Below are 71,787 nucleotides of genomic sequence, written 5' to 3'. Positions count from 1 at the left end.
ACAAATAAGGGTTTTACATGTACTGCCTCCACGATGGGCAGTGTCCAAGTCTCTGGCAGTAAATTCAGGAGGAGGGTGTGATATTGCACTCCATATGTTTTATGGAAATATGCTTATGAGTGTAAATATAATGTAACTGGAATATGCTTTATGCAAAAGGCGTCTTGTAAGGTATTACAAAGCTTATAATCTACTGAGTGTGTTCATCCTATTTGTATGAATGTAGCATTCTTGTATCTGAAGCTAGAAATATGAAGTAGTACTCTGAAGTCCTACGGTAACTATGCAAAGTGTAGGTCATTAATGGTGGCTTTAAATCTTGATGGCTCCCATTAACTAGGACAATTGTTAATGGCTCCGTTTACTTATAAGCCTTCCTGTATACATGGGTGACAGCCAGTCAGTAATGAAGTGTCACAGGACATGTGAACATGTCACATGATACTGATTCATCTTAAGCCTAGTGCTTTTCCATTTAGAAGGAAGGGTGGGAACCTAGAGAGACACAAAGGATTCCCGCCTTGTGCCAAAGGTATAAAAGGGTGTGTAACAGAACAAATGGGGCTTCCAGTCATGAGAAATCCCCTAGTTATCACCTGAGCTGGAACTAACAAGAACTGTACCAGGGGACATGATTGGGCCCAGACTAAGAAGAACTGTAGTCTGTGAAAGAAGCTTATTGGAACATCTCTGAGGGTAAGTGTGATTAATGTGCATAAGCCTTGTCAAGTAGTGTCAGGCTAAGTACTGATAGGCCTCAAACTTCCGGAAGTTGTAAGAAGCGAGTACAGTAGAATCCTGCAAGCATAAGCATAATCTATCTAGGAAGCTTTATAGACTAAGAAGGAAACTCTGTAAAGGTTGATACAGGCTTGTGGTTACTATGCTCTGCAACCAGGCACCTCTTTAAGCTGAATCGAGCATTTTTGAGTCTAGCAAATTGACCACTATTAGCCACATAGAGAAGAGATGAGCTGAGCACTGGTGCACAGTTCATTAGTTCAAAACAACCACAGATGCCACCCTGGAATATTTGACCACCTTGATTGGTTGATTTCTTTTGAAGCACAGCCAGCAAATACCGTATCAATAAGATGCAGAGGCGCATGTGTGTGTTGATCTAAAAGAAATCACTCTTTGTCAGGCTCACATACACCCCCTGAACCAAAGGGACTTGCGCTTCACTGACTATTTGTGCCTGGCCAGGACAGGAAATGGTCAACTGAAAGGTAACGTATCTTTGGACGAATGCAGGGTGAGATATAAAACTAAATGGTCTGGTGATGCTCAAGCTGCTTAATCTTAAGTCTGTATTAATATTATAGGTTTAATCAACATATAGTAACTGTATATGTTTTGGCCCTTGCTGGAAACAGGTACAGTGTTGGTAAAGTTAGTAGCTTATAAATCATAGTAGCTTGGCAAGCTGCTGTGCCTGTCTTCAGTATGTACCATCAAGTTATCATAAAAGTCAATAAGAGTTTTTATAATTGATTAGATAAAATTATAAATAGGTTTAAGGTTACTAAAATATAGTTAATCAATGTATTAGTATTGCATATGAACTTGTGTTGGTTGGGGATGATTACAGTACACGTAAAGTCATTAGGCACATTGTCATTAGGCACATTCTGTCTGTGTTGCCTTTATAGTCATGTCATTAAAAACCTTTCTTAAGGAATAATTAGTTGTTAGTTTCTCTTTTGTGGACATTACTCAACCTCATTACATCTGTGTTGGGTGGTGGGAAGTAGTGATCACCCAGATCCCCACTAAGGCTCTAACAGGAGCCCCCCTAGGGCTCTGGTGAGTGCCTCCTCCTTCCATTAATCTCCACAGTAAGTTTCTTAAATGTATTGGGCTTAACCTTGTGTTTCGTTTTATTTTGCTTGGTAACTTACTTTGTTCTGTTATTACTTGAAACCACTTAAATCCTACTTTTTATACTTAATAAAATCATTTTTGTTTATTAATTAACCCAGAGTAAGTGATTAATACCTGGGGGAGCAAACAGCTGTGTATATCTCTCTATCAGTGTTATAGGAGGCGGACAATTTATGAGTTTACCCCTTATAAGCTTTATACAGAGTAAAATGGATTTATTTGTGGTTTGGATCGCATTTGGGAGCTGGGTGTCTGGGTGCTGGAGATAGGTGACTTGCTGAGCAGTTTTTGGTTAAAGTCTGCAGCTTTGGGAGTGTGGACGAGACCTGAGTCTGTGTTGCAGCAGTCTAGCATGTCTGGCTCAGCAAGGCAGGGTTCTGGAGTCCCAAGCTGGCAGTGGAAAACTGGCTCAGAGTTAATTCCAGCATATCAGGTGACCGCCTGAAGGGGCTTTCTGTGACAGAACCCATCACAAGGACAATCCTATGTTTTGCAGGACGGCCTCTTCTGTGTAAGGACCAGTTGGCGAAAGTTAGTCACTGTGCTACCCACTTCTTTTTAAGCACAAATTTACTTAGTCTCTCTTATGCATAGCCAGGGTGTGTGTCAGTGGGATCTAATATACATCACAAAAGGCATCATGTCTGAATTTCATCATAAGACCTCTGGCTTTTTGTGGATCAGAGGAAAGGCAATCCACTTTGCCTTCAGCATGTACATGAAATAGACTAGGGTGGGAAAACTATGGGCTGGATCCATTCCCCTCCACCCTTTTAATTTGGCCCTTGAGCTCCCACTGGGGAGTGGGGTCTGGGGCTTGTCCTGCTCCAGCCAGGGTGCAGAGTCAGGGGCCGTCCATGCAGCTCCCGGAAGCAGCGGCATGGCCTCTCTCCAGTTCCTACACATAGGGGCAGCCAGGGGGCTCCACTCTGCATGCTGCCCCCGTCCGAAGCGCCACCCCTGCAGCTTCCACTGGTCGTTGACATGTTTTTACTTATTATGGTCAGTGCTAAAAAGAAGATACAGGGTAAGTGGGGAGCAAGTCATGAATACTCTTCCACACCTGTTCAAAGACTGAGGGTATAATTTAGCCTGCCAAATCTTTATTAATAATGGTGAAATGCAAAATAAGATTCAGCTTCACAGTGAGTACAGGATGGTTGGAGGGTGTCATAAACAGATGGTTAAAGGTTAATGCCTCTTTTACTGTAAAGGGTTAAAAAGTTCACCTAGCCTAGCTAACACCTGATCAGAGGAACCAATGGGGGAACAAGATGTTTCAAAGGAAGGAGGTAAGTTTTTCCTTTGTTTAGAGTTTCAGTTTCAGCTGGAGTGAAAAAGATCAAGAAACCAGCCTCTTATCAGAGTAGTAAGTTTTAGAAAGGAATAAATAGGTTTATGTTTATTTCTTTGTAACCTGTCTTATGCAAATAGAGGTAGAATCAAATTGGGTATTTGGGTATTATTTTTTTATGTATAACTAAAATTGTGCCCAGGGGAACAGCCTCTGTGTTTGAAATCTGTTGTCTGTGAGAGTAGCTGGTATGCTAATCTCTCCCAGAGGGTTTTCTTTTACCTTTCTTTTCTTTAATTAAAAGCCTTCATTTTAAATACCTGATTGATTTTTCTTTGTTTTTAGATCCAAGGGGACTGGATCTGGACTCACCAGAGATTGATGGGAGAAAGGAGGGGGGATGGTTAATGTCTCCTTGTTTTAAGATCCAAGGGATTGAATCTGGACTCACTAGGGAATTGGTGAAGGAGTCTCTCAAGGCTACCCAGAGAGGGGAAGGTTTGGGGGGGGACAGGGAATGATCCAGACACTGAAGTTCTGGATGGTGGCAGTGGTACCAGATCTAAGCTAGTAATTAAGCTTAGAAGTGTTCATGCATCTGTACCCTAAAGTTCAGAGTGGGGAAGGAACCTTGACAGAGGGCTAGGAGATAGAAAAGAAAAATTTTACTTGTAAATGGAGCATGGAGCCTCTTGGCTTGCCGTGCTCCGGCCGGAGCTCCAGCCGGGAGAGCGGGGCCGCGAGGCTTGCCGCGCTCCGGCCGGAGCTCCAGCAGGGAGAGCGGGGCCGCGGGGCTTGCCGCGCTCCAGCCGGAGCTCCAGCCGGGAGAGCGGGGCTTGCCGCGCTCCGGCCGGAGCTCCAGCCGGGAGAGCGGGGCCGCGGGGCTTGCCGCGCTCCAGCCAGAGCTCCAGCCGGGAGAGCGGGCCGCAGGGCTTGCCGCGCTCCAGCTGGAGCTCCAGCTGGGAGAGCGGGGCTTGCCGCACTCCCGCCAGCGCTTTGGTCAGGGGAGCAGGGTCACGGAAGACCCCGGAGCAGATGGCAGCCGGAGTAAGCAAAAAAAAATGAAAAAGGTGCGAGGCCTGATTCCCAGGAATCGGGCGAATCGGCCTAAAGCTGGCCCTGCGTGCCTGCTTTGCTGGTGCCTTGAGCCAGTCCTGCTCACCTGCAAAAGCTGGTCCAATAAAAGATATCACCTCATCCACCTGGTGTCTCCTGTATCCAGGGCCCAGTGTGGCTCCAGATCCCCTGCCCTGGGCAGCCTGGGGAAGAATCCTAGGCACAGGCCTTCTCTAAGGAACAGAGAAGAGGGGAAGCGCCTAGACCTGTCCGGTTAAATATCGAGGGTTGCCCTCTTGGTCCTAGCTCCACACTTTGCCCAATGGCCGCGCGGCTTTTCCTGACTGGCAGGTGATTGCTCCAATGGGCAGGGGGGCAGGATGAGCCACGGAGCGGGTGTTTTAAAGCTTCCCTCCCAGGTCGGGTGGGCGGGAACCTGTGGGAGTGTGCTGCGTGTGGTAGGCTGCTCGATGTGATTGGCGGACAGGCCAGCCAATGGATTAGAAAGGCGGGCAGGGGAGCTACCTGTTGTCTAGGCGGCCGGAACGAGCTCAGCCAGCTAGAGGGAGCCGCGGAGTGGAGTCAGCAGCGTACGATCTCCAGGCTCGCTGCTGCTGCTATGTTCCAGGGGCCGGAGGCCGGGTCCGCCAAGCCCAGCTCTAGGTACCTGCGGTGGCAGGGCCCTGCCTTCCCCACGACTGGGCGTAGGCAGCGCAGGCTTCTGGCGGCGGGGAGCGGCCCTGGGGAGGCCTCCTGGGCGGGTGTAGGCTGTGGGGTTGCTCCAGGGACGGCGCCCGTACCCCGCTTCCCCTATCTGGCTGTTACCCTCCCCCTGCCGCCAGGGGCGGAGGCAGGACGCCTGGGTTCTGTTCCCCGGGCTCCTGCATGTGACTGTGGGCAGGGCGGGGTGACCTTGTCCCTGCCTGGTCCCAAAGGGCTGCCTGGAGGGGGCGAGGTGAGTGCTCGCTCTCGTGGGAAGGGGCCGGGTGCCTACCCTCTATGGCTGCCTGCAATGCGCTGGCCTGGGCGCGCGGTGGGAGGAGGACGGGAAGCTCCAGTAGTTCAGATTACAGTAGCATCTCGAGGCTGCTATATGGAATGGGGCCCTATTGTGCTGGGCGCTGTAAACACGCGTTCTGTGTGCTGGAGAACGTCCCGTCTCTCGTGTCTGCCCGGATTACCACCAGGCGCTGGGTATGTGAGAGTCGGTGACTAGGAATCCTGACCCCACTCCTTGCTGGAGTCTTTCCATGGAGAATTACGCTGCTGCTCTGCCCCTCGCTGGCTCCTAGGAAGGATTCTAGTCCTGGAAGAAGGGACAGGCTACCTGGTGCCACTTTCCTCAGGGTTACCATCGTTTGGCTTACGGAAGGGGACCGGATCATGCTGTTTGGTACTGTGTATGTCTCTGGAGAGATCCCGTGCGGCAGCAAGCTTTATTTAAGTGGATGTTGAATTTCTTTGTGAGCAAATACCCTTACAATGTGTCTGCACGCCTCCTTCCTTCTCAATGGGGCCACGTGGCTTTGTGATATGATGGAAGGAGACTAGTTTTACTTTTGAATTTGCAGTTCAAGTTTCTTTTAAACTGAAAGGGGTTTCATAATTTCAAAACTTTTATTTTTTTATCTAACTTTCAAAGTCCAAAATAAGCTATAAATTGAATTTGGAAGGGCTGCCATGAAAACTGCACACTCAGTATAACCTCTGAAGAGTTTTCTGTTTCCACTTTCGGCAGCTTGGGAGCTGTTTTCTTCGTAACTCATAGGCTGTATGGCATGGAGTCTGGACTGTAGAGAAGAGCCCTTCTAATAGGAAGCCATGAAGCTGTGGTTGCAGAAACAATCTGTATTGTGGCAGTGTTTACACTGCATTTGGAAGGCAAAATCTTCTTCAGCTGTTGATATAGTAACACAAACACTTATTTGAGTGGATCTTCAAATAAGGCAGGCATCTGATTTGCTAATGCTGCAGTGCATCATGTATTGGATCTATGCCCTGTTGCTGTATTGTGGTCTCTGGGTCTGATGGTTCCTGTATCCATGAACAAATGGTGCTTTTAAAAGAATTCACATCACTAGTCATATGGAACTTCCCCCAACACTTATTCTAGTCAGCATGCTGACAATTTATTAATGGATAATACAGATACCCTTTGCAGTTGTCATGTTTAGGGGCCTGTTTTATTTGTGTGCCTAATTCAAAATCAATCATCAACATCTGGAAGCATGGCAAAATAAATCCTCTTTAACACAGACTCTGTTAGACAGCAAGCCTCTAAAAGGAGGTAAAAACTATTCTTTGCATAGTGTGATTTTTTTAGTAATTTCATGCAGTGAGGCACACTGAACACCATTATAAAACTTTTCTTATTAAAGCTGCTGTCTGAGTAACTTTCCAGGCAAGAAACCTACTTCAGAGATGGTTCTTCACCATCACCCATATGGCTATAGCAATTGACACATTGTTAAATCACCTTTAAAGTAATAGAGCCAAAAGAGTATCCAAATGACAGATTTATCATTTTAAAAGCAGTTATGGCAAAGAATTACTTAGTACCTTTTTTACCATACATTTTGAATCATCATTCCTGGTTGGCTTTTGGTGCTGCAGTAATAGTAGTTCTGTGCTGCTCTGTCTTATGCATCTTTAGCAAAACTGTGTGTGCCAACTTCAGTTTCCTTTAGAACTAATTTATTTTTTGCTTTGTACATTACTTGTCTTCTCTTCACCTGGCAGCTAAAGTCTTGCTCTGACTGGTGTGTATTGATTTGGAACACAAAGATGCCGCTTCTAAATCAATAATGGCAGAGCAGAAGAACTAGCTGTTGTGGGAGCTGAAGTGGCAACAAGATACTGTCCTTACCACATCACATCTTTCAGATGTTCAAACTTCAAATGTACTAATGTTTCAGACAACTTCCTAAATCCTAGAAGAAGTGTAAAAACTAACGTGCCATGCTTTGTCCCCTCCCTGACTTACTTGGAAAAAACAAAGTGTATAAAGGATTTTAAATGAGTACAGCAGTACAAAGAGTTTAACTTCGTTCCTCTAGATGACTTGTCACACTATCAGCCAGTAGACCAGCTCCAGCCTATTTCCAGTATTGATACCTATAACAGATTCAGGTTCTGTAGAAAGTGAGTTTACACTTTTTAAAAAGCCTCTGTCCTTTATGGCTGCAAAGAAAACAGTCCAAATGGAAATAGTTTGTAGCATTTTCTTAACCTGAAACAGTTCTAAGAATCATAAAATGGACTTGTTGCATTTCTCTGAAGCAGGTGGTTCTTGTTATTGGAGACTAGGCTAGATGGGTCACTGGAGTGATCCAGTGCAGCAGTTCCTATCTTCCTGTTAATCTCTGGGAGCTTGAACATCTGTATTTGTTTGTTAGATATAGATGAGGTATGGGGAGACCAGCAAGGTGCAGGGGCTACACAATTGAAAAGAGCCTTTCTATTCTCTCAAGTGCAAAGACTTCTGGCTGCAATGAGGGAATGGGTCTTCATTACTTCTCCCCTAGCTTCCTGGCTCTTGAATCAGGAAGATGGGTAGAAGTCCTTGCTATACTGCCCTCCCACACAATTTAATCTCCCCTCCACCCCCAATGAGTAAGTAACTTAGGGCTTGTCTACACCATGCAGTTTTTAGCAACAAGGCTGTGTTGAGACAGCCTTGTTGCTAAAAGTCAACATGTGCCAACAAAACATGTGCCAACAGTCCCATGAGCAGCATTAACTTTGTCCTCAGGAGAGTGCTCCTGCCAATAAAGCCATGTTCATGCTGCCACTTGCGTCAGCAAAACTTCTGTCTGTCTTGGGGGGGCTTTTTGAAATATGCATGAAAGACAAAGGTTTTGTTTACAACTTCACAGTGTAGACATACCCTAAAATGCCTGCCTCAGTCTTAACAAAACTATGTCCACAGAGCTCTGACTAGCTGCTGTGAAAACGATCTCTCTGAAAATTTTGCCACTTGGTTTACATGACGACATGTAAATTGACAGCTTCATGTATCTGAAGCTGTCTGATCTCTGAAGACGTTTAAACCAGTGTTGGGCTTTGCTTCATGTTTTTAAAAGTTCTTCGCAATTAAAAAGTCTAGAAACTCTTTTTTTTCTCGATACAAGAACTGCCAAAATTGATGCCTTAGGTCCCATGCTCACTAGGGAAACATCAAAGTGAGGGGGATTTCTTCCACAAGTGCTGTAAAGGAGTGTTAACTGTTAAATCTGATTATTATATTTCGATAACTTGGGTATGAATTCATGGGAGCAGCTACCACAGTTGTGTATATAAATTGAGCAGATGCATGCACATAAACAGAAATGTTCCTAAAAATGCTCTGCATCATTTCTCCCATCTATTGAATGCAGTAACTTTTTGTAAATAGCTTTTTATTTATTACATAATGGTTATATTCTGCCCTCTAGTGTTGTGCAAACATCCCATTTTTATCCTTGGGAAATCTGCTCTGGAGCAAGGGTAGTTAGCACATGCAGTGTGTCCTGATGCATTCCATTCCCAGTTCCAGCTGTGGAACACCACTTGTCATAAATAATGCACAAAATATAGGTTCTAACGTAAACGTTTTCTAGACCTCTTTGTTATTAAGTAAATATTGAAGAGGTGATCTAAGTATAACAGGTGCATTGGCTTCTGCCTAAATCAGCAGAGAGTCTGAACAATATCTTTGAGGGGTGTATACTGAAGACTAATAGTGAGAACTCATCACTGCTGGTTAATATTAGCAAAAATGGCATTATTCCACCATCCCAAACAGCCTCTCTGTGCAACTAGCAACTTCCAGTTTTGCTCCTGTTAATGAATAACTGCATCAAAAGCTATCAAGACGAAAATCATTGTCATATTGATAGCTGAAAATGGGAGGACCGCATAAGATTGAATTTAATCTCAAAATAGCAAAGGGGTTAATATATTGACTATTAATCTGATATTTAATTCATTAAAAGCCAAAAGCTTAAAATGAAGCTGTTGCAGAATTTCCAGTCAGCCACAGAATCAGGAAATCTTGCCACAGACCCTCAGTTCGTTTCCCATGTAATAGGGTGTTGGAATCCATGGTCCCATTTGGGAGTATACTTAAACTGACCCTCTTAATACAATGAGGGTTTATACCCTTGCTCTGGGGATTGACCTTCCCTCATACTCCTGCAAATGTGCATTCTAATAAGAATTCTAACAGCAGGAATTTCTTCTAAGTCAATGTATAGCTTCTAAATTAAGCTATGCATTTCTTTTTCCTGTATATCTTTGGCAGTATTCTTAGGCCATGTCTACATCTAAAATTTTGCAGCGCTGGTTGTTACAGCTGTATTAGTACAGCTGTATAGGGCCAGCGCTGCAGAGTGGCCACACTTACAGCAACCAGCGCTGCAAGTGGTGTTAGATGTGGCCACACTGCAGCGCTGTTGGGCGGCTTCAAGGGGGGTTCCGGGACGAGAGAGCAAACCGGGAAAGGAAACCAGCTTCGCCGCGGTTTGCTCTCTCGGTCCCGGAGCCACCCAGCAAACCGCAGGGAAGGAGACCTGCATTCTCGGGGTTCCGGGACCGAGAGAGCAAACCGGGAACGCCGCGGTTTGCTCTCTCGGTCCCGGAGCCACCCAGCAAACCGCAGGGAAGGAGACCTGCTTGCTCGGGGTTCCGGGACCGAGAGAGCAAACCGGGAACGCCGCGGTTTGCTCTCTCGGTCCCGGAGCCAGCCAGCAAACCGCAGGGAAGGAGACCTGCTTGCTCGGGGTTCCGGGACCGAGAGAGCAAACCGCGGCGAAGCTGGTTTCCTTTCCCGGTTTGCTCTCTCGGTCCCGGAACCCCGAGCAAGCAGGTCTCCTTCCCTGCGGTTTGCTGGGTGGCTCCGGGACCGAGAGAGCAAACCGCGGCGTTCCCGGTTTGCTCTCTCGGTCCCGGAACCCCGAGCAAGCAGGTCTCCTTCCCTGCGGTTTGCTGGGTGGCTCCGGGAACGCGAGAGCAAACCGCGGCGAAGCTGGTTTCCTTTCCCGGTTTGCTCTCTCGGTCCCGGAACCCCGAGCAAGCAGGTCTCCTTCCCTGCGGTTTGCTGGGTGGCTCCGGGACCGAGAGAGCAAACCGCGGCGTTCCCGGTTTGCTCTCTCGGTCCCGGAACCCCGAGCAAGCAGGTCTCCTTCCCTGCGGTTTGCTGGGTGGCTCCGGGACCGAGAGAGCAAACCGGGAAAGGAAACCAGCTTGATTACCAGAGGCTTCCTCCTTCCACGGAGGTCAAGAAAAGCACTGGTAACTGTCTACATTGGATTACCAGCGCTGGATCACCAGCGCTGGATCCTCTACACCCGAGACAAAACGGGAGTACGGCCAGCGCTGCAAACAGGGAGTTGCAGCGCTGGTGGTGCCCTGCAGATGTGTACACCTTCAAAGTTGCAGCGCTGTAACTCCCTCACCAGCGCTGCAACTTTCTGATGTAGACAAGCCCTTAGACTTCTCCCTTTCTATTCCTCATCCTCTGGCCATACATAAAAGTGCTATCTATAGTTCTTAAGAGAACAAGACCACAAAAAGTAAATCATTCAACTGGCTCCATTAGTGTCTTGGTATGTCCCCATTTGCTCTTCTTTACAGACATTCCTCCCCAGCTCCTGTGTTATGGCTTGAGGTCATTTGAGTGACCAAAAACCATAAGTTGGCTTTGTGTAAATACAGCCTTTAGATAAAGTTGACTCTTTCTAAAATGGGTTTTCTTATGTATGTTTTGATAGCAATTTAGTTCTTTTTAAAATAGCTAGAAAAATATAGCTCACTCAGCTGGAGAACTGATTAGCTTAGCATTGTGACAAATTCAACCTTAAACTCGAACCTGATACATCATGAGCAAAAGGCCTTACCTGTTGTGTTTGAGTCTGTAGCTAAAAATCTCAGCAAATGGAAGGGGTTCAGTAAAGTGGTGTTCACAGTGAGACTAGGAAGTGTAAAAAAAATTTAATGAAACCGGTGAAAGCAAAATGCAACAAAGGCTTGTTTTGTCGGAAGAAACTGCTCTGAACACAAAAGGGGAACTTTCTGCCGCCCTCCCCCACCCGCCCCTTGTGACAGATTGGAACTACTTCCCTTTTTAGGAGATCTGAAATGCTGCCATTTATTTTGTTTAACTGAAATCAAGCTTCATAGAAACAGGGATACCTGGCAGCAGGCTACAAGATGCTGCACTGAATATAGACTGGGTACCTGCTGCTTGAGTTAGGTGTTGCTTTTATCATGCACAGCACAGAAACAGGCTCTTTCACGTCGTCGTTTGTGTCTGTAGTATTGGAATCTGACAGTATTGTCTCATCCACATGAAGGAGATGTATTGCTCTAAAGTTATTTAGCAGAGATAGAATGAGGTGCTTAGAGTAGAATGAGGTGCTTAGAGTGGAATGAGGTGCTTGCAGTTACTCTGAATTCTGAGTGTTTTAAAAAACAAACAAAAAAAATACTTAATTTAGGCTGTGAACCAGATGATGGTGTTTGTTCCAAGATCTAGAGGCATTTAGTGGTAAAGGGGAAAACTGCATCATATGGAGAAATGTCCCTAAGGTTAGTCGTAACCGCCATAGATTCTTGTCCTTTTCCCACAATTCCTAACTAAAGCATACTGTGTAACAGGCTTACTTTTCCTTTCTGCTGCTCTGGGTTCCATCACATTGCTGATGCGACTCCTTTCTTGTACAAGATAAATTTGCTACTCAGACATAGGAGGTAAAGGCAGCTGACCTAGGCATTGATAAAGCTACAGACCTACTACTCCAAGGGCAAGCCTTAGCTGTTGGAACTTGTTGCTAGGCTTCACTAATCTGATTCTACTATAACCACCTCTCCATGCACTCATTCCTGTCTCCCTTGCTGAAGTCTTATTATAGCTGCATTCTGTTTGCTGAAAGCTTGGCTTATATTACATTTGTCCACTGTAAACCCTAGAATGGTTAATGAAGTCTGATCTTTGGTGATAGGATCACAAGTTTTCTAGTTTAAGAAGTTTTTACACGTCCTAGGGCTGAAATGCTTGCTCTTTTTTCCAATTTTAAAGTGAAATTGTAGCAGAAAAACAGGCATAAAGATACCAAAAGAACTCTGGCAAAAAGTCTGATACAGTTTGAAGATTAACTTTATGAAATTTTTGTTGTTTCAGACTTCCTTTTAGTCTCTTACTGCTTCTGGAGCATCACAAATAACCAGTACCTGCTCTGTAGACTAGAGGTCTCAAACTCAAATGACTTCGAGGGCCACATGAAGACTAGTACATCTTCCCCCACTTCCAATCTGCTGCCCTCAGCCCTGCCCCCACTCCACCCCTTCCATGAGGCCCCGCCCCTGCCCCTCCTCTTCCAACCCCTTCCCTGAAATCCCCACCCCAACTCCACCCCTCCCTGCCCCCAGGGGGTACAGGAGGGATGAGGGGTGTGGCAGGGGGTCAGGGTGCAGGAGGGGTGTGGCAGGGGGCTCAGGGCAGGGAGTTGGGGTGCAGGAGGAGTTAGGGGTGTGGCAGGGGGCTGGGGTGCAGGAGGGGTGTGGCGGGGGTATGGGCAGGGGATTGGGGTTCAGGAAGGGTGCAGCAGGGAAGGGAAGGGGGTTGGGGTACAGGGTGCAATAGGGGCCAGAGCAGCTCTAGGTAAATGTGGGGGAGGGCGGGGGAGCACAGAAAATAACCTCGTGGGCCGCCTGTTTGAGACCCCTGCTGTAGATGGTTTTGGTCAACTGAAAAAAGATGTGTGGGACAAAAAGTTTTATACCTGGCTCTTTTTTTTAAAAAAAATTAGTTTGACAAAGTCTCAATTTAACTTGAAAATTTGTGCTTAGTGCCATTTTAGTTTAATTATAAACTTTATGCTATTTCAGCCACTGATTTCAGTGTCCCTGTGGATAGATGGCTTATCTAAATTTTACAAACTGCTGTACGCAAAGAATAAAGTATTAAAAGTATCTTTATTCAGAACAGTGGGTTATGTTGAGTGCTCAGCATATTGAAAAACAGGTTAGTTTGTTTAGGTACCTAATATATGGACTGCCTGAAGTTAGATTCTTAAAAGTCTTGGCTTGGGTCGTCTCCTTTTGAACCGCTTCATCCAGAAGATGTCTGGTGCCATTCCAAACCCAATTTCAGCTTTCTTGATTTGTGAATCCTCAATATATCAAAAGGTGGTGTGTGCTGCAGATAGAGCAAAACTTATTACCTTAGTGTTCTGAGGTTTCTGGTCGCTTTCTAGCAGAGGAGGCTAACAAGGCCCTGAACCTAATCTCTTGGCATAGATAAGCATTTCAAGGCCCTGAGAACACTTAAATTGTAAGCACTTTGAGACAGGGCCCATCTTTGTTCTGTTTATACAGCACCTAGCACAATAGGTTCTTGGCCCATGACTGGGGCTTCTAAGTGTTAAAGGAATTCAGGTATTAAATACACAGTCATGTTGATCTCAAATAAGTGTGTGTAAATGTGTATAGGATCAGAGCTGAAGATTTCTCTTTAAAGAAGAAACCTTGTGTAAAATCTGAAATTCTAACAATGAGGAAACTCTTGCCTCTCTCACAGTGATTGTATTAGTCATCCGGTTTCTAATTTTAAGACTACAACATTAGAAGAGAGGGGAAAAGTAGCAGCAGCTAACCATTTGTTTAAATTAGACTTCACTTAAACCATTTTAGCCATCCTGGAGACATCAAAGCATCCATGTATAGCTAAACAAAGTTCAGAAGTAGGACATTAGCCTCTAATTAAACACTGCAGATTATATAAAGAAATAACAAGTTAATTCATATCAAAAGTCAGAACATACAAAGTGTAGAGGACAATTTCCTTGTGCAGATGCTGGAGAAACCAACTAGGATCAGAGCTCTTCTTGACCTGCTGCTCACAAACAGGGAAGAATTAGTAGGGAAAGCAAAAGTGGATTGGGAACCTGGGAGGCAGTGACCATGGGATGGTTGAGTTTAGGATCCTGAAACAAAGAAAACAGGAGAGCAGCAGAATAGGGACCCTGGATTTCAGAAAAGCAGACTTTGACTCCCTCAGGGAACTAATGGGCAGGATCCCCTGGGGGAACAACATGACGGGGAAGGGAGTCCAGGAGAGCTGGCTGTATTTTAAAGAATCCTTATTAAAGTTGCAGGAACAAACCATCCTCACGTGTAGAAAGAATAGTTTAATGCGACAAGCAACCAGTTTGGCTTAACAGTGAGATCCTTGCTGATCTTAAACACAAAAAAGAAGCTTACAAGAAGCGTAAGATTGGGGACCAGGGAAGAGTATAAAAATATAGCTCAGGCATGCAGGAGTGAAATCAGGAAGGCCAAATGACACTTGGAGTCGCAGCTAGCAAGGGATGTCAACAGTAACAAGAAGGGTTTCTTCAGGTATGTTAGCAACAAGAAGGCGGTCAAGGAAAGTGTGGGGCCACTTACTGAATGGGGGAGGCAACCTAGTGACAGAGGATGTGGAAAAAGCTGAAGTACTCAAAGCTTTTTTTGCCTCTGTCTTCACGAACAAGGTCAGCCCCCAGACTACTGTACTGGGCAGCACAGTATGGGGAGGAGGTGAGCAACCCTGTGTGGAGAAAGCAGTGGTTCAGGGCTATTTAGAAAAACTGGACGAGCACAGGTCCATGGGGATAGATGCGCTGCATCCGACGTGCTAAAGGAGTTGATGGATGTGATTGCAGAGCCATTGGCCGTTATCTTTGAAAATCCATGGCAATCTGGGGAAGTTCCTGGATGGCTGGAAAAAGGGAAGGAGGAGGATCTGGGAAACTACAGGCCAGTCAGCCTCATCTCAGTCCCTGGAAAAATCATGGAGCAGGTCCTCAGGGAATCCGTTTTGAAGCACGTAGAGGAGAAGAAAGTGGTCAGGAACAGTCAGCATGAATTCACCAAGGCAAGTCATGCCTGACTAACCTAACTGCCTTCGATGATGAGATAACTGGCTATGTGGATGAGGGAAAAGGAGTGGACGTGTTATTCCTTGACTTTAGCAAAGCTTTTGATACAGTCTCCCACAGTATTCTTGCCAGCAAGTTAAAGTATGGGCTGGATGAATGGTCTGTAAGGTAAATAAAAGCTGGCTAGATCATTGGGTTCAACGGGTAATGATCAATGGCTCCATGTCTAGTTGGCAGCCAGTATCAAGTGGAGTGCCCTAAGGGTCAGTTCTGGGGCTGGTTTTGTTCAATATCTTCATTAATGATTTGGAGGATGGCATGGATTGCACCCTCAGCAAGTTTGCAGATGACAGTAAACTGAGAGGAGTGGTAGATATGCTGGAGGGTAGGGATAGGATACAGAGGAACCTAGACAAATTAGAGGATCGGGCCAAAAGAAATCTGAGGTTCAACAAGGACAAGTGCAGAGTCCTGCACTTAGGACAGAAGAATCCCATCCACTGCTACAGACTAGAGACAGAATGGCTAGGCAACAGTTCTACCGAAAAGGACCTAGGAGTTACAGTGGACTAGAAGCTTGATATGAGACTTATTGCCAAGAAGGCTAACTGCATATTGGGCTGTATAAGTAGGCGCATTGCCAGCAGATCTAAGGATGTGATCATTCCCCTCTGTTTGGCATTGGTGAGGCCTCATTTTGGAGTACTGTGTCCAGCTTTGGGCCCCACACTACAAGAAGGATGTGGAAACATTGGAAAGAGTCCATCGGAGGGCAACAAAAATCATCAGGGGGCTGGAGTACATGACTTCTGAGGAGTGGCTGAGGGAACTGGTATTGCTTAGTCTGCAGAAGGGAAGTATGAGGGGGGGATTTGATAGCTGCTTTCAACTACCTGAAAGGGGGTTCCAAAGAGGGATGGATCTAGACTTCTCAGTGCTAGCAGATGACAGAACAAGGAGTAATCATCTCAACTTGCAGTGGAGGAGGTTTAGATTGGATATTAGGAAACATTTTTTTCACTAGGAGGATGGTGAAGCATTGGAATGGATTACCTAGGGAGGTGGTGGAATCTCCCTCAAAGGTTTTTTTAGGCCTGGCTTGACAAAGCCCTGTCTTGGATGTTTTAGTTGGGGATTGGTCCTGTTTTGAGCAGGGGTTTGGACTAGATAACCTCCTGAGGTCCTTTCCAACCCTGATATTCTAAGATTCTTGTTCTGTCATCTGCCACCACTGAGAACAGCTGAGCTCCATCTTTGGAGCCTCCCTTCTGGTAGTTGATAGCTGCTATCAAATTCCCCCTCACTCTTCTCTTCTTCAGACTAAACAAGCCCAGTTCCCTCAGCTGCCTCTTGTAAGTCATGTGCCCCAGCCCCCTGATCATTTTCATTGCCCTCTGCTGGACTCCCTCCAATTTGTCCACATCCTTTCTGTAGTGGGGGGCCCCAAAACTGGATGCAATATTCCAGATGTGGCCTCACCAGAATAGAGAGGGAATAATCACTTCACTTGATCTGCTGACAGTGCTCTTACTAATGCAGGAATGGTGGTACGGCCACATCTTGAATATTGCGTACAGATGTGGTCTCCATCTCAAGGATATATTGGCATTAGAAAAAGTTTTTAGAAAAGGGCAACTGAAATGATTATGGATTTGGAACGGGTCCCATATGAGGAGAGATTAAAGAGGCTAAGACTTTTCAGCTTGGAAAGGAGACTAAGGGGGGATATGATAGAGGTATAAAGAATTATGAGTGGTGTGGAGAAAGTGAATAAGAAAATTATTTACTTGTTCCCATAATATAAGAACTAGGGGCCACCAAATGAAATAAATGGGCAGCATGTTTAAAACTAATAAAAGGAAGTTCTTCACACAGTGCACAGTCAACCTGTGGAACTCCTTGCCTGAGGAGGTTGTGAAGGCTAGGACTATAGCAGGGTTTAAAAGAGAATTAGATAAATTCATGGAAGTTAAGTCCATTAATGGCTATTAGCCAGGTTGGGTAATGAATGGTGTTCCTAGCCTCTGTTTGTCAGAGGGTGGAGATAGATGGTTGGAGAGAGATCACTTGATCATTACCTGTTAGGTGCCCCAGAGAGAGTTAACCTGGCATTGGCCACTGTCGGTAGACAGGATACTGGGCTGGATGGACCTTTGGTCTGACCCAGTATGGTTGTTCTTATGCTTGCTAGAAATTGACCCAATAAACATCGCATTGTATGTACTTTGGACTTCTGGTCTTTTGCTGTTGGCTGTCTGTGTGACAAGAACCAGGGAAGTGGGAGGGTGAAGGGAAAGCCCTCTAACGTAGGGCTGACTCTAATCTTGCTTTAGCAAATATGTCTTCCTTCACTTGCTTACTATCTCTAAGTTTGCTTTGCTCAAGTGGAAACTACAGATAAATCTACTTTAATAAAAGAAAATGTCAAGCTACAGGAAATGTTGCTGTGTATTAACATGAGGGTTATGTCCAAGTTCTGGAATGTAACCCTTCAGGCTGGAATTATTACAATAGTATGAGGTCACAACGGGATTATATTCAGGCATATTCTGGTCAGAACTAATATCTGTGTCAGACTAATTACTTGAATAACATCCTGAATATTTTATGTTCTGGAAGAGGCAGATATGGCATCCCACTACTGCTCAATGTTGACTTACAAATGTTTGTCAAGGACCAACCAGACAAGTATGTGAATTTTAATGATAGACCTGCACAGAGTATTTCTAACTCTGTCTGCTAATTCTAAATTATGTAGTATAAAAATTTGAGCACTTTAACCAAATCTAATCTTAACTTTGGGAATGGGGAGGAATGTGGAAAACATGCTGAATGCAGTAGACTTCAAATAAATTGGCATCTGTCAGTAACTGTTAATGTTCTGCAACAGAGTACTGAAACCCCCTGGAGGAGGCTCTAGTAATCTGTTTGGGAACACAGAAGAAGTTTCCTCTTCCAGCAGACCACACAGAATGGCATCTAGGATCTTTGGAGCAGCTGAGGAACCTCAGAACTTTCCAAAAAGAACATACCCTCCAGGTGAGAACACTAGTTTCCTCAGGGAAACCACTGAGGAGAAGTAGTATAGCTGATTCTGGGTTGGAAGATACATTTGGTGGTTGTACAATGTTCATGTTCCAGCTCAGTATCCTAGAGCAATGTAGCAGGTAAACAGCAATTTTTGCTGTCCCTGTAAACTATACACTGCTGCTAGCTGACTGAGCTTGTGCACTAAACTCAATCAGGGAGCATTTAATCATGAGTGCTGAGTTTAGCTCTAAACTGAACTTGTGCTGTAAAATGGAGTACTTTTTTTCTCCTGATGAGCCATCAGGCTGACCTTATTAACTATAAGGATTGGGGAAATCATTAATCTACCCACTAGGCTTAAAGGACTTAAAACATTGAACAAAGCTGATGTGGGATAAGAGTTTTGGTAGCCTTTTTTCTGCCTGTAGGCAGCAATGAGACTACTTGGCCCACTTATAAGAACCTTGGAGTAACCGTTTTTAAGCTTGAAATAGAACTTTGTATAATTGCACTGTGTAAACATACATGAGGGTGATTTTTCTGCTTGCATATTTAGTGTGAGCTTTCCTTACATGGATAGTTGTGGTGATAAGCTTGCCAGCAGTGAAATATGGGGCATTAGGTAAATAATTACCATTAGTCCAATATGGCAGCTATTAACTGCTGATGAAAACTTACTGTTTGTTCAATTTGGTGCAGTAATTTCACTTCAAAGCATGAATTAGAATGGCATGTAAAGTTAGATTGCTACATTGGACTTTATAGACGTTCTTGGTTTAAAAAAAAGTATTTTTTTTTTTACTAAAACCATAGGCAACTTTGTAGCCCTGTCTGTTTGCAGCCATTGAGATGTAAGTGCTCAAGACTATACAGTAACTACTGTATGATTTCTAAGTCTGTGTCTGCACTGGCAGAACTCAGGCCTTTAGTTTTCTGGCCTAAACTATAGCATAGGTATGATACCACCAGGTTGCCCAATCCTAGTAGAGAATTGGAGAACTTTCCTAATGTAGCCACCATATAGTGTCGGGGTGGGGAGGAGGCAGATGAAGGAGAGACTTGGAGGATCCATTCCAGAGACTTTTCCAGCTGAAATGGTGACATACACAAAGAAACTACTTTACTTTAGCTCTAACAGATGTGTCACCAGGATTCAGAAGTCTTTTTTTAAAATATTTTCAGGATATTGTAGTAAGCAAAATTCTAGGATTTCTGGACAGATTGTTACTGATGCCGAAAACCTCAAACTTGGATATTTAACTTTTTTTTTTTTTTTTTTTTTTTTTTTTCAAATCACATCTTAGTTAACGTTATAAAGTTTTATAAAGGAAGAATAGAAAACAGTTAAAACCCTTTTCCAAGTAACTGTTGGTTATCTTGCAGGGGGGAAAGGAAGTGGTATCTTTGAGGATCCTAGCCCTGTCCAGTCTCGTCAACGCATGAATCCGCCTGGTGGGAAGACAAGTGATATCTTTGGATCTCCCGTACCGGCCAGCCCTGTTCGAGCACACCCAAACAAACCCAAGGTATTTGTACTGCTGTGGCTGTGAAAATGGTTAGAAAAAGTTGCTAACAGGGCTTGCTATAATCTGGTAGAGTTAATGTTCTGAACAAGGCTCCTATGTACTATGTGGCATGTTAGTCCTACATTATGCCTCAGGAAACCCAATGTTAGTCAGCACTGCCTCCACAACCCTCTTCTAGTCAAGGATCTCCTGTTACTTTTTGATAGTAAACTCATTTATACTGCATCACTTCTCAGTTTGTTGCAGATTTTTGTATGTAAAAATATACAGTTGCACTGTGGAGGTATGAGAGGGAAGCCAAAAGCTTTTTACAGTTAGAAGCACCAGTTCTCCTGTATCCATCACCTAGATAAGATGTAGGAGGCTGTCTTCTGACAACCAGGAGGCATTTCAGGCCTTTGTAACTGGAAGGAGATGAATCTCCTTGCTGCTGTGTGGTGTGGTGTGGTGTGTGTTTTTTGTTTTTGTTTTTGTTTTTGTTTTAATGGTGGTGCTCACTTCAAATTTGGGAGGTGCTGAGTTCCTTACTATTCGCCTTCACAAGGCTTTACGTAAACTAGCTGCTTTCTGCATCCCATCTCAGTATACACAACAACATTAGTTTGACTTTCTGCTAAAATGGGTCAGCAACCTTTCAGAAGTAGTGTGCTGAGTCTTCATTTATTCACTGTAATTTAAGGTTTCGTGTGGTGGTAATACATTTTAATGTTTTTAGATGGTCTCTTTCTATAAGTCTATAATGCATACAAAAATAGTTTAGTTATGTAAAGTAAACAAGGTTTTTAAAATTTTTAAGAAACTTAATTTAAAATTTAAATTAAAATGCAGAGCCCCCTGCCCCCCCAGACCAGACCAGACCCGGCCAGTGAGAGTGCCACTGAATATTAGCTCATCTTCCGCCTTTGACACACACGCCATAGGTTGCCTACCCCTGTGCTAACATAGTTAGCAAGAAAAATAGCTAATTTTAATGTCAGCCTTACCCTCCATTAAGCTATAGTCCCAACATCCCCTTATTTCGGTATCTGCAGATTCAAGCACATGTCAGAATATCAGTTTTATATTTTCGTTTTTGAGGTTCTCAACAATGGTTAGAGACCTGTTTTTGTGTACAGAAGCTTAACTTTTGGTGCACAGTTGTGGCAGTCGTAGGACTACTATGTGGCAATTTACTTGGCTGCATAATCACATTAGACATGAGCAAACATTCTTCTGGGGAAAACAAGAATGTAAATATTTGCTATTTATGTACCATGTAGATTGGCTCCTGCATCTTGGCTGGTTAACTCTTTCCTTAAGTCGAAACTGCACCACTGAGTGAGTCAGCCATCATACTAGCAAAGTTCTTGACAAGTGGAGTGTCTTGGAAACGTACTATCTCTTAAGCAGTAGTGTTAATGGAACCTGTGCTCCACTAAAATTTCTGCTGAAGGGAAACTGATGGTAGTAGTTTTATTACTTCTAAAGTTCTAGTTGACCAATGTTACTAGAATCTGACTTAAGAATATAGAACTAAACTTGAGGTAGGAGTCAGAAGTGATATTCTTTGTCCCAACCTCTTATGCAGTCCTGCCAGTGTTAACTCCAAGGGATTCTGGGATTTGGGTCATAGGAAGAAACTGAGAATTTTGAGGGCTGGGTGTATGCCTTTTCAGGGGTCCCGTGTTTCTTTAGAGGAGGTGTGTTTTGCTTCTCTTCCTACCATCTGCATTGGATGGCTCTGGGGTAGCACTTCTGTGAAGTTGGCTCCACTCTCTAGAAACGCAATTTCGCCCAGCCTGGAACTTAGCGCTGGATGTGGGGAGGGTGGCATGGACTATTGTAATTTTGGATGGAGCAGAGATGCAGTGGGAGCAGCAAGAGGAGGGGGATGAAATCATTCTCCAGGTTTTAGGTAGAATTCTAGTCAGTTGCTCACCTTCAGAGCATGCAGCCCAGTATGTGTGCCCTCTTGCAACCTACTTTAAGCTCGCACCTCACCGATTTGAGAAACGCTTGAGTATTCACTTGAGAATTTGCACTGTTGGGTAATGTGATGCTGCCTTTAAGAGGGGTTAAAGGTAAAAAAATCTTTTAATGTCATTTTTATGCCAGCCCTTTCTGCCAGGGGTGAAACTATCCTGGAAACAGTAGAACTGTAATGATTTGATGTACTGGTACTCTCATGAACTGTATTGATTTGACTACAGCAGTCTTGGTGTGAGGAGATCCTTTTGAAGCCATCCTTGCTCATCACAGCTGATTCCTAAATCTGAAAATGGGTCAGTGAAAGTGGGTAAAAACTATTCTTAGGCTCATCTGACACAGTAATCCAAACTACTCTGGATACTTCACTGAGCATGTTTGTTGCTGAGATGCTCACTGGAGCACTAAAGAGCTTGCTGCTCTCGGTCTGAACACTAGCTGCTATTTTTTGGTGCCAGTGGGTACTTGTAGAGATAATGGTCTAGAATCAATATAGATCAAGGGTAGAAACTCTTAAGGATCTAATAGACTATTGCTGTATCTTGCTTCCGTGAGTTGTCTTGGTACGACATACAGGCAGCCAGTATAATGTGAAGAGCACATGGGGATTGTGATGTTATTGACATGAACTGTGACCATATAGATCATTGTTGCAACTGAGGTCCCTACGATTGTACCAGATCTTGTACAAAGGAGGTCAAATAAGGTGTCTATGGAAAAGTTGTAATTCGCTGATTACGATTATGCTGTGTGTATCATCATTTTTATATTTGAAATTATGAATATTGGCCATGTAATTGTATCTCAGTGTTTGAGTCTAAGGGCTTGTCTACATCAGAAAGTTGCAGCGCTGGTGAGGGAGTTACAGCGCTGCAACTTTGAGAGTGTCCACATCTGCAGGGCATCACCAGCGCTGCAACTCCCTGTTTGCAGCGCTGGCCGTACTCCCGTTTTGTCTCGGGTGTAGAGGATCCAGCGCTGGTGATCCAGCGCTGGTAATGCAATGTAGACACTCACCAGCGCTTTTCTTGACCTCCGTGGAAGGAGGAAGCCTCTGGTAATCAAGCTGGTTTCCTTTCCCGGTTTGCTCTCTCGGTCCCGGAGCCAGCCAGCAAACCGCAGGGAAGGAGACCTGCTTGCTCGGGGTTCCGGGACCGAGAGAGCAAACCGGGAACGCCGCAGTTTGCTCTCTCGGTCCCGGAGCCAGCCAGCAAACCGCGGGGAAGGAGACCTGCTTGCTCGGGGTTCCGGGACCGAGAGAGCAAACCGGGAACGCCGCGGTTTGCTCTCTCGGTCCCGGAGCCAGCCAGCAAACCGCGGGGAAGGAGACCTGCTTGCTCGGGGTTCCGGGACCGAGAGAGCAAACCGGGAAAGGAAACCAGCTTCGCCGCGGTTTGCTCTCTCGGTCCCGGAACCCCGAGCAAGCAGGTCTCCTTCCCTGCGGTTTGCTGGCTGGCTCCGGGACCGAGAGAGCAAACCGCGGCGTTCCCGGTTTGCTCTCTCGGTCCCGGAACCCCGAGCAAGCAGGTCTCCTTCCCTGCGGTTTGCTGGCTGGCTCCGGGACCGAGAGAGCAAACCGCGGCGTTCCCGGTTTGCTCTCTCGGTCCCGGAACCCCGAGCAAGCAGGTCTCCTTCCCTGCGGTTTGCTGGCTGGCTCCGGGACCGAGAGAGCAAACCGCGGCGTTCCCGGTTTGCTCTCTCGGTCCCGGAACCCCGAGCAAGCAGGTCTCCTTCCCTGCGGTTTGCTGGCTGGCTCCGGGACCGAGAGAGCAAACCGCGGCGTTCCCGGTTTGCTCTCTCGGTCCCGGAACCCCGAGCAAGCAGGTCTCCTTCCCCGCGGTTTGCTGGCTGGCTCCGGGACCGAGAGAGCAAACCGCGGCGTTCCCGGTTTGCTCTCTCGGTCCCGGAACCCCGAGCAAGCAGGTCTCCTTCCCTGCGGTTTGCTGGCTGGCTCCGGGACCGAGAGAGCAAACCGCGGCGTTCCCGGTTTGCTCTCTCGGTCCCGGAACCCCGAGCAAGCAGGTCTCCTTCCCTGCGGTTTGCTGGCTGGCTCCGGGACCGAGAGAGCAAACCGCGGCGTTCCCGGTTTGCTCTCTCGGTCCCGGAACCCCGAGCAAGCAGGTCTCCTTCCCTGCGGTTTGCTGGCTGGCTCCGGGACCGAGAGAGCAAACCGCGGCGTTCCCGGTTTGCTCTCTCGGTCCCGGAACCCCGAGCAAGCAGGTCTCCTTCCCCGCGGTTTGCTGGCTGGCTCCGGGACCGAGAGAGCAAACCGCGGCGTTCCCGGTTTGCTCTCTCGGTCCCGGAACCCCGAGCAAGCAGGTCTCCTTCCCCGCGGTTTGCTGGCTGGCTCCGGGACCGAGAGAGCAAACCGCGGCGTTCCCGGTTTGCTCTCTCGGTCCCGGAACCCCGAGCAAGCAGGTCTCCTTCCCCGCGGTTTGCTGGCTGGCTCCGGGACCGAGAGAGCAAACCGCGGCGTTCCCGGTTTGCTCTCTCGGTCCCGGAACCCCGAGCAAGCAGGTCTCCTTCCCTGCGGTTTGCTGGCTGGCTCCGGGACCGAGAGAGCAAACCGCGGCGTTCCCGGTTTGCTCTCTCGGTCCCGGAACCCCGAGCAAGCAGGTCTCCTTCCCTGCGGTTTGCTGGCTGGCTCCGGGACCGAGAGAGCAAACCGCGGCGAAGCTGGTTTCCTTTCCCGGTTTGCTCTCTCGGTCCCGGAACCCCCCTTGAAGCCGCCCAACAGCGCTGCAGTGTGGCCACATCTAACACCACTTGCAGCGCTGGTTGCTGTAAGTGTGGCCACTCTGCAGCGCTGGCCCTATACAGCTGTACTAATACAGCTGTAACAACCAGCGCTGCAAAATTTTAGATGTAGACATGGCCTAAGTAGCATCAGTGAAGCATTTGGTCAGGTTCTTGAGAATGGGCAGTTACTCAGAATAGTCCTATGAGGAAACACTTAACTGACAATGGACTTCGGGAGATGCCAATCCACATCTGAGCTTTCCTGGAAACGTTCAAACTAACATGTAAACAATGGCGTCAGCCTGCAAAAAGCTGAATCATTCGTGGACATGTGACTTGCCCAGGTGGGTACAAACTCAATCTTGTTGCTGTGATTTTGCACAGAAGAACAAAGGGGTTTGCACCCACAAGAGAGAAAATATAAAAGCCCTGGAAGCCTCTCCATTTAGTCTTCAGCTGGCTCAAGAGATGGCCTCTCTATTCCAAAGAGATGCCTGAAAGAAACTGGCACAAAAGATAGTAACTATGGGGGCGTGAATGATTGCTGGACCCAAGCCATAAACTACAATGTTGATCGGAAAAGGATTGGGCCCAGACTAGGAAGTAGTCCAGTCTCTGAAAGAAGCTTATTGGAACGTCTCCAAGTGCTGTACTCAGTTTCTTAATATATTAGTCTTAGACTTGTGTTTTTTGTTTTGATTTGGCTTGGTAACAGAGAGAACAAAGTAAGTTATTACTTGAAACCACTTAAATCCTATTTTTTATACTTAACAAAAGTGATTTTATTAATTACTTTCTGTGTTAATTAATAAATACCTGGGGGAGCAAACAGCTATGCATATCTCTCTATCAGTGTTATAGAGGGTGGACAATTTGAGTTTACCCTGTATAAGCTTTATACAGAGTAAAATGGATTTATTTGGGGTTTGGATCCCATTGGGAGCTACATGCTGAAGACAGGATCACTTCTTAAGCTGTTTTGAGTTAAGTCTGCAGCTTTGGGGGTGTGGTTCAGACCTTGGTTCTGTGTTGCAACAGGCTTGCATGTCTGGCTCAACAAGGCCCAAACTGGCAGAGAAAATGGTCGCAGAGGTAGTCTCAGCCCAGTCCCAAGGGGGTCTTTGTGACCGAACCTGTCAGTGGCGTAGTCGGCAGGATTTGTGCACAGCTGATTGCTGTGAGACACAGGTATCGATTTTAAGTGAGTTTTAAGTGTGGTGGCTGGAGAAAAGACAAACTGGTTACTGGTTTGTTATCTTTTTGTTTATTTTGAGTGAGGGAAATCAGCACAAGAGAGAAGGAAAATGACTGACTACCAGGGAGGCAGCTACAAAACTAGAGCTGGCCAGACTGGAAGCGGCAGAAAAGGCAAAGAACTGTGAGTTTCAAATGTGGCAGGCAGAAATGAGGCTCAAAGCAGGAGCTGTGGCTAAGGGAAACCATGGAGTCCCAGGAACAGGCTCAAATTGAACTGCCCTGGAGTTAAAAAACAAAACAAAACAAACAAAAACAAACAAACAAAAAAAAAAAAACCCCGAGAAATACAGGCCCAAATTGAGACCTAGAAACATGAACTGGCTCTAATGTAGTGGAAGAGGCAGAACCCTTCAGCAGCTGGCTCCACTTCCCCAAAAATCCATAAATGGGAGCGGTTATGTCGGTAGTATGATGAATCCAGTGATACTGCCGAATATTTCATCACCTTTGAGAGACTATGCACCCTCCATGTGATTTCTGAAGATCAAAAATGACCATTTGCCCAGTCAATTTTGCAATCGGAGCTCTGGACATATATTCAATAAGATACCTATTGATGATGCTTCAAACTATGGTAAATTTTAAGGAACTGGTTTTGAAATAGTTTCAGATTACCCTTGAAACCTACAGGGTTAAATTCCAGAGTTTTATGAGGGTATCTGGATTAAGTAATGTGGCTTATGTAAATAAAATGAGAGATTAGTTAGATAAGTGAGTGAGGAGGGAAAAGGCATTAAATGTTTTGAAGAAATGTGTGATTTAATTACTCGGGAACAGTTCCTCAATATGTGCAGTGATGTAAAACAGTATTTGTGGGACAAAAAGGTGGATGCAGTGGGGGAATTAGCTGGGTTTGGAGACTCTTACGAGCAGTCACAAGATGCAGTTAAACATAAACCCCTGGCAGAGGGCTACAGCATTGGTGGAAAGCAGAATCACTGTTTTACCCCTGGGAAAAGGGAGGCTGGGCATTTACCTCCCCATTCCCTTGTTACTCATCCCAAATCTCCTGTACAAGCGGAGGAGCCCAAAAGGTGCTATCGTGGTAAGTCCACTGAGCACCTGAGGAATAAACATCCTTGGCTGAGTGGGAACAGGCAGCAGGTAACATGAAGCTGCTGCTTCTCAGAGCACAGGGGTATCCCAGGCTGCTGCCTCTTTCCGCACAGGATTTGTAAAGGTTGCTTCTACACAACCAAGCAGTGAGCATATGCATGCTGTTAAACTTAATGGCAGAGTGCTCCAAGGATGGGGAGAGACTAGTGCAAAAATGTCTGTGGTCAGAAGGTACCTGATCCATGAAAAGGATTTGTTACCAGGCAAAATGGCAGAATTAGAATTGGTGGGAGGTTACAAAGTCCTTGTACCTTTTATCTAAGGTACACATGGAAACTGGTGATTAGCAGGCTGAACTGACTGTTGCAGCAGTGGCACAAAAATTTGTACCCTTTCTACTGGGAGATGAATTCTTTGTGGCAGAATCTGTTCCAGGGTTTGTTAGCAACAAGAAGGAATCTTGTGCTGAAAGCCCCCGAGGGGATGCTAACGTCACACGTGCTGCTGGGGGAACAGGAGAGTGTCTCTTTAATTCCTCTGTAGCAGTGGGGAATGCAGCTCTGGGATGCTCATAACCAGTTCCTGTCACCCCAGTGCTCAAGGCAGGTCTGGCTGGGAAGGGCTGGATAAAGCTAGCTCCTGTCCTGTAATCATCTCCTCAGGGGAGAGAGATGTTCCACCTTGTAACAGGGAGGTTGTCAGGGTTCCTTCCCCACCCTGAACTCTAGGGTACAGACGTGGGGACCTGCATGAAAGACCCCCTAAACTTTTTTACCATCTTAAGTTTAAAAACTCCCCAAGGCACAATTTCCTCTCTTTTATACCTTGGATTAAGTGACGTTGCCACCACCAAGTGATTTTAAACAAACATTTAGGGAGGGCCACTTGGAGCCTACACACCTTTTCCTGGGCAGGCTTGAGAATATATCCTCACCAATTGGTACAGTGGACACAGACCCAAACCCTTGAACCTTAAAACAATGAAGAATCAATCAGGTTCTTAAAAGAATAATTTTAATTAAAGAAACGGTAAAAAATTACCTCTGTAGAATCAGGATGGTAAGTACTTTACAGAATAACAAAAGACTCAAGAACACAGAGGATCTCCCCTCTAGGCAAAACCTTAAAGTTAGAAAACCAGGCATAAACCTCCCTCTTACACAGAGGAGAAAACAAGCCAAAATTAAAAGTAAACTAAGGCATTTCCTTGCTAAATACTTACTAACTTTATAGGAGCTGGATTGCTTGCTTCCTTGATCTGTGTCTGGCAAAAGCCCGCAGAACAGACAGACAAAGCCTGTCTCTTCTCTCCCCCCGCCCCCTTCCAATTTGAAAGTATCTTGTACGCTCATTGGTCCTTTTGGTAGGTGTCAGCTAGGTTACCTGAGCTTCTTTACCCTTATAGGTAAAAGAGGAATTAACCAGTTACAGGGTGAAGAGGGATTTTATGCTACCCTTGTCTGTATCTTTATGACAGAGGTGTTCCCAGCTTCTGACTGCCAGGAAGTTGTGGTCAGCAGGGGACAGGGCCTTCCCTGGGGTGCAGAGACATGTATCCCAGAGATGCAGGTTTGGGTCCTGATGACCACTGTGGTGGGAACAGACCCCAAGGACTTTGTAGCTGGAAGCAAGCCCAACCTGAGTGAAAGGGGGGGATTTTGCTGGCCAGTGAAGGGTCTGTCATAGCTGGTATCCATGAGCCCACAGATGGATCAGGGTCACCTTCCCTTTTGCAGGACACAAGTGTTGGCCTCAGAGGGGAGCCTAGAAAAGAAAGTCAAGATGGAAGGTGAGGGGGGACAGGAGGGTCTGCCCAAGCTTTGTAGGAAGGCATTTCCCCAGGAGGAGGGTGAGGGATCTGCATCTAAAATGCCAGACCCCTCACCTATGGATCAGGTTTTGAGAGAGAACTGGGGTCAGAGGGGAGAGTCAACCCAACTGACCTGTTGGGAACAAAGAGGGGATCTTACGACTTCAAAGCACTCCATTAAAGAATGTTGTTCCTGCTACTCTTGTAAAAGATAACATTGTCTCTTCAAGGCTGGGGGAAGAAAAACTTTAGCATTTTGGAAGCTTCACGAGGGGGTGGGGTACAACCCAAAAAAATTCCCAAGGGAGGGGCAGGGGGCAGGCATGGTCACAGTGCACCCTTTCCTTGCCAAATCCTCAAATCCATGCCTGAATTGGGAGCCTTCTCCAAAGAGACAGGAGACTGTGTCTAAACCTCTACCATGGTACATACTGGAATTGGGAAATGCAATAGACACTGAACAAGCTAAATTGTATGAACAGCAAATCTATGGCAGATAGACTCTGTTAATCTTGTATCTTTTGCTACTTCATCTAGGGGTCAAGACAAAGGAGTTAATACTAATGGTAACGTTTAAAGATGTGTGACATACCTGATTTATGGGGAAAACTTTTGTACATGGTAGGGATGGTGACAAGACTGTCCCACATTCATGTTGCTTTTCAGCTTATATCTGTAAACAGGTTGGAAGCTTGGCACAGCAGCAAAAGCATAACCGGCCTACGCTGCTGTGTGGAAGGGGAAACTGAGGCACGCCGCCTCATGGCATTGGTGGCTAAATGCCAAGACACCTACACTTTAACAGATATTGTGATCTGCATTCCCTTAACAGTACTACACCACAACATGTTTTCAGGCACTTGGGGACCAAGAACCTCAAACCTTGCTAGAACACCTGTAAATTACATCGTAGGGTTTTAAAGGTACTGGGAGAATGTGTGACAAGAGCCAGACAGGGATTTTACAAGGACACTGTCCATGGCATAGTCAGTACAAGTCTCTGGCAGTATATTCAGGAGGAGGGTGTGATATTATTGACATGAACTGTGACCATGATCATTGTTGCAACCAAGGTCCTTCAGTTGCACCAAATCCTATGCAAAGGAGGTCAAGTAAGGTGTCTATGGAAAGGTTGTAATTATGCTGTCTGGGCGTATCATTTTTATATTTGAAGTTATGAATATTGGCTATGTACTTATATCTCAGGGTATGGCTACACTTGAAATTTCAAAGCGCTGCCACGGCAGCGCTTTGATGTGTGAGTGTGGTCGGAGCGCCAGCACTGGGAGAGAGCTCTCCCAGCGCTGCACGTAAACCACATCCCTTATGGGTGTAGCTTGCAGCGCTGGGAGCTGTGCTCCCAGCGCTGCGGCACTGATTACACTGAGGCTTTACAGCGCTGTATCTTGCAGCGCTCAGGGGGGTGTTTTTTCACACCCCTGAGTGCGAAAGTTGCAGCGCTGTAAAGTGCCAGTGTAGCCATGGCCTCAGTGTTTGATTCTAAGTAGCATCAGTGAAGCATTTGGTCAGCTTCTTGAGAATGGGCAATTACTCAAAATAGTCCTATCAGGAAACACTTAACTGACAATGGACTTCGGGAGATGCTAATCCACATCCGAGCTTTTCTGGGAACATTCAAGCTAACGTGTAAACAATGGCCTGCAAAAAGCTGAATCATTCATGGCCATGTGACTTGCCCAGGTGGGTACAAACTCCATCTTGTTGCTGTGATTTTGCACAGAAGAACAAAGGGGTTTCCACCCACAAGAGAGAATATAAAAGGCCCCGGAGGCCTTTCCATTTTGTCTTCAGCTGGCTCAAGAGATGGCCTCTCTATTCCGAAGAGATGCCTGAAAGAAACTGGCACAAAGGACAGTAACTATGGGGGTGTGAGTGAGTGATGGACCCAAGCTATAAACTAGAATGTTAGTCTGAAAAGAATTGGGCCCAGACTAGGAAGGAGTCCAGTCTGTGAAAGAAGCTTATTGGAACATCTCAAGAGGGTGAGATTTACCTGTATTCAGTTTCTTAATGTATTAGGCTTGTGTGTTTTATTTGATTTGGCTGCGTGACAGACAGAACAAAGTAAGTTATTACTTGAAACCACTTAACTCCTACTTTTAATACTTTGTGTTAATAAATACCTGGGGGAGCAAACAGGTGTGCATATCTCTCTATCAGTGTTATAGAGGGCGGACAATTTATGAGTTTACCCTTTATAAAGCTGTATACAGAGTAAAACGGATTTATTTGGGGTTTGGATTGGGAGCTGGGTATCTGGCTGCTGGAGACAGGAGCACTTAAGCTGTTTTGAGTTAAGTCTGCAGCTTTGGGGTGTGGTTCAGACCCTGGATCTGTGTTGGAGCAGGCTTGCATGTCTGGCTCAACAAGGGAGGGTTTTGAAGGCCCAAACTGGCAGAGAAAACTGGCTCAGAGATGGTCTCAGTCCCAAGGGGATCTCTGTGACCAAACCCATCACAGGGATCACTGTCTCCTTAAAGAACTTGATGCTACAGTTGCTCTCCCAATGCCATTTCAGGAAACTTCATGGACAGCAAGCTGCACCATTTGGCTCTTGATGCAGAAATCATATGGTCTTGGTGTAAAGGATCTTTTAGGTCTAAGATTTAAGAAAAGCTTGCAGTGGAGTAATAATTAACCTATGGCTTATGAAGCCCTAAAACGGTTCTGATTTTATTGCAGGATCACATTGTCTTACAAGAGGCAGGAGATGCATCAAAGGAACTGAAAGGTAAGGCAAGAAAAACCTCTTTCTCTGAGATGCTGTGAAGAGTATCTTGTGCTTAAAACCAGCATTAGTCTTGTTTACTAGTCCTTAAAACCAGCATTAGTCTTTGCATACAGAGGCCAACGCAATCAAGCACAGTCATGGCTATAGAACTTCAGACTGGGCAGTCGGACTTTCAGTATCAGTTACATGATAAGAAGTGATCTGAAATAACCATCCAACTTCTTCTATTAAGCAGGGTCACTTTAGGTAGGGGGTATTGAAAGGTGGGCCCTATGCTAGGCTGATATCTAAATATGAGAAGTGTCTGTCTTGATACCTGCCCTCGTTGATAGTCTGTTTTTATAGGAGACTGTTTTTGTACTTAAGCCGAAGACCTTAGAATGTGGTGGGCCAACTTGGACCATCCCATTTTGAAGCAACAAGGATACAAGTTAACTGAACAAATTCAGATGTAATTCCCATTTCTGCAACTCTCTCGAGCAGTTGAGCTATTTGTGTAATATATCTGAATCTTGAGCAGAATGATCCCCTTATTTAAGTGGGGGAATGCGCAGTTATTTATAAGATATAGACAGACTCACATTGTGGTAAACTGTTCCTCCTTCTCCTGCATTCATAGCTTGTAATTCTGGCCTTCCTTAACTGTAGCTATGGAGTAACTGATTTTTCCCAGAATGCATTATTGCTCCATTACTAGCTGCTAGGTGAGAGCATAATGGAAGCTGTACCTGTGAGCTCGAAGCTCCTACCTGGCAGGACATAGCATTTATGGGTTGGCACACTATCAGTAATAAGTGTGTGGTATATAATAATCTTACACAGCACTCTACAGAATAAGTAATGACCTAAGATGTCTAAAAGTGGGCATAAATAATTGGTGAAAACAAGATGGGAGAGTCTTGGAAGAAGTAGACCTTGAGCAGGAAAAGTGCTGTCCCGGCTCTGAACAGTCTCTCTCTACCCCTGCACAAGTGAAGAAGGGAGATAAAGGGAGCGGAAGGATGTGAGGGGTTGGAAGGAGGGAAGAATGTACTGACTATTGAAGACGTGTATGAAAAGCAATGTTACTGCAGTGCAGTGTAACCATTCTAACCTCCCTTGTCATCACACAGCTACAGAAAACAACAAACCACAGATGGAAGACAGAGGCGAGAAGAGAGATCTTGGGAAAGAAGAGCCAGGCCCCAAGATAGATGATCATGAACCCAGACTGGGACCAAGGCCACGGTCGCACAACAAAGTCCTCAATCCCCCTGGTGGCAAATCCAGCATTGCATTCTATTAGGAACATTCACTTTCACTAATGGAGTCAGCACAGAAACTTTATCTATAGGTCCTGAGGTTTGTTTTCGGATGCTTTAGGCAGGAGGATGGGGACTTTAGTGACTCATCTAATCCAAATGGAAGACATCTTGATGTTCAAGACTTCTGTAAGACCTGTTAGTTATGATGCTTATGGAAATAACTCAAGACTCTTATGTGCTAGACAGTGCAGGATTCAGTGGGACAGTAGCTTACATAGGTGCAAGAGGAGTGTTCCTTTGTGGTGGGCAATTAAAAAAAAAAACAAAACCTCTTAATCTTGCAGTCAGTTAGTAGCTCAGACTTTTGGACCGAAGCATTTAGGTACAGTCAGTATGGTGAAATTCTATCCCAGTGGATGGGGACTTGGATGCCAGGCCTGGCATCTGTCTAAATTGAGCCTAACAGGAGCTAATGCTCTTCTAGGCAGTGTATCCTAACCTTAAGAAGCAAAAAATTTATCTGCAACCATTTTAATATAAACATGATCCATTCTAAGTGGTGGTGTTGGGATCTGAAGAGTTCTGCTTAGTCCTTGGCCATAAGAGACGACTTCCTCCCCTGGTTTATTATGTTAAAACTCTCATTGTTCTGTGGCAGTCTCGCAAGCCATCAAGTTGTATAAAGTTTTGGAGCACTTCAGTAATAGTCTGTACTGATATTTGCTCGACAAAGAGAAAAATTATAGTTTAGTGTACTGTCTTATCCAGGCACTCCTGGAAAGATCTTATTTCACTGATGTCATGCAAGGGTGCCTCCAGCTTTCCTGGTAGGGAGGGGAGTGATTTGAGTACACAGTTGCATCTATTGAAAGAACTCTGACAAACTACAGTAGTGTATAATTAGATTCTGGAAACTGTCCCAGGACATCTCTAGTGAGCCAGCTTTAATGTCCCATCACCAGCCTCTAAAAGCCCTCATGTACCGATGCTTTAGCTTTTGCAGGGTTCCCCTTCCCTCCCCGCCGCCATGGAGAAATAATGGACTGCTTTGCTTGTATCCTCCAGTAGCTTTGCTTTTTGTTTCTATGCTGACTCTGTTAGTGAAACCTCTGTTTTGTTAGCCATGGGTTGCCTTTGACTGCCTGTTATTCCTTGGTAGTGTGGACGATCCAAGTTGCTCATCCACACATACTCGTGTAGCTATTTTAAGACTGTTAATCCCTGTACATCTGCTTGGGACAGTCTAGGGATCACTGCAATATTCTTCCGGCACAGTGACTGTTTTGAATTATGTTTGCAAGAATGTGCATTGTTCTCTCCTAATTAGGTATGTGGGTTTGGGGGTGGGGGGTTGAAAGAGGGCTCTTAAATGTCAGTTAATTCTGACTGGACTTTCCTCAAACATATCAAATACTGATACTATGATAACACTAGGTGCTTAGACTGTTGGCCACTTGTAATAGTGTTGGTTGTTAGTTTGTGTGGTTTGTGTTTTTTTTGTTTTTTTTTAACTACCTAACTCATTACATACAGGAGTTGTTCAGGTCCACCAAAGACCAAGTGGCCTTATCTACACAATGGCTCCACATACCAGTAGCTGTTCTTGCCCAGGTTCACTGAAAACTATTTCTGTGACAAACTGTTCAGAAGAGCTATTTCTTAACTAGATGCTACAACAGCTTAGAGGTCATAGTGATTGTTAAAGTGCCCAGCAAAGATGAATGACTGACTGTACCACAGAGACTCACAGCTGCCTTTTAACTTATGGAAGTGAAAATCCCCTTTTACAGGGTGGAAGTGGCAGGAATCTTAATGCCTCCTGTGCCTCTTCCACAGGAGGCTTGGCGCTCCTGCTGCTGGCCGCCTCTAACTGTACGAGGATGGTGATCATGATTGAGGGAGTGTGATCCCAATACATCTGTTTTTTAGATTCATATTCCCCCCCAGTGTAGCAGTTTCCCAGTTGCTATTCCTATTTTGCTTATTTGGTCAAGTCTATAAAGGATCTTCTGTCCCCTCCTGCTATTTTAGTGTTTAACTTTGCTTTCCAGTACATGCTAGGCTTTTCCTGGGATTAGCAGGTAGGAAAGGCCAACCAGTCTGCCTTTCTGCCTTCAGCTTTTGTATTGAAGAGTTTGTGGGCTAGTCAGTGAGCTTAGATTCAAAGCTTGATATCTTATAGACTAACAGGAGCTGAAATATTGTTTTAAACAGCAGTTTCCAGCTAAGTCTTAAACTACTGTGGACTTCTGTCTGCATGTGTTGGCTAGCATTTCCCTCATTGGCATACACTCTGCTCAGTGTCTCCCAGTTTTAAGTTTGATAAGGACACTTTTTTACACACATGGGCAACAGGGGAATGGAACTTGTATTAATGGTTAAATCATGGACTCCTCAATAAACCACAGTATTTTGTTACTTCACTGTGTGTAGCTGGGTTCTCCTGTCAATAAGTCATTGTTCTAGTCTATAGCAAACACTTTAGCCAGTGATCAAATTCCATGTAACACTTCTTGTGTAATACAATGAGCCTTCTCAAACACTTACTTCCTGCCACAGTTAATTTTAAAGGTGCTCCACCTTCTGACCAGTGGGGGGGCAAACCAGCCTGCCTGCCTGCCTCCCTCCCTCCTTGTTGCAGAAGCAGTGTAGCCTAGAGCAGTGGTCCCCAACCTTTTTCATCTGGCAGGCGCCGGACGATGAGCCACTTGACATTGCTGTTTTTTGGCAGATGTTTGTCCATGGGCCAGTACGCGGGCACAGATAGGTGCCCACTGGCACCGCATTGGGGACCACTGGCCTAGAGCATGCCTGGAATCAATCTACACTAGCTTCCCCTGTAATGGATACAAGAATGAAAGTATAGCAGCTTCCAACAGGCTGTGTTTAGATGCATTTTTCTGCTATCTAAGCCCCTTTCCATAAACCTTGAAACTGTCTGAATTTGCCTAAATTGTTATGTTATTGAGCATCTACACTTGTCCCTAGAAAATGATACATATATGTGAAAATTCATAGCTGTAAGTCTTTTCCCTAGTGAAACAAATGTAAGTGCATAAAACTGTCCTTATATATCTAGCTGCTTTTGTTCTGTGGACTAGATACTTTGAGACTATTACACATCCCACTTCAGATAAATTAGACAGCATGGCAATTAGAGAGAAATATTAACTTAGGGTGATGCACTCTGTCAAAGTTGATGTTTTGTCACAGCTGGAAGGTATAAACAACCAGGGATCCATATTCCATTTGCAGACTGAACTGCACTGTACCTGTATGCTGCTTGTAAGACCAAGCTTTCATATTTCATCTCTTGATGGAACATCATTCTTAAGCCAATCTTTTAGGTAAGAGCTTGTGCATCTATGAACTAGTATCAAGGATAATTAAATCTTAATACAGTGATAGGCAGGAGATAAATGAGTACAAACACTGGATGTAATCCATAGATTACCATAAAGGATTAAGCAACCTTACTGGTGCATGACCACAGTTACAGAACTATGATGAAGTCATACTACAGAATCTGCAAATGAGTTCTTTATTTCTCTTCTAGAAGAAACAAATCTGACTTTTGTACTGTTTCCTGACTCTTAAGGTAAACGTTATCCAGGTTAATGCTCTAGACAATGCAACAGAGAAGGGCAGGTGCCTAGTGTATATACTAAAGTTAGCTTAAGATGTAGCAGAAGTGTTGATCAATTGCATGCTTTGGCCCGTCACTAGAGAAAACACTTGTAGGCTTTTATGTGTCTTAAATATCAGTCAGGTATCATCTGACAGTCTAGTTTAAAATTCATGATGCATAACTCATGTAAGTTTTGCTTCTCATATTGAGGAGGGAGGGAAGAGGAAGGAGCAGCAGCCTACCAACCTTCCCATTACCTTTGAAAGAAATAAAGGACAGTTAGAGTGGTGAGGCATATTAGAATTCTTCAAGGATGTCAACAAGCATCCATAGAGTGTACTGGGGCTTCCAGAAAGCTTTTGAAGATGTCCCTCACTAAAAGCTCTTAAGCAAAGTCAGCAGTCATGGGATGAGAGGGAAGAGTCTCTCCTAGATCAATAACTGGTTAAAAGATCAGCGACAACAGCTATGAATAAATTAGTCAGTTTTATCAATGGAAGGAATTAAATGGGCTAAGGATCTGTAGTGGGAGCTGTGTTATTCTGGAAAAGGGGATGTAGGATAGAGAGGTGGCAAAATTTGCAAATAATACAAAATTCCTTAAGTCCAAAGCTCACTGCAAAGAATCTCACTAAAGTGCATGACTGGTCAAGAAAATGGCAGATGAAATTCAATCTGGCTAAATTCAAAGTAATGCATATTATAAAACAATCTCAACTACACATAGAAAATGATGGGGCCTGAGTGGTAACAGCTAATTTAAGAAAGAAGTCTTAGAGGCATTGTGGATAGTTCTATGAAAACATCTGCTCAATGTGCAGCAGTAGTCAAAAAAAGCTAATAATGTTAGGAACCAATAGGAAAGGGATAGATAGGATAGTAAGCATGCCACTATATAAATCCATGGTATTTCTCCCCCCCCCCCCCCCCAAATACTGCATGCATTTCTGGTCACCCCATCTCAAAAAAAATTAAGAATGGAAAAGGAACAGAGAAGGACAACAAAAATAATTAGAAGTATGGCACAGCTGTCATGTGAGGAGAGATTAAAAAGACAGATGATTCAGCTTGGAAAAAGAAATGACTAATGGGGGGGCAGAGGGCTATAAAATTACATGAGAACCAAGGGTCACCCAATGAAATGGATGATAGGATGGATCAATCAAAATTACCTGATTCTATTCAGTCCCTTTACAGCATCTGACATTGGCCACTGTCAGGAGACCGAATACTGAGCTAGACAGTCTATTGTGTGACCCAGTGTGGCCATTATGTTAAGTAGTAACTTTGATAACAGTGCTGACTGCTATGTTTTTTGTGAAGTGTTAGACTGCTGCTTATGCTGATGTTAACTAGGCACAGAACATCTGTTACTCTTCTGAGAAAGAGCCCTACTATGTGTGTCCTACACTGGACTATAGAAATCCCGGCATGCATTTCCAAATGTAACTACAGAATGTTACAGCATGGAGGTCTAGTAATATGATGCCAGTGCAGAATAGCAGTGATTGCATGTAAAAAAAAATGCAATTAAAGGGATAGTATAGCTGAGGTCTGCTTTACTAACCCATCAAAGTCTCCCCTCAACTAAGTGGTGGCTAAAACTATTGTTAGAATCATAGAAGATTAGGGTTGGAAGAGACCTCAGGAGGTCATCTAGTCTAACCCCCTGCTCAGTGCAGGACATGCCGACTAAATCATCCCAGCCAAGGCTTTGTCAAGCTGGTCCTTATAAACCTCTAAGGAGGGAGATACAACCACCTCCCTAGGTAACCCGTTCCAGTGCTTCACCACTCTCCTAGTGGAATAGTTTTTCCTAATATCCAACCCAGACCTCCTCCACTGCAACTTGAGACCATTGCTCCTTGTTCTGTCATCTGCCACAACTGAGAACAGCCAAGCTCCATCCTCTTTGGAACCCCCCTGCAGGTTATCAAATCCCACCTCACTCTTCTCTTCTGCAGACTAAATAAGCTGTTGTGGACAAATAACACAGGCTCACACTCAGCCACTGGGAAGTTTCAAGCTATGTCCAATTATGACCATCTCTATAGAATACATACTCACATTACAAGCCTCTCCATTGTACTGCCTCATGATAGTAGAAGGTATGAGCATAAGCCATCAAATTTTCAGGAAAGGGCACCATATCTTTCAAAATCTGCCACGGGAACTGGAGCAGGTTATGGCCTCTCCCCTCAGCCTTTCAGTTGCCTTAGTCAAAGTCCAGTCCTTCCATCATTTGCATTAGGTGTACTGTGAGTCAGAGTAGCTTCAGATGAACTTACACGTACTAACAGAAGGCAGAGAGGGAATTGTTACATAAAAACCTATCCTAGCTCAGCTGTGTCACAGGAACAGAATTTGCTGTAATAGAGGATTTCTCCTCTGTAACAATTACTTTAGGAAAGGTTACTTTATTGGACTCATCAGTACACCTTTTGTTCTCACATTAATACAGAAGTTAGTAATTTTACTCTGCAATTGTTTAACCACATACAAGCAGCAACTTCCAAACCTGTCGTCTTTTTTTAGGAAAGCATCTTTCAAGTGGTTGCTCTTAGCGCTGTTTAACAATGAAATTAACACACACTTGAGGCATCATCCTCAGTGCTTACAAGAGCACCATTCAAGAGGTTGCATAGTAAAGATGATTGTTCTACATATCTGTACAGGTCAATGATCAATGTGCACTGACAATCGCTAGTATAAGATCAGATTTTAAGGGGGTTTATTTACTATTTTTGATCAATAGTTTCATACAATTTGAAGGTAACATTGCTGTATCTGAATAATGCAGCTTGTAGGAGTGTTAAGCAAAAAGTTTGGCTAGTTTTCACATAATTGGTCTTGCCAATTTAAAATAAGTAAAACAATCCCAACAGCCTCTACCAGGACAACGTGGCACTCTTATTTACACACAATGAATTTGTGAAAGGACATTGACAACTGCAATTATTGAAATGGAAGGCTACTCAACCTGTTCACGCCACTGTGTGAGGAGCTTTCTGTGAAGGTGCAGTGATATTTTAATGAAATACCTTACATTAACACATTTATAATGATGAATTAAGGTGACTTATAAGATGGTATATAGTTGCTTAGAACAAACTTCAGGTGGACTTAGTTTAGACTGTAAACATCGTAATGTAGTCCATTTGAAAAAGTGTACCACATAAGCTTCATCACTGGCTTAATGTACCATATGGCTGATTTGTTCCAGACACAAGGAACAAAAACAACTTTCCCTTCATATGCATAATTCCCTTCATACCAGCTTGTTTTGATGGATGACTGAATAAGGTTACCCTTGTTAAAAAAAATACAAGCTAAAAATATTACAATGTATTCCTTAAAAGCATACAATTGGAAATACAGAGGGACAATACTGTGCCAGCAACCAGTTGTTGTTGTACTCTGTCACTGTAGGATCCAAAATAGGGCATCCTGATGCTTTTTAGTTGATTAACCCTTCATCTCCCACTTCATCCAGGAGCAGTGCTGTGCCTACAGGCTGTCTGACCTGTTCTGCAGATGATTGCTTTGTTGCTCTGTTCAGTGTCCCACCCTGGCAATTCAGAAAAGCAGACAGTGAAACAAACGAGCTTTCCTAGAGAATGTGTGTAGCTTACAGACAACCTTTCAGCAGATATTTAGGTCTTCAATATTTTGTGCAACTCATCTTGGGGAAGGAATGTGTGATGAGGCCACCAACATACGTAATACTGGAGGTTCCCACCATTGCCACTCCTATCTTTAAAAGTATGGTAACAAAACACGGAAAGCAGTAGGTATCTGCAGGATATTCTGCAGTGACCAACTCAACAGTACCTATCCCGAGTGAGAAAACCTTCCTTATACAAACTCTGCACTACCTAAAGTCCCTTTCAAACCAACATTTTGGGAACTAAGTTTACACCTAAGAACTGCCCCAATGCACTTTTTGTAGGAAATACCTAGTGTCCAAGGTATCTTGCCCTGGGTATAGGAGGGTAATGAAAGTTTAAGCATGTTACCACCTGCTGCTTGTCCACCACGTTGAGGCTAACAGAGGCAGTAATGCATGCAATGGTATTTGCCAGCATGAAGATCATCATCTGTTGCCAGTGCCATAGTGGGATCTTTAGTTCGCTGTTGGGTCCAGAAGATGAACAAACAATGATCATGGGAGAATGTGTTTCCTCTTGCTATATAACATCCAAATAAAATGAAGCAGCACATGTGTTGGCTTTTGTGTCCTGAAACCAGGCATGGTTTAGACCACAAACAAAACTGGTTTTATGCTTTCAGTTTAGTCCCCACAGCAACTTGTGGGCTTTTGCTTAAGAGACAAAAGGCACTAGTTCTCACCTGGACTTGGTTCCCAGAATGTGTCCAACGATCAGATTGGAGAGACCAATTCCAATCATCTGCACAGAGGTTGCAAGCCCCATAGCTGTACCTAATGTTGCCTAGGGAACCACAAGGGGTATGGATGGCCACAGACTCGCCTGTTGTAAGGAGTAATGAAATGGGCTGATGTTAAAGTAGGAAAAGTTTGCTGCCAAGACACTTTCCAGAAAAGTCTAACAATTCAAGCCCCAGCTTCAGGCTACTAGCTGATCGACTGAGGGAGAAAGGAAGTTGTCCCCATTACACATTTGGATGCCTCATGGAGGGGTTTACATCTTCCTCTGACTCATCCACCAATGACCACTATCAGACCAGAAGATTACTGTAAATGGATGATGAGAGTGCCTACATCTTTCCTCTCCAGTTACTGCAGTCAACTTAAAGCACACACAATTCAGAGTCAAACATCTCAATAAGGAGCTGGGATAACTGACTTAGGTGGACACTCTACATCTTGCTCAAAAGGTGTCATGAAATGTTTCCCACACACCATGCCAATGGGTTCCTTAAGCTGTTTTGGGTTATACGGAAGTGTTTGCTGACTACATCCTTTGGGCTTTGTAATCCAAAGACCTCAGAATGCACACATGCCCAATGTTTAGCCTTCGGCTAGTGTAAAATGCCAGTGTCTGGAAAGGAGTGAGGAGGGAACCAAAGTTATGACGTGACCAGCTAATGCTGTGGCTTCTACATACTTACAGCAGCAAAGGAGTAAGTGATCCCCAGCCAGATGGTAGAGACAAGCGGAGGAACAAATGAAAATGCCAGGAGAGCAAAGACTGGCTGAGTCAGCACAGCACAACCAACTGCAAACACACCTCTCAGTCCTACATAGTCCTGATGAAGGACAAACAGAAGGTGATTTACCAAGAGTCCCCCACTGTTTCCACCAGGGTTCCAGTGTGCTCCTCAATGAGTACAGCTGAGCTATGCATGCTGGTAAATGATAACTTAGCTCTGCCTGTGCTCCTCAATCCTGACCTGCAGCACTTCCCTCACTGTTTTATCTTGGGCCTCTCATGAGTATTCAGCTACTGGTGTCATACTTCTACAACAGGAACTAGGGGATCAGAGATCAAACTCATTTTACTTCTGACCTAATACAGAATGGTCCTCGGGGTTTCTAAACTAGTCTGTTAACCCCCTGAATCACTAATGACCTAACTCCAGAGCTCTAAACACTCAATCTCTGTCAGAGATGCACAAAATATTATTTGTACTAAGCCTTGATCTATCAGCAGACAATCCACCATGTAGCTGATGTTCTGGGTACTCACGATTAATATGCCAACTGCTGCAGAGAGAACAAGAGAGCTGTCGTATACTGCCCCAGCAATGTAAGCGGCTGCCTGCTGACTGTAGCCAGAGTACTTATCCTGGATAAACTTGCTAAAAATAAAATTGAGAGGGACAAAAAAAAATTTCATTAGGATTCTTGGTCTGGTTATCTGAGCACAAAGCAAGTCTGAGCACACATCTGGACAGGGAGTTTTTAATTAGAGAACTTGTCAAAGCAAAAACTCAAATCAATCTGCATACTCCTCATTTTTTAAAAAGGTGTGCTGTGCAAAAAGGTCTGTTGGAGGATGAAGGGAGGTTTGTGCCCTTCCTTGCTATGGCCTGGTCTACACTATGAGTTTATTTCGAATTTAGCAGCGTTAAACTGAATTAACGCTGCACCCGTCCACACAGCAAAGCCCTTTATTGTGATATAAAGGGCTCTTAATATCGATATCTGTACTCCTCCCCGACAAGGGGGGTAGCGCTGAAATCAGTATTGCCATTTCAGATTAGGGTTAGTGTGGCCGCAATTCAACGGTATTGGCCTCTGGGAGCTATCCCACAGTGCACCATTGTGACCGCTCTGGACAGCAATCTGAACTCAGATGCACTGGCCAGGTAGACAGGAAAAGCCCCGCGAACTTTTGATTTTCATTTCCTGTTTGCCCAGCGTGGAGCACTGATCAGCACAGGTGACCATGCAGTCCCAGAATCAAAAAAGAGCTCCAGCATGGACCGTATGGGAGACACTGAATCTTATCTCTGTATGGGGAGATGAATCCGTTCTATCAGAACTCTGTTCCAAAAGACGAAATGCCAAAACATTTGAAAAAATCTCCAAGGTCATGATGATCAGAGGCCACAACAGAGACTCAACACAGTGCTGCATGAAACTTAAGGAGCTGAGACAAGCGTGCCAGAAAGCCAAAGAATGAAATGGACGCTCAGAGAGGGAGGGACGACTGATGACTGCAGCTATCCCACAGTTCCCACACTCTCTGAAAACCATTTGAATTCTTGGCTGAGCTCCCAAAGCCTGAAGGATCAAAAACATTGTCGCGGGTGGTTCAGAGTATATGTCATCAGCCCCCTCCCACCCCGTGAAAGCAAAGGGAAAATAATCGTTTCTCGCCTTTTTTTTCAATGTCACCGTAGGTCTACTGGATGCTGCTGGCAGACGCGGTGCTGCAGTGCTACACAGCAGCGGCCCCTTCCCTTCCCGATGGCAGACGGTACAGTAGGACTGATAGCCATCATCGTCGTCCCGTGAGTGCTCCTAGCTGGCCTGGTGAAGTCGGCCAGGGGTACCTGGGCAAAAATGGGAATGACTCCCGGTCATTCTCTTCTTTAAGTTTTGTCTCCTGGAGATTCACTCCTGCCTGAAACATCATGGCAGCTGGAAGCTGCTCTCCCTTCCCCTCCCCCCTTTGATCTATGCTTGCAGAGGCAAAAAAGTCAGTGTTGTTTCTTATTCATGCATTCTTTATTAGTTCATCACACAAATGGGGGGATAACTGCCATGATAGCCCAGGAGGGGTGGGAGCGGAGGGAAGCAATGGGTGGGGTTGTTGCAGGGGCACCCCCTAGAATGGCATGCAGCTCATCATTTCTGCGGGATGTCTGAGGCTCTGACCCAGAGTGGCTGTTTGCCTCTCTGGTTTTTTAGTAGGCTTGCCTGATATTCTAGGTTGGACTGACTCTCCATTAGACAAAACTTAAAGAAGAGAATGACCTGGAGAGTCATTCCCATTTTTATCCATGCGCCCCCGGCCGACCTCACTAAGGCTGGCCAGGAGCACCCATGACAGCAGCAGACAGTACAGTAAAGCTGGTAACTGTCATAGTCAACTTGCAAAAGGCAAGGGGATGCTGCTGTGTAGCGCTGCAGTACCACGTCTGTTAGCAACATCCAGTAGACATACGGTGACAGTGAAAAAAGGCTGAAGGGGCTCCATGGTTGCCATGCTATGGCATCTGCCCAGGCAATCCAGGGAAAAGGGCGCGAAATGATTGTCTGCCGTCACTTTCATGGAGGGAGGACTGACTGACGACATTTACCCAGAATCACTCACGACATTGTTTTTGCCCCATCATGCATTGGTATCTCAACTCAGAATTCCAATGGGCGGGGGAAACTGCGGGAACTATGAGATAGCTACCCATAGTGCAATGCTCCGGAAATTGACGCTAGCCTCGGTACATGGATGCACACTGCTGAATTAATGTGCTTAGTGTGGCTGCGTGCACTTGACTTTATACAATCTGTTTCCAAAAATTGGTTTCTGTAAAATCGGAATAATCCCGTAGTATAGACATACCCTTTTATAATGGATAAAGGAGGCCTGAAAGTTTGGGGGCATGGTGAGAGGGGCATGCATCTTGGAAATTCCAGGAACAGCAAGTCCTGTTTTCCCTGGTGGTCTCCTTGTGGGAGTAGAAGATTTCTCAGCCCTGAAACTGAAAGGCTGAGAGGGATGTTAAATTTTTAATACATTAACTCAAAACAGTGGAGGGAAGGATCAGCATTTAACAACTTCAACCCTCTGATTAAGGGCTCAGAAATTTCCCACTCCAGTTCTCTACTGGTCAAAGAAGATATCCAATAAAAGCAGAGAAGACAGGCCCAAACATTGCTACAGCGGAAAACAAGCTTCTTTGTACATTATGGAGGACAAACCTGGCATAAACCTAGTGTTTTTAAAATCCTTTGTCGGGCCCCTAGATTTCTAGTGGCCAGCCACTGCTTAGCAGCTTTGAGAAACTAATTTATCTGGAAACCCTCTGCTCACCTAGATTTTGACTGGTTACTTTTAAGTGACTAGAATTATTAAATAATTAAAAATGCTGTCCTTGCAGATTTACTGCCATAGATCCAAGACCAAGGACAGGGTAGGCCCACTGCTCAGTGAGGAGGGAGGAACAGTAACAGGAAACTTGGAAATGGCAGAGATGCTTAATGACTTCTTTGTTTCAGTCTTCACTGAGAAGTCTGAAGGAATGTCTAACATAGTGAATGCTAATGGGAATGGGGTAGGTTTATAAGATAAAATAAAAAAAGAGCAAGTTAAGAATCACTTAGAAAAGTTAGATGCCTGCAAGTCACCAGGGCCTGATGAAATGCATCCTAGAATACTCAAGGAGTTAATAGAGGAGGTATCTGAGCCTCTAGCTATTATCTCTGGAAAGTCATAGGAGACGGGAGAGATTCCAGAAGACTGGAAAAGGGCAAATATAGTGCCCATCTATAAAAAGGGAAATAAAAACAACCCAGGAAACTACAGACCAGTTAGTTTAACTTCTGTGCCAGGGAAGATAATGGAGCAAGTAATTAAAGAAATAATCTGCAAACACTTGGAAGGTGGTAAGGTGATAGGGAATAGCCAGCATGGATTTGTAAAGAACAAATCGTGTCAAACCAATCTGATAGCTTTCTTTGATAAGATAACGAGTCTTGTGGATAAGGGAGAAGTGGTGGATCTGGTATACCTAGACTTTAGTAAGGCATTTGATACGGTCTTGCAAAATATCCTTATCGATAAACTAGGCAAATACAATTTAGATGGGGCTACTATAAGGTGGGTGCATAACTGGCTGAATAACCGTACTCAGAGAGTAGTTATTAATGGCTCCCAATCCTGCTGGAAAGGTATAACAAGTGGGGTTCCACAGGGGTCTGTTTTGGGACCAGCTCTGTTCAATATCTTCATCAACGACTTAGATGTTGGCGTAGAAAGTACGCTTACTAAGTTTGCAGATGATACTAAACTGGGAGGGATTGCAACAGCTTTGGAGGACAGGGCCAAAATTCAAAATGATCTGGACAAATTGGAGAAATGGTCTGAGGTAAACCGGATGAAGTTCAATAAAAACAAATGGAAAGTGCTCCACTTAGGAAGGAACAATCAGTTTCACACATACAGAATGGGAAGAGACTGTCTAGGAAGGAGTATGGCAGAAAGAGATCTAGGGGTCATAGTGGACCACAAGCTAAATATGAGTCAACAGTGTGATACTGTTGCAAAAGAAAAGCAAACGTGATTCTGGGATGCATTAACAATTGTGTTGTAAACAAGACACGAGAAGTCATTCTTCTGCTCTACTCTGTGCTAGTTAGGCCTCAGCTGGAGTATTGTGTCCAGTTCTGGGCACTACATTTCAAGAAAGATGTGGAGAAATTGGAGAGGGTCCAGAGAAGAGCAACAAGAATGATTAAAGGTCTTGAGAACATGACCTATGAAGGAAGGCTGAAAGAATTGGGTTTATTTCGTTTGGAAAAGAGAAGACTGAGAGGGGACATGATAGCAGTTTTCTGGTATCTAAAAGGGTGTCATCAGGAGGAGGGAGAAAACTTGTTCACCTTAGCCTCTAATGATAGAACAAGAAGCAATGGGCTTAAACTGCAGCAAGGGAGATTTAGGTTGGACATTAGGAAAAAGTTCCTAACTGTCAGGGTAGTTAGGAATAAATTGCCTAGGGAGGTTGTGGAATCTCCATCTCTGGAGATATTTAAGAGTAGGTTAGATAAGTGTCTATTAGGGATGGTCTAGACAGTATTTGGTCCTGCCATGAGGACAGAGGACTGGACTTGATGACCTCTCGAGGTCCCTTCCAGTCCTAGAGTCTATGAGTCTATGAGTCTATAATCAATGACATGGAAGGCACTGAGCCATGATTCTTGTTTTGGAAACAAGCCTGGAATTAATCTGCCAAAAGAGGTATTTGAAACATGACTCTTTGTTCCGGAGGCAGTGTGGAGTATTGCTCCATGACAGAATGTGGGGCTACAGCAGTGCAGGTATCAGGCCATATGGGGACCATTTCTGGGTAAGGTAAGCAGATGACAGCTGGCCAGAGAGCCCATTTCAAGGAGTCATGGGAGAGCCCCAAAGAGCCAAGTACTGTGCATTTTGCTTTCACTGGGTTCTAATATTAGGATCTTTTTTGTTAATTTCTGCAGCGGCACAGGAGCCAGCAAACAGAGCTGTAAATAGGGGAGTTTCAGTGGGAGTTTACAGGGGGGAGTTTGTGGGGGAGACTAGGCAGAGGAATTGACAGGCTAGTGAAGGGAGGGGGTGGTGTTCTGCCGGTGTTCTGGTGCCTGTTGGGGGTTTGTTTTGCTGTAGGTGGTGGTAGTTTGCTTTGGTTTGTGTTTCCTGGACTAACAGGTTTTAGGTGGGAAGGCTATGACCGATACAGAGGCAGCAGTGAAAGATACAATGAGGATGGCTGGATGTGGAAGCTGCAGCATGTACATGATCCTGGAGGGGGTACCTGAAAAGAGTTTTGTCTGCATAAAGTGCCGCCTGATAGAGCTGATGGAAGAAAAGATCCGAGAACCAGAGATGCAGGTGGAAACTGTGGTCGAGTTTTGAAGAGGGTTCGAGTGGATGATGGAGCAAAGACATGAGGAGGCTGAAGGGAAAAGCTCAGACTTGCAGATGGAAGCAGGACCAAAGAATTCTGAGGGGAGACTGCTGGGGGAGGAAAGTGGACAGTGGAAGCATGTGACTAAGAGAACCAGGCAGAGGAAAAGACGGGCCAATGAAGGAACAATAGAGCTCAGGAACAGGTTTGCAGAGTTGGAAAATGAAGAAGGGGCACAGCAGGTGGTCGCTGAAGGTGAGAGGGCAAGAAAGAAGAGAAGAACAGCTAGCCCTACAGGAAGAGGTGAAAAGTCAATAGAGACAACACAAAATATGAGCCCCTGGAGGATACCGGATGGGTTGCAGAGGATTGCAAGGGACAACAGAAATCGAGAGGACTTGCAGCCAGAGGGAACAAGGGATAGACCAGAGAATCATGCTGTCACCAGGAAAAGGCAGGTCTACATGATTAGGGGCTCCTTACTGAGAAGAACAGATAGGCCTGTAACTAGAGCTGATCCAGAGAACAGAAGGGTGTGTTGTCTGCCGGGTGCTAAGATATGGGATGTGGACCTGAGGCTGAAAAGGATCCTAACGGGAGCGGGAAAGAATCTGCTGATAGTCCTTCATGTGGGAACACATGATTCAGCTAGATTCTCGCTGGAACGTATCAAGGGAAACTATGCCAAACTGGGAAAGACGCTTAAGGAAATCGAAACTCAGGTGATCTTCAGTGGGATTCTGTATGTTCCTAGAGAAGAGCAACAAAGGTGTGACAAAATTATGGCGATCAACAGATAGCTCAGGCAGTGGTGCTATAAGGAAGGCTTTGGGATGTATGGCCATTGGGAAGCATTCATGGACAGAGGACTGTTCTCTCGGGATGGACTTCACCTGAGTAAGGAGGGAAATAGATTTCTAGGATGGAGGCTGGCACAACTGATTAAGAGAGCTTTAAACTAGGAATCTGGGCGACATGGTTGGGAGATGTCCAGATAATCTTCACACTGGAATTTAACACTGAGAGGGAAGAAAACAAAGTAAGAAAGGATACAGCTGTGGGTAGAAGAATGGACATAAGGAGGAAGGGTAGTGTAGATACCAGTCTAATAGGTGATACTGGTGATAGAATGTCTGTGCCTAATAGGGTAAAGAATGTGAGTGAAGCCAAACAGCAAGAATTAAGATGTTTGTACACCAATGCGAGGAGCCTAGGTAACAAAATGGAGGAACTAGAGCTAGTGGTGCAGGAAGTGAAACCGGATATTATAGGGATAACAGAAGCATGGTTGAACAGTAGACTTGAGTGGAGTACAGGTATTGAAGGCTATGTGCTGTTTAGGAAAGACAGAAATAAAGGCAAAAGTGATGGAGTAGCATTGTATATCAATGATGAGATAAACTGTAAAGAAATAAGAAGTGATGGAAGGGATAAGCCAGAGTCTGTCTGGGCAAAAATCACATTGGGAAAGAAAGCTACTAGAGCCTCCCCTGAGATAGTGCTTGGAGTGTGCTACAGACTGCTGGGATCCGATTTGGATATGGATAGAGACCTCTTTAATGTTTTTAATGAAGTAAACACTAATGGGAATTGTGCGATCATGGGAGACTTTAACTTCCCAGATATAGACTGGAGGACAAGTGCTAGTAATAATAATAGGGCTCAGATTTTTCTGGATGCGATAGCTGATGGATTTCTTCACCAAGCAGTTAAAGAACCAACAAGAGGGGATGCCATTTTAGATTTGGTTTTGGTGAGTAATGAGGACCTCATAGAAGAAATGGTGGTAGGGGACAACCTTGGTTCGAGTGATCATGAGCTAATTCAGTTCAAACTAGATGGAAGGATAAACAAAAATAGATCTGGGACTATGGTTTTTGATTTCAAAAGGTCTAACTTTAAAGAATTAAGGAAATTAGTTAGGGAAGTGGATTGGACTGAAGAACTTGTGGATCTAAAGGTGGAGGAGGCCTGGAATTACTTCAAGTCAAAGTTGCAGAAACTATCAAAAGCCTGCATCGCAAGAAAGGGGAAAAAATTCATAGGCAGATGTTGTAGATCAAGCTGGATGACCAAGCATCTCAGAGAGGTGATTAAGAAAAAGAAGAAAGCCTACAAAGAGTGGAAGATGGGAGGGATTAGCAAGGAAAGCTACCTTATTAAGGTCAGAACATGTAGAGATAAAGTGAGAAAGGCCAAAAGCCATGTAGAGTTGGACCTTGCAAAGAGTATTAAAACCAACAGTAAAAGGTTCTATAGCCATATAAATAAGAAGAAAACAAAGAAAGAAGAAGTGGGACCATTAAACACTGAAGATGGAGTGGAGGTTAAGGATAATCTAGGCATGGCCCAATAGCTAAACAAATACTTTTCCTCAATCTTTAATGAGGCTAATGAGGAGCTTAGGGATAATGGTAGGATGACAAATGGGAATGAGGATATGGAGGTAGATATTACCACATCCGAAGTAGAAGCCAAACTCAAACAGTTTAATGGGATGAAATTGGAGGGTCCAGATAATTTCATCCAAGAATATTACAGGATGAAGACCATTAGCAAGAATTTTTAATGAATCAGTAAACTCAGGGCTTGTACCGTATGACTGGAGAATTGCTAAGACCGTTCCTATTTTTAAGAAAGGGAAAAAAAGTGATCCGAGTAACAATAGGCCTGTTAGTTTGACATCTGTAGTATGCAAGGTCTTGGAAAAATGTTTGAAGGAGAAAGTAGTTAAGGACATTGAGGTCAATGGTAATTGGGACAAAATACAACATGGTTTTACAAAAGGTAGATAGCGCCAAACCAACCTGATCTCCTTCTTTGAGAAGGTAACAGATTTTTTAGACAAAGGAAACACAGTGGATCTAATTTACCTCGATTTCAGTAAGGCATTTGATACAGTACCACATGGGGATTTATTAATTAAATTGGAAAAGATGGGAATCAATATGAAAATTGAAAAGTGGATAAGGAACTGGTTAAAGGGGAGACTACAACGAGTCATACTGAAAGGTGAACTGTCAGGCTGGAAGGAAGTTACTAGTGGAGTTCCTCAGGGATCGGTTTTGGGACCAATCTTATTTAATCTTTTTATTACTGACCTTGGCACAAAAAGTGGAAATGTGCTAATAAAGTTTGCGGATGACACAAAGCTGGGAGGTATTGCTAACACAGAGAAGTACCGGGATATCATACAGGAAGATCTGGATGACCTTGTAAACTGGAGTAATTGTAATAGGATGAAATTTAATAGTGAAAAGTGCAAGGTCATGCATTTAGGGATTAATAACAAGAATTTTGGTTATAAATTGGGGACACATCAGTTGGAAGTAAGAGAGGAGGAGAAGGACCTTGGAGTATTGGTTGATCACAGGATGACTCTGAGCCGCCAATGTGATATGGCCATTAAAAAAGCTAATGCGGTTTCAGGATGCATCAGGCGAGGTATTTTCAATAAAGATAAGGAGGTGTTAGTACCATTATACAAAGCACTGGTGAGACCTCATCTGGAATACTGTGTGCAGTTCTGGTCTCCCATGTTTGAGAAGGATGAATTCAAACTGGAACAGGTACAGAGAAGGGCTACTAGGATGATCTGAGGAATGGAAAACCTGTCTTATGAAAGGAGACTGAAAGAGCTTGGCTTGTTTAGCCTAGCCAAAAGAAGGTTGAGGGGAGATATGATTGCTTTCTATAAATATATCATAGGGATAAATATCAGGGAGGGAGAGGAATTATTTAAGCTTAGTACCAATGTAGACACAAGAACAAATGGATACAAACTGGACATTAAGAAGTTTAGACTTGAAATTAGATGAAGGTTTCTAACCATTAGAGGAGTGAAGTTCTGGAACAGCCTTCCAAGGGGAGTAATGGGGTCAAAAGACATATCTGGCTTCAAGACTAAGCTTGATAAGTTTATGGAGGGGATGGTATGATGGGATAGCCTCATTTTGGCAATTAATTCATCTTTGATTATTAGCAGGTAAATATGCCCCATGGCCTGTGATGGGATGTTGGAGGGGATGGGATCTGAATTACTACAGAGAATTCTTTCCTGGCTGGTGAGTCTTGCCCACATGCTCAGGGTTTAACTGATCGCCATATTTGAGGTTGGGAAGGAATTTTCCTCCATGGCAGATTGGCAGAGGCCCTGGAGGTTTTTCACCTTCCTCTGCAGTGTGGGGCACGGGTCACTTGCTGGGGGATTCTCTGCACCTTGAGGTCTTTAAACCATGATTTGATGACTTCAATAACTCAGACATAGGTTAAGGCAAGGGTCAGCAATCTTTCAGAAGTGGTGTGCCGAGTCTTCATTTATTCACTCTGATTTAAGGTTTCGTGTGCCAGTAATACATTTTAACATTTTTAGAAGGTCTCTTTCTATAAGTCTATAATATATAACTAAACTATTGTTGTATGTAAAGTAAATAAAGTTTTAAAAATGTTTAAGAAGCTTCATTTAAATTAAATTAAAATACAGAGCCCCCCGAACCGGTGGCCAGGACCTGGGCAATGCGAGTGCCACTGAAAACCAGCTCGCATTCCGCCTTTGGCACCTGTGCCATAGGTTGCCTACCCCTGGGTTAGGAGTTTGTTACAGGAGTGGGTGGGTGAGATTCTGTGGCCTGCATTGTGAAGGAGGTCAGACTAGATGACCATAATGGTCCCTTCTGACCTTAAGTCTATGAACCTATGAAGCCTGCAAGGACCCCTCCCCATCCCAAACTGCTGAGCTGTTTGTTTGTATTTATAAATATAGAGCCCTCCTTTTCATTTTTCTCCCAAGATCTCAAAGCAGTTTGCTAATGTTAAGTTTGCAAGCCGCCTGTGAGAAAAGTAGAAGTATAGCCATTTGCAAAATGAGGAAACCAGACAGAGAAGCACTTTCCCCAATGTTATATAGAATCTGTGTCAGAGCCAGGGCAGGCAGAACTCAGGTGTCTCAACTCCTAGTCTGCTACTCTAACTGCATTCCCTCCCACTGAGGTTCTAACATTTTGGAAATGGCACTGTGCTGTAGGAACTGCCATGCACAGCAGTTTTAATCTATGCCTTATCTTAAGATGCTAGCCGGACACCTTCCAGGCAGCTGCTCACATGTGTGGCAGTCCTGGGATGCATCTTGGGAAGGCTGCAATGGTTCTGAGTTGGTTAGCCAGGAAACACTTTACAGCATCAGTGGTCATGAATCTGATCCCACTAGAGCCCTCAGCACCTTCCTTCTGTTGACACTGCCACTCCGGTAAGTGTTTTACTTGAATGGATTTATGCAGCACAAATCCCCTGACCCCAGAAGCTGGGCAGTTACATCTAGATGCACTTCATGAGCCTTTCAGGTGCTGGTCAGATGGGTTTCCTCTTTGCCATTGTCCCACCTAGGTCAGGAGAGAAGTATTAATTTGTAGAAAAGCACATTTGGAATTTCCCCAATCTTTGGAGTTCTGGAAGAATCCAAGTTCCTTTAAGGTTGCTTTGGACTGGAAATCCCCATGTCTTGCATCATCTTCAGAGATGGCTGCATAACACCATACAAGGGAATTAAGAATCAAAGGACCCTGAAGTTCTATAGCTAAATGTTAAGCACCTTGCTTGAGAGGGACATTGATCCCTTTCTGGCTTTGTGCTCACAAAGGCAGCAGTAAACAAGCTGTTTGGAAAGCTCCTCATTCCTCTGAGGTTCCCAGGCTAGCTGAATGGAGAGGAAGATGGACACTGTTAGCTCTGTACCGAAGCTCCAGTGCTGGGAACAGTTACCAGCGCCAATGCTACCTTTCTGGTCAGTACCTGGCATCTGCCACAAAAGGGAAGACCCTGTTGTAGAAGAACATGATGGTTAGGACTAGGAGCCAGTAGCAAAGTGGCAGTCGCCGGACATCCTGAACTCGCTGTAAAGAGAAAAAAACCCTAGATTAATAGGATACAGACTACTTCCAACTTCATAATGATGTTACCTTCTTCCTCTACTATTCCATGAGAAGGGCCAGCTGGTGACTGGAGTCTGAAAGGTCACTCTTTCGCCTCTGGGAGTTCCAGCATTTGCTATGCCCCTCCATACCCACACACCACCCTTCTCTGGCCGTATGGTCAAGTGCTTTTCCTTCCCTTCATAAAAGTCTGTAGCAGCAGAAGACTTTTCTGAGCAGAACTAGCAGCTGCCAGAGGCAAACCGTGGGATGAAACACAGCAGGGATGTAGGTACAACTAGGAGTTATTAATGAAGGGAAATACCAGAATATAACTAGTACATTAAGAATGGAAAACTATCATTAAGACCTTCCATCAGAGTATATTCTTCTGAAGTTTAATGGATCTGATGACCTGAAGCAATGGTAGCCCTGTTACTTGGGACACTAAGGGGTATGTCTACACTGCAATTAGACCCTCATGACTGGCCCACGCCAGCTGACTTGGGCTCACCAGGATGTTTAATTGCAGTGTTGACATTTGGGAAGGTCCCAGAGCTCAGGCTGCAGCCTGAGCCCTGAACGTCTACACCACAATTAAACAGGCCCTTAGCCCAGCTGGGCTAGTCAGCTGGCATGGGCCAGTCACAGGTATCTAATTGCAGTATAGACATACTCTTGGAGAGTGTAGCACAAAGACTAGTTCTGCCTTGGCAGGAAGATGGGCTAGTTCTGACCAGATAACTCTGTAAATCACACAAGAGGAGGCTAGAATCTCATCTGTATTCACAAGCAACTTGCACAATGAACTCAGGTGAATGTTTGCTGACCCCTCATGCTCAGAGTGCTGGCTCTGGTCTCTGATAGGCTGGCAACATTTATTCTCTTTGTTTAGTTTAATTTTCACGATCCCTTGTTTGCAGCTGCAGAAGCCTAAGAGACTTATATGAAGAACTACCATATAAAACTTGGACAAGTGGCATTGGCTCCCTCTTCTGGCCAAGATCAGCTACCGCTATTGAAAACTTCAGTCACAAAATAAACTCAGCAGAGACAACAAAATTCAGTTAGCCCATGCCAGAACCTCAAGGCTCTGGAGGAAAAGGCGGTCTGTATTCCACATACCACTTTCTTGGACTCTTGCTGGATAACCCTATCCAAGCCAAGCTGCTTCATGCCCACTTTGTCCAGCATGCTGACTGTGATGGCAGAAATAAAACCCAACATACAGAGCAGGGTACCTGCAAACACAGAAGAGATTTTAGGACTTCCCTGGAGCAAGGAGAGCTGAATGACAGAGCCCTCTGCATGATTCATCTTCCTGGCTTCTCTCTTACAACATGACTAGCACTTCTCTACTGAGCCACAAGTTGGATCCTTTACAATGTATGGATCAGCACAAGGCTGAAAAGTTTGGGTTGCAAACATTGTAAGGCCAAGTTTTCACTGATTTTATAATAAGATCTGATAATATAATAAGATCTGATTGCCTTCTATGATGAGATAACTGGCTCTGTGGATATGGGGAAAGCGGGGGACGTGATTTATCTTGACTTTAGCAAAGCTTTTGATACGGTCTCCCACAATATTTGTGCCAGCAAGTTAAAGTAGTATGGACTGGATTAATGGACTATAAGGTGGATAGAAAGTTGGCTAGACTGTCAGACTCAACGGGTAGTGATCAACGGCTCAATGTCTAGCTGGCAGCTATTAAGTGGAGTGATCCCCAGGGGTCAGTCCTGGGGCCGGTTTTGTTCAACAGCTTTATTAATGATCTGGATGATGGGATGGATTGCACCCAGGGCCGTCCTTAGCCATAGGCAGAATAGGCAGCCGCCTAGGGCACCAAAAGGTCTGGGGGCACCTCTCTGCCAGGAGCCCAGACAGAGGGGAAGCAGTGGAGAATGTAAGAGCAGGGCTGCTGGGTCCTAGAGAGAGCCGAATGCAGCACAGTCTGAGGGAGGAGATTGGCTGCTGGGAAGTCTCTGGGAAGGGGTAGGGGAAGGAACTCACCTGCAGGGGTGGCAGCTTATAGGGGCTCAAGGTGCTCAAGCACCAGGAATATTCAAGGCTGGGGGCTGTGCTCCACCAATATTTGGAGCTGGGTTTCTCCTCTGCCCCCACCTCGGAACTTCCCTGCCTGAAAGAAAACAGCCAGTGCCTCTCTCCCTTGTTTGGGCTGCTTTTGCCTAAGGCTATAGAGATCATTGGCAGGCAGCCTCTTGGAGCACTAGGGGAGGGGAACAGGGAGAAAGGAGGGGGAAGGAGGCACACACATGCTTGGGAGCTCTCTCCCCCACTCCCCCAGCACTCAGTGGCAGCAGCAGGGGTGGGGAGGCCACACATGATGGCAACCCCCCCGCCCTGGTACCCATCATAGGGGAGGCGAGTGGGCTTTCTGGACCTGAGAGAGTCACTAGGAGCATGTGCAGTGACTGTGGTGCAGAGTGAGTGTGCTGCGGGTGGGGGGCAGGAGAGAGGGGAGGGGTCCCTTCCCTGGAGCTTGCTTCTGCCAGTAAGGAGGGGGCAGAGTCCTCTCTGGCCCCAGCCCTGGGCAGCCTGTCTGCATCCCAAGTTCCTTATCCCGAGCCCTGCCCCACCCCAGAGCCTGCGCCCCCAGCACCCCAACCCTGAGCACTCTGCTGCAGTGTGAACCCCTCATCCCTACCCCCATCCCAGAGCCCTCACTTGAGGGGAAAAACGTGCAACTTAAATTTGGTAGTCAGTCTGGAGTATCATTGTGTTTAGCACAATACTTGATTATTTTACACCCTTTAAAGTATACAGGTGTTACAAAGTGGGAATGTTCTTAATGTTTTCTCTGAATACTGTGTGGGTGCCTCAGTTTCCCCTATGCATTTCTCAAGGATCTAGATGGTGGGATAAGGATGTGTGATTGTTGTAGAGCCCTAGAGTGCCAGTGTGATGCCGTTTGCACAGAGAATGGCTGAAACCCTGTCTCCTGGCAACTGATGGCCTGGGTCGCTCTCCTTCAAGGTGCCAACTGAAGGTGTTGGAGAACAAAGAGATCAGGTGGCCTCCTAATGCCTGGAAAAGAGACAAAGGCCAGAGGAGGGAGTGTTAGTGCCTGTGCGGACTTCTGGGAAGCGCATGGTGTGGAAGGGGATGCTGGGATGCTTTGGAACTACTCCATACAAAGCCAGTCAGGACTCTGGGGGAGCCTCCTCTCTCTGAGCATACTGTCTCCAGAGCAAGACGCTTACACCTTCCTGGGTCTGACCTCAGAGCATTCAGCATGCCCTTCCACACTGTGCCCTTTCCGCAGCAAGTCTGTCCAGGGAGGTCCTGGGGCAACCAGAGGTCCCTGCATCCCAACTCTGCAGTCAGATGTGACTGTCAGCCAGCCAGTAAAACAGAAGGTTTATTAGATGACAGGATCACAGTCTAAAACAAAACGTGTAGGTACAGAAAACAGGACCCCTCCGTCAGGTCCATCTTGGAGGGTGGAGAGCCTAGACCCAAGTTCTGGGCCTCTCCCCATTTCCCCAGCCAGCTCCAAACTGACACTCCCTCCTCTAGCAGGGGAAACTGAGTTACCCACACAGTATTCAGAGAAAACATTAAGAACAGTCCCACTTTTTCACAAGTGCAACAAAGTATAATACTGTATATTGAAGCAGGCAAGTGCTGCTTCTGAGTTTACACTTTTAATTGACCCTTGTAATCTTGTGGTGCCAACGCATTGTAGCTTCATTTTATATCGGCTTACAGGGCGACAGCAGGGGGGAAGGGGGGTGGGCACCACCATTTTGGGCACCACCAAAAATTATACAAACTTGCTGCCTATGCTCACCTGTGAGTGTGACTCTTTCCCCTGGCGTGAGGGCTGTCAGGGCTGTGTTGGGTGAGGTGCTGTGGGGGGGAGGTGAGGCTGGCTGCCTACTTGCTGAGGAATGACAGTGAAAGTAACTCACTTCCTCGCAGGCAGCCAGGATTGGAATGGTCACACACGGCTGGGCTGGGGATAGCCAGATAGCATGTGCAAAAAATCAGGACAGGGGGTTGCAGTAGGGTGAGCAGATGTCCCACTTTTATAGAGACAGTCCCATATGTTGGGTCTTTTTCTTATATAGGCTCCTATTGCACCCCACCTCCCATCCTGATTTTTCATACTTGCTGTCTGGTCACCCTAGGTGGGGGTAATTGGTGCCTATATAAGACAAAGCCCCAAATATCGAGACTGGCCCTATAAAATCAGGACATCTGGATCTGGTCACCATAGCTGGGGAGTGCATCTCTCCCCCGGACTGGCAGTGATCCATCTCATCCAGGGGGAGCTGCACAGGGCAGGATGAGCTGCTGTGGCTCCATGGGTGCCCCGTCCCTGAGATCAGATGCTGTGCTAACTTCACCATGGTCTGTTGAGCTGGCAGTGGTGCCCATTGGTGTGTGATCAGACCTGAGGATTTGCTGTTGCTGCTCTGCACCCCAAGATGTGGATTTTGGGGTCCTGCAGTTTTCCACTCTCCTCTTCTACTGCAGCTGTTGAACCAGCAGGCTGGGAGGGTGAGCCAAGCATGAAAGCAGTACTGTGTTGCCATTTTGATTGTCATTGAGCAAATTTGTTTGCTAAAAATGCTTGCTAAGAATCCTGAATTCAATTTATATATATATTATATATATATATATATATTATATATATATATATATATATATATATATATATATATATATATATATATATATATATAATATATATATATATTAAAAAAATCAATATCTTAGCCAAAAACAGAAAATTAAGTTGTTGACAATTATTTGTGACAATTTTGGAATGGGGAAGGGAGTGGGCCAGTTTTCATCAGAGAAACAAAAAATGTTGACTGACTTTCCTATAGCCCTTTTGCTGCTAAATAGAGCCCTCCAACAACTGTAATATGCTCATCTCCTTACTAGTGTATAGAGCAGGGGTCGGCAACCTACGGCACATGTGCCAAAGGTGGCACATGAGCTGATTTTTGATGACACGCAGTGGTGGGCTGAATGGCTCAGCGCACCGCTGCTCTGGGATTCCAGCTGCTGCCCCATTGCCACTTAGGGTCCCAGCTGCCAGCCCCACTCAGCACCCGCTGCTGGCCTGGAGACCCCCAAGGAACCCCAGGCTGGCAGCAGGCTGAGCAGGCCGGCGGCTGAGACCCTGGCTGAGCCACTCAATCCGCTGTTGGCCTGGGGTTCTATTCACTCAGCTGGCAACAGGCTGAGTGGGACTAAATTCAACGAAATAGGAAAACAAGAGCAACTAATGACAAAGTGCAAGAACCTAGAGCAGTGGTCACCAACCTTTTTCGTCTGGCGTGCACCAGACGAAGGACGGTGGTGGTGGACGAGCATCCGCCGAAATGCTGCCGAAATTCGACGGCAAGCAGTGTCATCCAGAGGCTTTGGCGCCAAAATGCCACCAAATTTCGGCGACATTTCTGCAGATGCTCGTCCTCCGGCCAGTATGTGGGTGCACTGAGAAGCCCCTGTGGGCGCCATGGCACCCGTGGGCACCACATTGTGGATCCCTGACCTAGAGAGCCTCCTGAAGCATGGTGATCATTTTGATTTAAATGGACTTGAACTGTACGAAGAACTGAGTTGTTGCCACATGCAAAATCAGTGATGGACATTGTACAGTTTATTCATACCAGCAAACTTGCCACTCATATTCTACTGACAATTCCTGTAACAGTAGCATCAGGAGAATAGAGTTTCTCAAAACTAAAGCTCATTAAAAACTATCTGCACTCTACAATGAGTCAGGAACCTTGACTGGTCTTGCTATTCTTACAATTGAACAAGACATCACTTTGTCTTTGTCATACGATGACATTATTACTGATTTTGCAGCCAAAAAAGCCAGAAAGATTGCTTTTAATTAAAAACTAATCCTTGTTTCAATACTTCTTCATATAAATTTCCAATAAAATGTTGACAAATTTAAAAAAATATATTTACATCATTCTGTCAAATCAGAATTTTTTCTATAGTGCTACTTTTTAGTGTTTGTTCATCAGTATTACAGTGTGCTTAATTAAGTTAAACTGGTTTTAGTAACATGCCTGTGGCAAGTTTTCCAATACTGTAAGCTTATGTTTGTGTTGCTAAGAGCAAGACAGGCACAGGAGCACCAGTTTAATAATCCCGCCTAGGGCAGCATAAATCCTAAGGACGGCCCTGATTGCACCCTCAGCAAGTTTGCAGATGACACTAAGCTGGGGGAAGAGGCAGATATGCTGGAAGGTAGGCATAGGGTTCAGACTGACCTAGACAAATTGGGGGATTGGGCCAAAATAAATTTGATGAGGTTCAACAAGGACCCCATGCACTGCTACAGACTGGGGACTGACTGGCTAAGCAGCAGTTCTGCAGAAAAGAACCTGTGGATTACAGTGGATGAGAAGCTGGATATGAGTCAGCAGTGTGCCCTTGTTGCCAAGAAGGCTAATGGCATATTGGGCTGCATTAGTAGGAGCACTGCCAGCAGATCGAGGGAATGATTATTCCCCTCTATTCAGCACGTGGAGTACTGCGTCCAGTTTTGGGCCCCCCACTACAGAAAGGATGTAGACAAATTGGAAAGGGTCCAGCAGAGGGCAACAAAAATGATCAGGGGGCTGGGGCACATGACTTATGAGGAGAGGCTGAGGCAACTGTGTCTGTTTAGTCTGCAGAACAGAAGAGTGAGGGGGGGATTTGATAGCAGCCTTCCACTACCTGAAGTAGGGTTCCAAAGAGAATGGAGCTTGGCTATACTCAGTGATGGCAGATGACGGAACAAGGAGCAATCTTCTCAAGTTGCAGTGGGGGAGGTTTAGGATATTAGGAAACACTATTTCACTACAAGGATGGTGAAGTACTGGAATGGGTTACCTGGGGAGGTGGTAGAATCTCCATTCTTAGCGGTTTTTAAGGCCCGGTTTGACAAAGTCTTGGCTGGGATGATTTAGTTGGGGTTGGTCCTGCTTTGAGCAGGGGGTTGGACTAGATGACCTCCTGAGGTCTCTTCCTACCTTAATCTTCTATGATTCTATGCTTTAGTATTAATATTTCTGCTTATTGGCACCTTCCTCCCCCAGCTGAGGATTAAAATAGTTCTGGTTATTGAAAATGGCTAAAGAAACCCCCAATGTCCATGGGACCAGGAGATCACCCAGCCTGTCTCCAGAAGACAGAGGGGAGAAAAACAACTCCCATACTTGTAGGTCTGCTTCACATTTGTAGAGTAACTGCAGATAAGGAAGGTCACATTGAGCCTTGGTGTAAACAGGTACAACTCAGAAAGAAGTCAGTGGAGTTACGCTGGGTTATACCAGCAGTGAATTTGCCCCCAAGTGACTATTGCAAATCAGACTAGTTTTCTATCTGAATCCTTTTGAAAAAATCGAGCAAAGTTCACTTGAAAAGCCTGTTCAGATGTGCTTTTGCTTAGCATTGGTGTATTTAACCCTCCACATGTAGGTTACTCAAGTTGTTCCGATGCTGCTGCAATTGAAAATGATCACCCAAATACACAGCAAAGATCTGGAGGGGAATCTGTTAAAGCAGAGCTGGTTGAGAGAACATCTTAGTAAGGTAGAGGGGCAGGATTTTTCTCATACTTCCCTCTCGGCTGGAATCACATCCTTGAATAAGACTGGTACAACATTCACTGATTTGTTACTTGGTAAGTCTATTTATCCTACACTCCCCATCTCCAAGAGACCCCACACAAAGTACAAACACAGTGATTCCCTTTACCATCTCCTCCAAGGCATTTTTAACACACCCACCACCATAATACCCAGGCACCATCATCATATAGGCAATATTATGACCCTACATCATAGTGTCTGCTACACAGGGATTCCATTTGTCAGTGTAAAAAGGAAAAAACTGTCAAGCAACATGGAAGCCAGAGCAGAACTACACCAAAAACAGGGAAGCGAAAATCCCGCACCCCCTGTACATACGCGCGCATGCACGCACAGATACATGCTTTCTTGAGGAGAGGTCCTAAATCTATAAATACTCAGAATTTGACCCATGTTAAAGTATGTCTACAGGCAAAACTATTATCGACTCAGTGGGAATTGGTCAGAGTGAATTGCCAACCCAGAATATGGCAGCGTGTGTGTACACACACAAGTAATTCAGTTTTACTCCATTGATTCAATGAGAGTATACATTCACACACAATACTGTTCACACATGCCTGCAAGTGTTCTAAAGTCACAGAAAGGCTGCAAACAAAGCTAGCGGCAAATGCAACAGTTTTAGAAGGAAACTTCAGCCAGCAATGAAGCATCTTCTATTGTTTCCTCAAGCCAGGAAGGAGAGCAAGAGAATGCTCTCTGGAAGACACACAGCCCACTTGCTACACACCAGGTTCACTCTCTTTCCTATGCATATTCTTTACCAGAGTTAGACAGTATCGCTTGGCTGCTTCGTCTTAGGCCTAGAGGCAAGTGAGCAGAAGCCAGAAGGAAAAGCTCACCTCCCCAGAGTGTCCACTGGATACTAAAGTGGGTCTCAAACTGCTGGGTGAAGAAGTTGAGGACACTCCCAAGCCGGGAGAAGGAGAGGGTCAGTCCAAATGCCAAGGCCAGTTCCTTCTCCTTGAACCAGAAGGCAGTGATGCGATTCTGCACAACTTGGAGGGGGTGGGAACAGATGAGAAAGGGCTATGTTAACAGATGCACAGAAACCGAGCCTAGAGCATTAAACACACATACCTGGGGCAATTTCCCAATTCATGCTCGGTGGGCCAGATGGGATCAGAGTCAAAGACGCTTGGATATCTGAGGTAGAGATACAGTGTGTCAGATTAGCACCCCTTTGGGATAGCCCTTACCACTGCCGCAACAGGGGGGGAAGTCGAGTGGCTTCCGAAAAGCCAGGCTGTAGTGTGAGTATTGCAGCTGCTTCTCCCAGGAGAGGGCAAAAGCTGGTTAAAATTGTGGATCTTAATATTAGAAGGGCAGATGAAAGTTCTACACTCCCAGCAGGCAGACCAAATATTCTGTCCTCATCCATCACCACTCAGGCCTGGTTCCTGATGCACAGAGCAGGTGAAGGTCTGACTGTAGGAACAAAGGCCCAGGGATTGTCCTCCAGTTGTTGGGGTCTAACCAGGGCAGGAGTTCTCAGATTCCTTACTGGTAAGTGACCCATTCCCAGATCCAAACAGCAGCCGTTCCCGTCAGCATCAGCAGCAGAAGGTACAGAGTTCCCTTGAAGTGAGAGCCCAGAGCGAAGATGGACGATCCCAAGACAGTCAGGAAAGAGAAAAGAAAAACACCAACTAGGGAGGGAGACAGAAAAACACAGGGACACATTGAAATAAAGGCAATGGATAAATAAAATAAAATAAAGAAAGAAAGAAAGAGAAAATTACTGTGCAATAGGAAAGGAGCTCTGAATTTTTATCCCAGGACAGGTAAATCCCTGGATCTCCCATCAAATTGACTCTATGACATATTATTTTACTACTATATAGCCCCTTTCATTGAAGGATCTTAGGTCACTTTGCAGAGGAGAGAAATATAATGGTGTGCCTTATACATGGGAAAACTGAGGCAGAGGAATGTTAAGTGGCTCAACCACAAGCCTATAAACTTGATACCCCTGAGTCTTACTCCAAGCTTTGCCATTGACTCTTTGATGTTGGCCAAGTAACTTCACCTCTGTGCCAGTGTCCTCATCTGCAAAAACAGAGACAAGAATGCTGACCAGCCCTACAGGGAATGGCCAGGACTGCATTCTTTACTGTGTTATGGAGCTTAGGTACTATGATGAAAGATACCAAATACAAGGCCATGTAGAAAAGAAGAATACAGGACAGTCACATCAGACAGTCACATCAACTGCCAGCTCTGAACTTACCTGTCTTCCTTTTATTGCGTGTCAGGAGATTAAAACAATGTTTACTCAACTGTTGTGTGTTATACTAAATTCTAGTGATCTACAATCAGGCCAAAGGGGGAAGTGGGCAAGTTTACAGCAGAGATCCATTATGCTTGTAATTCTATGGAGCAGCCTTTGTTACACTCATCTTCTCTTCACACCAGAAGGAAGTACCTTCCTTGGTTTGCTCTGTTTGTTGCCCACACTGTTTCATGCTGCAGGACCTTACTGAAAAGGTGATTCTTGTGTTGGGAAGCAATATCTCTTTCCATTGAAGGAGTAGCTGGAAAGGTCACTTCTGTGCAAGAAGAAAGATCAGTTATAATGAAATAATTGGGACTTACAGTGATTTCCCAGTTTATCAATCAGGAATCCAGCCAGAATCACCACCAGCGCATTCCTACGGAGAATACCACAAACGTTTGGTTTTACTCCCTGTACATCCTATGACCAGTGCACATGATGCCTCCCCTAAACAGAAGAAAAGTGACTCATGCCCAAGCATAGATTGCATACAGCAGGTTGTACTGTGCAGGCATCATCCTCAGACCTTCCATGCAGGCCAATGTGCCATTATGTCTAGTGCCATTATGCTGGGTTCCATTGGGGCAGGTTAGGTTCTGTGTAACAAGTTGACATAAAAAGTCTGTATTCCAACAGTAATAGAGGTCTAATTTGGATTACACAATAATTAGCCAAACCTTCTTTTTGGGTGGTGGGCCTCAATAGGTACAAGAGCCTGGTTTTGACTTCTTTTCTAGACTCATCTCCACCACTTACTTCCCAACCTGATAGAAGGAATTCAAAGATTTTCAGTGGCCTTGTGTGCACAGCATCCATCTTGAGGATACGATAGTAATTAAAATGTTCTGAGTGACAAAGGAGCTGAAACAATATACAAGGGATCATAAGAGACTACAGCAGAACCTGTTTCCCACTGGCAACTGGGAAACCCATTGGAAATTACTGTGGTTTGACATTCATAGACTTTGATACCAAATATCAGAGGGGTAGCCCTGTTAGTCTGTATCCACAAAAACAACAAGGAGTCCAGTGGCACCTTAAAGACCAGCAGATTTATTTTGGCATAAGCTATCAGGGGTAAAAAACCCACTTCTTCAGATGCATGGAGTGATAATTACAGATACAGGTATAAATATATATTGGCACATGACTTTGATAGGAGCTGTGGGGTCTCAGCACCTCTTCTATATACACCACTGAGATTTGAATCAGAGAGAAAGGCAAGGATACTGCATTGCAAAATGCACTTGGTCTGTGTATTGTAATCGGCTGTAGCTTAATTTTTAATGATCTGACACTAAATAAAGGTACAGAGAAGTGTTCTACAGCAGCTTTTATAAAACTAATGAAGCCTCAGTAATGAGACCTCATTCCAGCTCCCTGCTAGAAAAACTTTTATAAGGAATTGGAACCAGATCTCCTAAATCATAGTTCAATGGCATCACCACAAAACAGTAGCAATGGTGCACACTCTCCTTCTCTGAACCCATCTTAGTTTGGGGTCTCTTCAGAAGTCTTTATTATCTGAGTGTATAAGAATTTCTTGCAGGCCTTCTAAAAGTCATAGGTCCAGCTCCATAATCTAGGAAGGACAGTGAACTTTAGCCAATCACATGTCTTGGATCTACTAGCAGAGGATGCACATGAGTAAACTCATCCCTTTGCCAGAGACTGAACATAATCCTTCAGCAGTAATGATCAGCAGGGATCCTAGTTTTCTATGATAAAAAAAAAAATTATCTGATTAAAAAAGCCCATAAAAATCCATTTTTTCCACGATTAAAATGAAATGCTGAACTTAAGTTTGCTTAACCATAATATATGTATAGGTATCAGTAGAACACAATGTTTATTGATATATTTACAATTTTTAAGCTGGCAGACCAGGCCCCGCCCATTCGCCTGATTTACTGAATTTTATTACCCAACCTGGCCCTGCTCCCAGTTAGATTGGATAATCAGGATTCCACTGTATATGTTGTTCTTTTTTCACAAAATGTAAAAACTAAAGATTCTCTATAAAAATGCAAATTCCGTGTTTTTCCTTGACAAATGGATTTCTAGGATCCCTGACAGTCAGTGTGTGACACTCCACACCTCAGGGAAACACCCAGCACTCCCATGTTCATCCTGGTAAAATGATTGTGTGGTATCCAATGCAAAGTTTGTCATGTTGGGTGTCTTCAGAAGGCTCATGATGCCCTGAGAATTGTTGTCACAGTGATGTTATAATAATTGTTACAGTAATGTTATAGGTTATAATTTCATGTATGGAGGTACGAGGCTGAAAATGTATCCTCCTGGCTTAAAATAAGCCCAGGTAAAATCTCTCCAAGAGCAGAGGGGCAGTTCACACCTCATCAGGGCATGTATGGGACAAACCCAGCACAGCCTCATAGGAACAAAGCACACTGGCCGAGGCAGGAAAAAAGGATCTGTTGGATTCTTGAGTGAGTCACCCCCATTCCTTTGGTCAGTTTGAGACTACAATGAGGTAATGCTCACCAGACTCTGAAAGCGGGGGGGAGGCAAAGCCAAGAGGGAAGAAAGACATGATTAAAGGGAGAGACGTTTGCCATGCTCGCTCTCTCTCTCTTCCACCTACATCTACAGATACCACACCAAGCAACTGAAGCGCTGATCAAAGGGGTGAGCCTGGCGGAAGAGCAACTAGCCAGCCTGTGGTGAAAGGCATCTAAGTTTGCAGGGGCTCTGAAAGTGTTAAGATCAGTTTAGAATGCATTTTGCTTTTATTTCATTTGACCAAATCTTTGACTTCTTGTGTTTTGACTTATAATCACTTAAAATCTATCTTTGTAGTTAATAAATATGTTTGTTTGTTCTACCTCAAGCAGTGTGTTTGGTTTAAAGCATATCAGAGACTTCCCTTGGGATAACAAGCCTAGGGCATATCAGTTTCTTTGTTCAATTGACAAACTCATATAAGCTTGCAGTGTCCAGCGGGCATAACTGAACACTGCAAGACGGAGGTTCCTAGGATTGTGTCTGGGATCAGAGATATTAGCTAGTGTCATTAAGGGCATGGCTACACTTGCAGATGTAGAATGATTTGAGTTAAACTAGCCTTTGGAGAGCACAGTAGGGAAAGCGCTGCAGTCTGTCCACACTGATAGCTGCAAGTGCGCTGGCATGGCCACATTTACGGCACTTGCAGGGGCATTGGGAGAAGTGCATTATGGGCAGCTATGCCACAGAGCACCTCTTCCCATTCTGGCGCTGTGGCTTGTGGGAAGGGGATGGGGGGTGCAGGGCATTCTGGGTCCTGTCCCAATGCCCCATGATGCATCGCTTCGCATCCAACAATCCCTGTGCTTCCATCCACATTTGGCACCATCTTTCGACATTTTTTTGTATGGGGCGCTCTGTCTTCCCTTTCGGTCTACAGGAATGGAGACTGAACTGCTGAGGAATATGCTGACGAGTCTCACCAACACATCACATTTGTCAGTCAAGTTACTGCTTAAGATCCAAACTGACAGTGAGGACTGACAATGATATCGACTCAAGTAACGCATACAACATGAGAGTGCTTGTGGCATTCACAGACATGCGCTCCACCGTGGAACACTGCTTTTGGGCTTGGGAAACAAGCACTGAGTGGTGGGATCACATTGTCCTCAAAGTCTGGGATGACTAGCAGTGGCTGCAGAACTTTCGTATGAGAAAAGCCACTTTCATGGGACTGTGTGAGGAGCTCATCCCCATCCTGCAGTGCAAGGGCATGAGATTGAGAGCTGCCCTGATGGAGGAGAAGCGAGTGGCTATTGCAATCTGGAAGCTGGCAACTCCAAACAGTTACCGAATAGTCGCTGACCAGTTTGGAGTGGGAAATTCGACTGCTGGAATAGTGTTGATACAAGTTTGCAGGGTCATTAATCGCATCCTGCTCAGAAGAACCGTGACTCTGGGTAACGTGCATGACGTGGCTGGTTTTGCACAAATGGGTTTCCCTAACTGCGAAGGGGTTATAGATGGGATGCATATTCCAATTCTGACACCAGCCCACCTAGCCTCTGAGTATATTAATTGGAAGGAGTATTTCTTTTTGGTTCTTCAGGCGCTTGTGAATCACTGTCGATGTTTCATTGACATTAACGCAGTCTGGCCCAGAAAGGTGCATGATGCATGCATCTTTCGGAACACTGGTCTCTTCAGGAAGCTGCAGGCAGGGACTTTTTTTCCAGACCAGAAGATCACTGTAAGTGAAGTCAAAATGCCCGTTATCCTTGGAGACCCCGCTTACCTTTTAATGCCATGGCTCATGAAGCCCTATACTGGGAGCCTTGACAGCAGCAAGGAGCGGTTCAACAATAGGCTGAGCTGGTGCAGAATGATTGTGGAGTGTGCTTTTGGCCATTTAAAGGGCGCTCTCTGTATGGGAAGCTGGACCCGGCCAATGACAGCATCCCCGCAGTTATATCCATGCGCTGTACCCTTCATAACATTTGTGAAGGGAAGGGTGAAAGACTCACTCCGGCATGGAACTTGGAGGTTCAACACCTGGAGGTTGCATTTGAACAGCCAGCGAGCAGGGCTATTAGAGGGGCCCAGCGCGGGGCTGCAAGGATTAGGGATGCCTTGAGGGAGCAATTTCAGGCTGAAAACCATGAGTAGTGTTTCGTGCCCTGCATGGGAGTGAAGTGCAGTGGTTCCATGTTAGTAGGAATCTGTGTTTGCTATGCTGACTTGCAGTGCCTGTTGCTTTCCTGGGCTAAGGTATCTTTAACTTTATGCAATAATAAAGAATGTTTTCAAAGCCAAAAAAATCCATTTATTGAAAAGAAACAAATACTTGGGAAACAGAAAGGGCAATGAGGTGGGGTGGGGAACGGTACAATCACAGATTTGTGTATGTCCTGTTATCATACTCAGCCTTCCTGTCTGGAGTGCTGTCCAATGAGTGCTGTACTTCAGGACAGCTATACTGCATGGTGATGGGGGTTGAGTGCAATGGGTAAGGGTCATAGTTTTCAGGCCTGGGTGGTGAAGCTACAAGTATTGGAGGCAGCTGGTTGGGGAAAGTGGGTTGGAGGTGACATGGGGGCACAAGGGAAAGAGTTTTGGGATGGGGGGGTGCGGGTGCGGTAGTGCTCCACCTGCATGGCTACAAGTGCCTGAATCAAGTCCGCTTGGTGCTCCATGATGCTTATCAGCCGATCCATGCTTTGCTGCTGGCACTCCTCATTCTGCTGGCGGATCCTCCTTTCACTCTCCCTCCACTCCTGTGCTTTTAGATTCTTGTTAAGGGGCTGCTGCATTACTTTGTGCAGCATGTCTTCTTTGCTTCTATGTGGCCTCTTCCTAATTCTTTAGAGTCTTTTGGCCGGTGATAACATGGATTGCTGAGATCTTACGGTTGCATCTGTAAAGGTAAAATGCAACACTTAACAGAGGCAGCATTGTTCACACCAGACAGAACAATGACTCCCCCGTACTTAAGGGCAAGCACAGTCTACACAATAGTATAGTTAGCTTGTCCCAAAGTGAGCAGATATAACCCACGGGAGCCCCATACTTAAGGGCAAGCACAGTCTACACAATAGCATAGTTAGCCTGTCCCAAAGTGAGCGGACATAACCCACGGGAGCCCGAAAATGGTGAGTAAGCATGAGGTCAAGGGGGACTGCTTGTTTCACGGCTGTACTGTCCTCTGGGTTTCTGTTCCTTGGGGAGAGTCAACAGCTGCAGGAGGTCCCTATACTGAACACTGTCCCCACATTTTCCACAGGAGTTTGTCCTCAAAGATATCTTGCTGCTGAGGGTGACCTGGGAAGCAAGGGAGGGTCTTCTATTGCAATGCAGCTTCCGCCCGGGCCCATATGCAGCTTGCCTGTGTGAAGCAATGGTCCCCCACCCTTCATGGCACAGTGGCACGGACATGTTAGCCTGATTGGGACAAGGACCACAGTGGCTCTCCCAAGAAACCTGCGCAAGCGCATTGCCCAAGTTCTGGATGAGACCTCTGAAGAGATCACTGAGGCTCATTACTGCAATATAAGCGAGCACATCAAGGCCCTATTCTGCATCTAGGCATGCATGCAGCCCAAACACTCCTCACCCCAAGAGTCTGCACCAAATAACTACCTTCCCAAAATAAAAGCTGCTTACTGGACACCTCCTCTGGTGTCTGTCCTTCTCCAAATGCTGGCCGCCGCGATTGGCTACCTTCCTCTTGGCTTAAGAACAGCTCCTGGCTGCATGCATCTAGGGATGCCAGGGTGTCTTTCTCCTCTTCAGCACCCTCGCTCCTGCTTTCCTTCTCCTCCTCCTGCCTTGTTCAACTGGGTTCTGAAGTGTCCATGGTGGTACTCGGAGAGGAGGTCGGGTCGCCCTCAAGTATCACGTCCAGCTCTTTGTAGGAACGGCAGGTTGCAAGGGCACCACTGGAGCGGCAGTTTGCCTTGCAGATTTTGCAGAAGGCACTCCGCAGCTCCTTCACTTTAACCCTGATCCCGGTCATGGCCCCTTTCCATCACGTCCCTTGATATCTGCCCGAAGGTATCGTAATTCCTACGGCTGGAGTGCAGCTGGGACTGGACAGCTTCTTCTCCTCAAACACTGATGAGGTCCAGCACCTCGCCACTGCTCCATCCTGGGGATCACCTGGCATGTGGAGAAATAGTCACCTGGAAAGATTGGCCGAGCAAACAGGAAGGGGATTTTCAAAATTCCCAGAGAATTTAAAGGGCAGGTCTGATAGTTGGTTACCTGAGGGCAGGGCAGTAGAGTTCAGAGTGATGACCAGAGTGGCTAGAACAGGAATTGTGGGACACTTCTGGAGGCTGATCAGAGAGCATTAACAGACCAGGGTGTCCACAATGGTGCTGCGGCATTCCAGCGGGGGCACATCAAATGTTATTCCACTTGCTGAGGTGAATTACCAGAAGCGCTCTAGCCACGGAGTCAGAGCGCTCTACGTGCCTTGCCAGTGTGGATGCATCGTGAGTTAGAGCGCATGGGGCTGCTTTAATGCGCTTTAACTTGCAAGTGTAGCCAGGCCCTCAGTTCCACAATCCAAGGAGCAGCTTACATGCCAGAGGCTGTGCGTGAACAGCCCAGAAGTGGGGGTTCTCACAGCAGGGCAGGGTAAGGCTGGCTCCCAGAATCGGGGATTGGAGTGACCTAGCAGATCACCGGTTCAGATAACACCAGAAGGGAACATCACACAGTGGCACAATCAAGAGCTCCAAGTAAGCATCTCAGATCTTGGTCTACAACAAAATAATGCACACAACAGCACCCAGTGCTCTATGGAGGAAAATGTACTCTGCAATACAGATAATTCATTTTTTTAATAAAGGAGAGGCTTGGTGCAGTGAACAAGGTGGAGATAGTAGTAGTATGAACCCTAGAGAATAAAGGGCTTTACTTATATCAGTTAGGCGCATTATTTGTTTTACTTCTCAGTTTAATCATAGACCCACTTGCAGTCACTACAACGGCTTGATGTAATTGATTTAGGTAATTTTTAATTAAACATCCCTATTCTTTCAATCCAATTTAGATTATAAAATCTACAACAGAGACCGTGAACATCTATGGTCCTGTAAATATAATACTAACAACCTACACTACATTGTGACTGAGCATGGGAAAGATATTAGCCTGTAACATGTACATAAGTCACCAAACAACAATTGTTCCTCCAACTGCTTGCACTTGCTTTGTACAAGTCACCACCTCTCCTGGGCTGTCTAGATATCATTGTCTGGACACAGTGAATCCATCTTTCTTAGCATGTTGTGAGAACCCCTGCACTAGACTTCTTCATAGCAGAACATCTCTCAGGTTCTTTTCTAAATTCCCTGTTTGTGACTGGGAATCTCTGGTTTTCAATTTCTACACCACTTTCCCAGTCTCCTCTTTGACTGCAGTCAAGGGGGCCTAGCAAAAGTTTTATCTTTCCCCTTGTGCCCTAGTGACTTACCCCTTGAAATTGCTCCTGCAGGACACTGGGAATATCAAAGCAGAAGTAAGAGCCAAAAGTCAAGAGGCAGTTGAAGAAAAACACTAGGAACCTGTAATTAGCTGTAGAGTGAACAAACATGTTATTGTCTATGTTACAAAATATGCTCATGTTGACAAAGTTTGTGCCATTCTTGGGACTTTTATATACACACATCCTGTAACATATTTTGAATTCAAAACTCACTGAAAGTTTGTCATTGACAATAGACAAGTGTCAGTTTGATCTGCTAATAATTAAAAACCCTATTTTAAAGATATAGATATATCAACTAACACTAACTAATAATTGTGAGATGCTATTTCGTATCCCTGTGTTGATTTTTCCTGTTCTTCTCTTAAGCCCTGATCCCACAATTGATTTGCATGGATGGAGACCCTACCCCATGCCATTACTGATTAATTTCAGTGGGTCTCCACACAAAGGTAAGCTTGCGCAGACCAGCTCTTTGCGGCCGGGCATCTCTTTATACCTGTATAATAAAGTATTGTACACATCTATGGTGTTATACAAATAATATTCATTTTAGAGTATGCTAGACCTGACATACTGGTCACTGTAAACTGGTTTATAGAATTCTGTTTAGTATCCATAGTATGGTGAAGTGTGTGTCAAATTATATGGAAATTTAGTAGTGGCTATAAGTGTGCCAATCTATCTCAGGCAACTCTAATTTTCACCACAAACACTTAAGCCACCAGCAGAATTAATAGAGAATTGTGGCTGCCAGCATGCCAGGGCACAAACAGGCAGACTGCAGTGCATGCTGGGAGTCCCCTTCCCTGTGGGCTGCCATTTCAGAAATG

The 71,787-nt window shown here is 45.1% G+C and overlaps 1 protein-coding gene and 1 pseudogene across 2 annotated transcripts; one reads left to right on the top strand and one right to left on the bottom strand.

Annotated features, from left to right (window-relative positions):
- The first annotated feature begins 4,771 nt into the window (after positions 1-4,771).
- On the top strand, positions 4,772-34,934 carry JPT2 (Jupiter microtubule associated homolog 2). 2 transcript variants are annotated; one of them, XM_030545594.1, is made up of 5 exons: positions 4,772-4,897; positions 18,023-18,171; positions 19,546-19,688; positions 31,219-31,267; positions 32,380-34,934. In XM_030545594.1, the coding sequence occupies exons 1-5, from the start codon at positions 4,854-4,856 to the stop codon at positions 32,550-32,552; spliced, it is 558 nt and encodes a 185-aa protein (XP_030401454.1). In that variant the 5' UTR covers positions 4,772-4,853; the 3' UTR covers positions 32,553-34,934. The 2 variants fall into 2 exon arrangements, with proteins under 2 accessions (XP_030401454.1, XP_030401455.1); XM_030545595.1 differs by lacking the exon at positions 4,772-4,897 and adding an exon at positions 5,053-5,189.
- Positions 34,935-38,056: 3,122 nt separating this feature from the next.
- On the bottom strand, positions 38,057-71,092 carry LOC115642145 (annotated as a pseudogene).
- Between the last annotated feature and the right edge of the window lie 695 nt (positions 71,093-71,787).

Source organism: Gopherus evgoodei, unplaced genomic scaffold, assembly GCF_007399415.2.
Source record: "Gopherus evgoodei ecotype Sinaloan lineage unplaced genomic scaffold, rGopEvg1_v1.p scaffold_38_arrow_ctg1, whole genome shotgun sequence".
Classification (NCBI taxonomy): Eukaryota; Metazoa; Chordata; order Testudines; family Testudinidae; genus Gopherus; species Gopherus evgoodei.
This window is presented reverse-complemented; position numbering and strand designations above follow the sequence as displayed.

Excerpts from the sequence above, each read along its gene's own strand:
- JPT2 (XM_030545594.1), top strand. The coding sequence starts at position 4,854 with ATGTTCCAGGGGCCGGAGGCCGGGTCCGCCAAGCCCAGCTCTAG. Across the intron at positions 4,898-18,022 it reads TCCGCCAAGCCCAGCTCTAG|AGTACTGAAACCCCCTGGAG; the intron begins GTACCTGCGGTG and ends GTTCTGCAACAG. Across the intron at positions 19,689-31,218 it reads CACACCCAAACAAACCCAAG|GATCACATTGTCTTACAAGA; the intron begins GTATTTGTACTG and ends ATTTTATTGCAG.